The sequence below is a fragment of the Manacus candei genome, unplaced genomic scaffold (assembly GCF_025592945.1).
Source record: "Manacus candei isolate 608988 ecotype Guabito, Panama unplaced genomic scaffold, ASM2559294v1 h1tg000017l, whole genome shotgun sequence".
In the NCBI taxonomy this organism is placed as follows: Eukaryota; Metazoa; Chordata; class Aves; order Passeriformes; family Pipridae; genus Manacus; species Manacus candei.
In genome coordinates this window covers 28,040,549-28,112,637 of record NW_026138065.1, presented here as the reverse complement: position 1 = coordinate 28,112,637, position 72,089 = coordinate 28,040,549, and the positions used below count along the sequence as shown (strand labels likewise).

Genomic DNA, 72,089 nt, shown 5'->3' with positions numbered 1-72,089 from the left:
TCTGATACACTGAATTTTTCCCATGCTCCTCTATGAAAACAGACACATAATTCATTTATTTATTCAACAACATCTACCACTTCTGTTGCAAAATTACACTTTCCATTTTGCAGAATCCCTGTTACCTCATTCACTTCTTATTCTTTATCCACTTGAAGTCTCTTATTTATTTTTACCTCTTGTCAAATTTTCATTTTGCCTTCTATCTTTCCTACACTTATGCTTCCTTTAAAATCTTCTAGTTTCTCCTGTAATTTTTTCAGATCACCCTTGAGTTTGATCTGTCATAATTCACGTGCCCTTTGCTGCCCCTCTTCCCAATTGAAAGCCCCTGCTAGCTGCATTATTTTAGTTTAACAGCAAAGTCTTGCTCTCATCCCAGTTCAATGGCAAAACTCCTTATTGATTTCAGTGGAAATGGGGTCTTGGAGTATTTATGGCTTTGCACAATACACATAAGCCCTGGGCGGGGGGAGACAATGTAATTAAGCAATATGGCATGACAGACTGCACTGCACCACCGATTAATGGGTGCATGGTGTGTGTAATAAACGTGAGCCTCTGGCACACCTGAGGTGCACATTAATCAGCCCTACGGTACAACCTGAAAACTCTGATCATTATAAAATGGGTATTTAAAACATTAAAATGCCCTTTTTTAAGTGATAGAAATCATCAATCAGAGTAGAAATCTACTCTTGTGTCCATGGCTCCATCAGACTGCAGTGACTCCATCACTGTTCCTCTTTATGTTGCAGAAGTGAAGGTAGGACCCAGTATTTATTTTAAAAGGATAGTCTGCCTGTTTACCTCTATGCCTTTGTCACTGTGTTGGGGGTAACATGTCACAGTAGCGATCAGGTAACCATCATATTTCTTGGTGATGAATGTCACAAGGGAAGTGAGGGAAGACATTCAAAGGAGCCCCTACAGCCAGTGTGCTGTAAGTTTTCAGAACCATCATGCAGTAAGAGTCACCACAGCACCTGCCAGCAGGCCACCCTCCACCTGCCTGAAAATATAATGGAACCTTGCTCTTACAGCTGTGCAATCAAGGAGGACTGTGTGACTCTTATCAGAAGACAGTAACCATCCTGTTGATTGCAATACTGGGCAAATAAAACCAGTTTGCTCTTGTGTTTTGCTTCTCCTGACAGCCTTAGCCATAGCTCCTCCACTCCTTGTGGCCACAAGAAAAAGCTAAAGTACAAGCTGCTGCCCACCTCACCTGAGAAGGGGTCTGTCTGAACCCAAGGAGGGATGATTTGTCCTGTTAGCATCCCTCTGAGACCTACAGGAGCTCCTGCCTTGTACCACCATTTAAAGCAAACATGGTCATCTCACACCTGTTAGGTGCTCTGGTCACGATGGGGGCACTCAGAGAGGTGCACCAAGTGTGACCACATCGCAACTCAGGCACTGCCTGCACTGTTGTTTGCACAGGAGAGAACTGATAGGTACTTTCAGAGTCAATCTCCGTGGGTCTTAAATTCATTAAGCTGGAAATCACAACCCTGCTGAAACAGTAGTGACTGTGTTTTGCACTAGGGATTATGTGAGGTACCTCATCCTATTTGCAAAACCCAGCACTGCATGTCTTCCCACTCACTCTTCCCCCACAGAGCTCTGGGCTCACATGTAGCCTCTGGTGCTTTTCTGACCAGATGCCTTCAGGCACACAATCTAATATAATTTTCCTGTAGCCTTAGCCTCCCAGATGCCTTTTGAAGGCCAGACCTCCTACTGCCTGCACACTCTGCTGCAGCGATCTGCAGAGGAGGTGCAGAGGAGGGAATCCAATAATGGGTAGTGGTGAGACTGCAGGTGTAGCTCCTGCCATAACAGTTCTCTGCTCCTGGCTGCACTCTGTAACACATTAGGACAAATCCTCTCGCACGTTTGTTCCATCTCCCACCAGACAAGATGCCCTCCGACAGTAAGAGAGGCTGAAACCCATGCCTGCTCACTGTGGGCTGCATTATTCTCACTGATGTCCCAGATTATTCTGCTTTTAGTTATCAGACCTCCTCCTGTGAATCAGCTTTTGAGTCATGAACAAGATAAATAAGAAACAAATAAGAACAGTAACATCAGAAATTAGTCGAGAAGCAGATCTCATTCAACAAAGACTGAAGTTTTCTGTTGTCTGATGTTTTTCTCCAACACAGACTTTGGAGGACTTTTCCCCAGTCCTCCAAATTCCACACTTCACTAAATAGCTTCTTTCTCTCCATTCAGATTGAGAAGGGCAGCTTGATGCTATGTTTGTTTTCCAATTTAAGGCCCACGCCAACATGTTCCAAAAGTGCTGGCATTTTCGTTTTGTTCAACTTAATGGAGGGTGACTCAAACCTTAAGCTGTTTGATTTTGGAAAGCAAATCAAACATACAGTGCAGCAGAGGGTGAGACATGCTGTGGCTCTATACCAGACACATATTTAAAAGCAAATTTCTATGTTTCCTTTACAGAACAACTCGGACCCCTGTTCTGCTGAGTTGTATCTGTCCATTTCCTTTCTGAAGGGACCTACCACAAGTTCCAGGCATCTAATAGCTTCACATGCCTGCTATTTCTTTCTTTTTATCTCTTTTTTTGCTTTTCTGAATCACTGCTGCTTTCTTCCCACTCCCTCAAAGCCAAACTGGCATGAAGCTCAATATACTTTCTTCAACTGCTGTGTAAGCACAGTCAGAATGGCCACACAGCACAGTGAGAGGTCTAAGGCTCTCACACACCCCGAGGTGTTCCTCCTCAGTGCTTCAAAAAGAGCACAAAACATCACTCAACCCCTGAGACATTTTGCACGTACAGCAGGTTTCCTACAAGCTAGGCATTGATGTATCCCACTCCTTCAATCCCTTTGCTGCCATGCCATAGGACGTGGGTGGTACAACCACGGGTGCTGGTTTAAGTCAGAGATAACACTAATGAAACCACTGTAACAAAATGAATGCAAATCATCAGAAGCCCATAATTTAAATGGCAGCATGGAAGCAAATAAAGGCTAGCTAGAATTAGATCTGGGGGGATTAAAGGAGAAGCCCTCCTGAAGAAGACAATTTCTGAGTGTCTCTTAGTTCAACCTTTACCCATCTAATCTGAAATACTCAAACTTATTTCAAAGTATTAAATTTTGCTTTTATTTTTTAAAAAACATTAATTAATCACTCTTTTGGCTGTGACTCTCCGCTCCCCAGCTAGCAAGAAAATTTCAGAAGTTTTTGTAGTAAATAGCTTCCAGCAGAGAATGATTAGCATGAAGATTGATTATGTGATTTGCCACAGTATATGGTAAAAGTTTTCTGCAACTAAATAAGAAGAACATGATCCTACTCTGTGTGAGAGCTGGTTTTAACTGCTCAGAACATCCCAGGAAAAAATAGGTGCTGTTAAAAAACTACAAAAGAAGTACTTAAGTGTGTTTTCTCTTTCCACTTCAGAAGGTCAGAATGACCTAGCACTGTTGTGATAATATTTTTAACTTAGATGATGATAATTACAGGTACATTTCCACCTTTAATGTTGAGAGAAAATACGACACTTGGTATTAATCACACCTTCAGTACCAAACAGTTGTGTGTAGCCATCAGTGTCATTCAGCTGCCCACAGGACCAGCTGATGGGACTCAGTGTAACCTGTGGCAGTGGTGAAGACAACTCTTTTTCCTGAGCTCTCAGCCTTGTACAGCTGGGTTGTGCTTCCATGTTTACCAGAGCTATAACAGGCTTATATTACAAAAATGCCAATATCCTCAAACGCACAATAAACTCCTAATTATGTTCCAGATCATATTCCTCAAATCTTTTCACCAAAATGATATTTGCCTCCTTCCTACCAAACACACAGCTAGACACTCCCATCATGTGTCTGCTCAGCCTGTTTGCTTTAATAAAAAGAAGACATTCCAGAGAAAACACCTCCACATTGTCATTCCAAAGAAATAAGCAAAATTAACAGCATATTTCAAGATCTTTGCAGACATGATTCCATTTTCTGTGATGGAAAGAGCCTATTTTGGAAAAAAGCAAGGAAGGCACCTGCCTGGGGCTCCAGGAAAATGTGAAAATCCCCCAGTGCCCCTGAGGGAAGCAAAGGACTCATCTGTCTCAGGTCTCCAGTTCTCACAGTGCATAGACAACTCAATTTCAGCCACTTCTGCAAGTAGCCTTGAATTATCAGAGTTGCTTTTCTCCATCACTCATCCTGCAGCACTGCTGCGGAGAGAACTAGGGCAAGGTAGAACCCTCTGTAACTGGGCACCTTCAGAGCTGGGCACCTTCAGAGCAGGGAAAAAAGTTGGGACAGACAGCCCTTGAATTTCTCCTCCCGTGCAAAAGAGAAGGGAAGGGGGCTCCTCACACCTGGGAGATGAGAGGAGATGGGATGTGTGAAAATGCTGGAATTTAAGACAATTGTCTGGCAGCAGGCAGCTTTTCATAAAACATCCCTTGATTCAGTCTCGTCTGGGGCTTTGTAAGCAGAGCTCCAGCCAGCAATGCGCTGGTGGTACCGTGACTTCCTCGCCTGCGGTGCAGGTATTGAGGAGTGGGAGAGAAGGCTCAAAGGGTCAAAGCACAGACAGAAAATATATCTCATGTGCAGGAATCCCCATACCTGAGAGGAAGGGCATGAAGTCAGTCTCATAACACATTTTTAGTTGGAATGGATGATCCCAGCAGCACATCTCTTTGGCTGGCCATGCAAACTTCAGCCCACTCTGGTATTCTGTAACACATGCAAGAGAAACCAGACTTTGGGCAAGAAGAAAAGAAGATACCAGTGCTTGATGACAAAACAGCACACACACAAATTGTTACATGAAACTATATGTGTCTTTAAACACATTATTACATTGCCTTCACTGAGAGAGAATTTTGCAGTAAGCTTGACATGCTTCACTGTAGTGGGGTGTTTGCTCAGAATGGGGTTATATGAGCCAAATTCTCTGTCCCAGGATCCATACACAAAAAGTTACTTGCTGCATAAGCAATCATTTACCTGGAGAGGTCATGAAAAGCTCTGATTTAATTAGCAAAAGCCAGACTTGAAAGATTAGGCTCAAGAGCACTTCAATCATTACTTCGGACTCACTGACTTTCAGACAGATTTTCTACATATACTCAAAAATCCAACAAAAAAATCATAGTCAGTGCCACAGAGACCCTGTGGGGAATACTGAGGATGATTTCCCTGCCTGGTTTTTCATTTCACTTACCCTTCTATGGCTGGTGGTGTCTATTCACTAACATTATTCTCCTTTCTGTTTTAATTTGGGCTCAGAGCCTTCTTAACATGACTTTATGCTTACTTAAGAAACTGTGTTACATCCAGCAGGAGATGGCTTTCACTGAGAGCATTTCCCCCAATGACTTTTTAATCTTCCTACCCTTGACCTTTCAGTTCAAAATATTAAACAAATCACAAGCTATTACTTGTATTTATTAAGCCACTAAAAGCCAAACCCACCTTTTTCCAAAAGTTACGTAGGTAAAGGGGAGCCCAAAGCAAGATGGACTAGATAATTATGCTACTAAAGACCAACCTTATGTGAATTATTCTTGTGACATTTTCCATTCTTGTTACCATCTTCATAATGAAAACGAGATGTCAGAAGCTTCATTCCTTATACCCAAACTTTATGTGATCTCAGCTATGTGCTACGTTACTCTGAGGTTTTTCAATATTTGGAAGTTGGGCCAACTAGCCATTCCCCTAAATTTCTAATTACAGACTTAACAACCCATGGAAGAGGAATGCATTTTAAGACTCAAGTCCTCAGGCTTTATGAATGTACTGATATGGAAAATCTTACACTGTAGTTCTTCTGTGCACTGCACCCATTAAAAGGCATCACACAGAGAAACGCAACAGGTTGAAGTTCTAGAATGAATTTTTAGAGTAAAAGAAATTCTCAGGAAAAAAAAAACAAAACCACATACAAACTTTCAGGAGCAGGAGGTTTAAGAACAGCACCACAGCTGCAAGATTTCGCAGCGTTGATGGTATTTTAAATGAAGAAGCTATTAGAACAGGAGAGTTTATGGTGATAGATAACACAGTGGTTTCCTCTCCTTCTTCCAGTGACTATATTTCAGGAAAAAAACCATTAATTTACTTTGCCATCATATTTTTTCAAGTTCAAGTAGTCTGTGGAGAACTAGAAAGGGCCTTGTGTACTATGAGAAATACTTCCATGTTAATACCACTGAGTAGCAGCATTTATTCATATGATGCTGCTCAGCCCAAATCCTGTATGAGGAGCTGAAGCACATTAACTTGAAAGGCTGAATTTTGAGCTGCTTTCCAAAGGGGCAAAAGCTCATATCAGTGAGGAAGGTGTTCAGCTACAAGACAAATATATTAAAGTGCATGACTTACAAGTACAGAATCAAAATAAGGTGATAATAAAAAGTATATGTGAGTAAGGTCTTTCCTAGTATTTTAATTTACAATGGAAGAACCATAAACTTTCTCAGAGCTCCTGCAACCTCCTGAGGTGATGAAGAATGGGTGCACAGGCAGTGCTTGGGTGTTTCACACTTCCCAGGCAGAGGAAGGTCAGCTGGTGTCCTGGTAAGGCTTATGCTGCAGCAAGAAAGCGAAATGCATGGTCCTCAGCTCAAAGTTTTATGAGGTTTGCTTTTATTGCTTGGGTTATTACTGCCAGTATCTGGACAAAGGCATTAAAAGACAAGGAAAGGGCTGGAATGCTCACAGGCAGGGACCTTCCAAGCAACACTTTCACCCAACCCTTGACTGTCTGCAACCGTTCTTCTTAGGAGACCTATTCACAATTGGAGTTTACCAAGTTTTACACCCAATTGCCTGTAATAAGGTGAGGACAATAAACATTTTGCTTGTAAAGCAGCAAACTTGATATTACTTCCACACCGCTCAACTAAGAACACATTACAGTGCTGTCTTGGTCTCTGTTAACAATCATAGAGCTATCAGACATTTCATAAGAATCAGGTTACAAAAATGTAGCAGAGAGACATACAAGGACATAAAAATTCCAATGAGATAAAAGCATCCCTGTTTACATAGCAATTCTGCTTCATTAGACTCAATGTTGTTTCATTATATTCAATGTCATTTAGTTTTGATGTTCGTTTCAAGGCTGCTTATTTATACTGAGGCAGAAAGAGGGAAACACAGTAAAAACTCTGTGCTGAATGCAATGTTAGAATGGGGTTTAATATGCAATAAAATGTATATATCGTGTTCTAGTTAAGAAAGCGTCACTGTTTGCTTACGTATGTTACCATACAAATATATCCTAAAATCAAATTGGCCTTCACTAAATCCCAAAAGCAGAGAAACTCTTGATTGAAACTGCTCAGAGACTATTCAGAATAAAGACATCTTTTTCACCTATTTATGCATGCTTTCTGCTAGGTGACATCCACTCCTAGTCAGGGCTTTAAAGCAAGTGCTTTTTTGGGGGATGAATGTCACGTATTAGTATTGATACATCCATCCATCTGGAGTCTTTTGCCAATGGCAAAAATCCAAGGGACATGAGCTGGTACCTTTGAGGCAGAACAGACTACTTGCTACACTGCAAAATTGCCTACTTTCTTAAAATGCTTTTTATCAAATTTCTTACATGCAGCAGCTCAAACCCACTAAGGGTTTAATTTTTCATTTTATTGTATGCTATTTTGCACATCTTGCTATAGGGTTTCCCTGAAAGTGCATAAACTCGTTTTAATTGTTCCCAGTGCTGACTCCCATTTAATTAAACAGTAGTACTATAGCAAGATTTACTATACAGAAGTGGAGACTTTTTAAAAGCTGTAACGGAACATATAATAGATGTGTCACATTTTAAAAGCCTAATTAAATCTATTGTTTCTCTGTGTCCTCAGCATGTCTCTCTCAAGTGTGAGATATTATTTTAAAAGGCTGAGATGTTTATTTCCACGATCATATGAGCTGGATCCACATTTAGGGTGGTTGATCCCGACAAAGTGAAAGGAGCACTCGGTAAGAGTGTGTGTGGTATGGGGCACTGAATATAACTCAGATAAGTGAAAGGAGTGAAAACAAGAGGATATGTTTTGCTCTTTGCGGTTTTCATCTGATGTCCTTGGATGAGAAAGGGAGCTGAGTCAGGCTTAGGGAGGCAGGTGGAAATCCAGTCTCATTGCCTCCAAATGTGCACAGCTTTCCGGGCTTTTTCACCCCCAGACTGAGCCTGATCCCTGCAGAGATGAACAGGGGGCAACTGGAGGACCAGAGTGCCTTCCCACCTCGCCAGAGAGCCTTCACAATTCAAACAAACTCATCACTAGGGTGTTGTAGGGCTTTACCTGCCTCCACACTGGGAGCAGAGGTGACTCTTAAGTCAACAAGGACGACAGCAACGGGTGCAACAATGCCAGCACCAGCAGGGGAGCAGAGCAGATACGGGAATGCTTTCCTTTAGGGATGCCTCCCAGGACAGGCTGTTCTGAACTGCCCCTTCCTCGGGGATGTGCCTCATAAATAAAAGCCATTTGTCTGGAGCTGGCCGGGATAGCAGCTCTGCATGAGGTTCCCTCCCAGCTCAGGGGTTTTGGTATTTTGTTTCCTCAACCACCTCACGTGCTAGCTTTCAGATGCTAAGAGGAAAAAAATTACAGTGATTATTAAGAGAAAGCCAGGTAGGATTTTTCTGAAGCTCCCAGCATTAAGCAGACTCTGCTCCCAAAATGGAAGCTCCCAGCACTTGCAGGGATAATTAGGCTGCAACCTGCCTTCCTAAGAGAAATTCCCCTTTGTCTGTAATCTCGAAAGAGAAGAGACAGGAAACATTTCAGAGACAAGCTGAACTCCAGCTGAGAGGAAGGATTTCAGCCCAGGAGGCCGAACTCTGCTGCCCCAGAGGTGTTTCAGCAGCGGAGCAGAGCACAGGGCTCAGCTCAGAGCTGTTGCTGCCGTGATCAGAATCGTTGCGCTTCATCCCTTCTGCACAGTTAATACAATCACAGCTGATTTTAAGGGCAATCAAATACAGCAAGTCCCTAAAAATGAGAATAATAAGAGTCACCAAGGGAGGCAAATTCCCTTAGAGATCATAGGAGATTATCTTAGAGAAAAAAATTCAGTACAAGCTAGATATCGAATGTAATAACTCCTGCGAAATATCCTTTTATGGAGAATCAGAAGCATAGTAGTTATTTAGTCTTTGGCATCTATAACCTCTTATAGTGAAGAATACATTGTAATTATTTAGTCTTAAGTAAGTAATCACTTTTTTCCTGCTTTAATATTCTGAAAATAATTATATTACTTGGGGTTCATTAACTGTTTCCAGCAGAATAACCAGCTTTATTTAATTAGCTGGATGAAGCTTTTTAGTTACTTTCTTTCTTTCCATCACTGATTAAACATTAGTTTCAGAAGATTAGCAGCTATTTTCTTCCAGTCAATATGCTCTCTAGTTTATAATCTTTTCATGGGAGAAAAAAATTACAGTAAATCAAACTGAAATGCTGTGATTACTTAGAAAAGACATCAATGAGAAATAAGGTTTGCTGAATTCTTTCATCCTCTATCCTGTCCTTAGCAGTAGAAATAGTAAAATGCTCAAAAGAAAAATAAGTACCATTTGTAAGGGACCAGGTTCTCTTGCTACACTTTTGTTATTGAGCAAGAACTGTGCTCTCGATATCCTCAAAGGTACAAACCTGATGTAATATTTCAACCTTGTATTCCACTTCCCTAGATTTGATGCCAAAGCACATCACTTTACAGATTGAAATATGAACTGTTGCTTTCCCAATCCAATTCCAGCACATGGAAATGACCATCCCATTCTGGGCATCGAGTATGCAGGATTTATTCTTTTTCTTTAATCTGACTTTAGGCAATTCCTGCAGCAGTCAATTCTATATATTTTCTGTACAAGTAGCAAGTCAACCTTGCCCATGCATGCTTCAGCTGACCAAAAAGGACAATATATGTAAGTCTGTACATATGAGACCCTTTTGGCAAAGTACAACTACTCGGATGCTACCCTGGAAGAAAAGGGTAGTGAATAGGAAGGAAACAGCGAAAGTAATGCAGAGAGTAGCTTGGAAACAGGTGCTCTCTGTGTGTTTACCAAAACCATCATCCAGGAAGCAAACAGCCCTGCCATCCTCCATCCTACCAAATGGAGGGAGAGGAGGGTTGCAGGCTGCGGTCCTTGGGTAAGACCTGGACCACTGTGAAGCCAGCACAGGGAAGCACCTTGCTCTCTCAGCAGGTCAGGAATATTTTTATCAACAACTTACATTCCTGTCTGACCAGTCACTGCAGCAGTCATTAGCCACCTCCTCTTGCTGAAAAACATCCAACCTCCACAATGCCAAAGATCTGGACTACCAAAAACTAACGATCGCGGGATGAAAATGTAACTTCTACCGCATTTTAAGAAAATCAACAACTTTGTAAAAAAAGATCCAACCATATCAGCTGTCAACTACTGCCTTATAATTTTTAAATTTTAGCAAACAGAACCTCCACATCCATGAAGCATACAAACACAAGCATGAAATTCTGTATGCCTTCTTTCAGTAAGGAAAGAAATAGTGTCTCAGCTTCTTTGCCAGCTAATTTTTGCGCCCTTCACAAGTTGTGTTTGCCTGCAGCAGTAAAACCAGAACTTTCTCACTGTCCCTGCAGCACATTCCCTTGGAAGCACGCACAGCCAAGCAAATGCACGTGCCCAGTGCAGACTTCAAAATGGTGCAGTGTTTTGATGTGCCATGGGTTTCAGGTAAGAGGGTATTAGTAAGGTGTGTGGGAAGGGTTATGATTGGTATAGTGAGGGCATAAATCTATCTATTTTGTTATGAATAATAAAAGTTTGAAATGAAAATCCTATTTGTTTTAAGTGAAAATTGCAAATTTCTATAGATTGTGATTTTTAATTATTAGTCATTGTTACCTTTTCTGTGCTCAAGGCCTTTTCTCACACATATCATACACAGACCTAAACAGTCAGTTACATCAAAAAGATCCATTTACATTTGGCCACGTAAAACAACTTTACTGCAAACTGGCACTACAGGAAGTCTTTTATGACTCGGGTGTAAGGAGTCAAATTTAAGGTAGACCTCTCTCTGCCTATCCCTGTTTTTACAATAATACACTTGACTTGCAAGAAAGCTGCAGATGTGCCAAACAGCCAAAAGCAAACCAGGGAGAAAAATTCCAGCTACTGACAGTTCTACTTCCAAGTCTTTATCTTTTAATGCTATTTCATCTTTTTATGCTATTTTTTGGTTGTTTTCTGAGCATGGGCATTCTACCGGCTCACGTAAAGCCACCTCTGACCTGCTCTGGTGCACAGATGGATGAGGGCAAGCTCTGCTCTGCATCCAAGCAAAGAAAATCACTTCTATCACATACATTATTATATGTACCTTCAGATAGATAAGGAAAACAAATGGGACAGGAATTCAGTCTACATATTCCTACACATCGTTCATGTTCACATAAGGACCACTGCAGCAGAGGGAGCAGCACACTGTAGGTGACTGACAGGCAGATTTTGGGAAGAGCCTTCTGTTTATTTGCACAAAGTCAATACACAACCAGCTGACAATCAGAATTGAGACACCATTTAACACTGTTGTCAGTATAGTTGCTTACATGATGTCTTTGAGCATTATATACATTTTCACAGTGGGTAAAATCTGCTCAGAACTCAACAAAACATGCCCATCTATTGTCTTGGTAAGGCAAGAAGAAGGATGAAAGAGATATAGCAAAACATTTCTCTTTCTTTTTAGGCAAGGAATGGGGTCACAAAGCAAGAAAAGATTTCAGCCTCTCATTTCCTCCCTGCATAAGCAGTTACTAAGTCAGAGAAAAGCCTTTACAAAAGAAGGACTCAATGTGTGTTTGTACAATGGATGAGGGAAAACTGATAGCAGGTGGCACTTTGGTTCTTATATTCCCAGAGAAAATTCAAAGTTGGAAGGTAACTTAAATTCAGCCTGTGAAGAAAAGTTTCTCCTTTAAACATAATACAACTAGGCAGGCTACTGCAATTCCCCACAAGAACAATGGTACTGGGGTGATTTCACTGCTTAATAGTAAAATCCTTCAGAGCAAAACAGTATAAACACAAATTATTCAGGATTAAAGGACAAAGAGATTTTCATTTTTTTTTAAACCTGATTGTGTTAAACATGTTATTCCATATCCCTGTCCCTCAAAATCTGCCTTGCAACAAAACTGGAGGATGAAGCCAACAGGTCTGAGTCAGATACGGCACTGATTTTAGACACCAACTTCATTGACTCAGGTGAGTCACTCCAGGCTACCACAACATATTTGCACCAAGAGCAAGTTACTGCTGCAGTAAGAGATGCTCCTCATTAAACAAAGGCAGTCCTAATTAAGGAGGACGACTAAGATCTTGAACAAGCATTAACTGGCACAGCTTTACTGACTGGAAGTCTGGAGAGCTACAAAAATTTCTTTTGAAAACTTGTGGCTTTGACAGCCATTTCACAGATGCTTCTTCCCTCCAGCTCTGAGCCTCTCTGTCTGCTCTGCCCTGCTTTTCTGTTCTTTTCTGTTGGCATATCACAGCTCTGCAAACTATCACTTGCTTTAAATTTTCTAGTCCACACTCATAGCCAGTGACTGTGGTTGTTGTTGTTCCTTCTCAATTTCGTGTTGTCATCTTGATTGACTAAATGGCAAGTCTTTCAATAGGTGATGAGTTTTTCATCTCACCATTTGCAAAATAAGCCTCTAATGCTCACGGTCACAGAGAGGAGTTGGGATAGCAGGAAGAAAGCAATCCCTAAAAGCCAAATAATACAAAACAAAAGTAAAAATCCTGACATTTTTCTCTTTTTTCAGGGTGGAGTGGTTCGCAGTAAAGCTACATGCAATTTTTAACTGCTTGGGACTATCAGAACACACAGTCTACAGATCTCTGGCAGATTTTGGCAGCACAAAAAGTCATTACAGTCAGTCCCCATTCACTGTCCACCCAAACGTAACCACCCTGGCTCCAGAAGCTGGCCTGCTGGGGACAGGCCAAGTGGGAATTTTCAAAAAAGCTGGCCACCAAGAGGAGTTTTCATCTACTCTTTTAAAGAACCAATAAAAATTGTTTTCTAAGACGTTTGTATGGCGTCCTGCAACAGGGTTTCATTGCATCTTGATAATTTAGGATTTTCTTTCCCTGCTGCCTGCAGTTAAGGACTTTTTTTTATCTGTTCCATCTGTGAAGTGCAATGAATTTCAGATAGACTTTATAGTGACTGTCCTTCCAGTTTAAATCTTTACAGAGAACTTGTTTACCTGTGCTTACTAACCAAGCTGGTGTGTAATAAATCATTTAAATGGACTTACAATTTGGTTGTAAAACATCAAGAGATGCTGACCGAGAACACTGTTACATTATAAGCAAAAAATCCTTGTGCTATAAACATTGTTCTCATGCATCATACACAGTGTAAAGTTAGATATTTTATGCAGTAATGGAGGCAATTGAGGAGGTTTTTTCTAATAGTATTATCAGGGTACAGCATTATCTTGAATATGACAATATCTTGAACCTCACAGTGGATCTGATTCTGCCCTGAATTAGATTGTTTTCATTATGATTCCTTTCAATTTTTACCAGAAAAGTAAACCTGAATACCTCTTGGGAGCTACATACATGTGTGCGCATGTGCTTTATATATAGTGACAGCATTTGAACAATAATACAAACACGATATCATTGTATGGAACAAGGTTACCACACGTGGCACCGTTCCATGGCTCACAGGTGTCTGCTGGCACCCCTTTACCCCCAACCCTCCCCATTGCCCACAGGTGAAGTCCCTGGACATACAGAAGCTGGTGGGATTTATGGATAATGTATGAAAGCCAAATTATTTTATTACAGTAGGACAAGCAGAGGCTAGGGCATCATCGTGGTAGCTCCTTTAAAATCACAACATAAAAATCCTGAAGCTGATGGCACAAAGGAAGAAGTATTACCACTATTTGACAAAGAGGAAGAATTCAGATGACAGATTTGAAGATGACCACACTGAAGCATCTGGCAGAGCCATGTGACATGCCCACATAATCTGGGTCATCTGCCTTCACACCAGAATGTGCCTCCTTCTCCTTATTCAGTTACAAGTCACTCTTCACTTACATAAAAAACCGCAGCAAACAAACATCGGTTCCTGAAACATTCCATGAATGCATTCACATTATCTGGGAAGATAGTGCTGTCACCTCTAAAGGATGATATATAGAGCAAGAAGTGTATCTGTATGTTATGGATGGGACCGGAGTGCCTGCGAAGTTACAGAGATGACAGAGCTGCACAATATATCTCTTCAGCCTAGAAAACCCATGTTTATGCTGTTTATCTACTGGCAACCTGGAATACTAGTGAATTATGGGGAAATAGGGAAATTATGGAGAAATGCTATCGTATAGCAAAGGCCTCCTGAGGTATTGGAAAGAGTGGCAGTGCACTGTGATGCTGTGCAGGAATGGTTGCTCAGTTTAGTTAAATTTAGCCTTTTTCTTGTGGCTATCAAGAGACTTCACCAGCCATAACAGAGATAGGATTATAACCCACAGGCATTGCAAAACTTCGTGTTAAGGAGTCAAAGGAGAGATTTAGGTCAAAATGATCTGAACCAAAATCTAGTGATATGAAGGGAGGAGAGTAAAATAAAAAGAAGGAAAAAAAATCCATTTCACACACAACTTCAGAGAGTGAAGACAAGAGCCATGGAAGGATGAGACCCACTACTGAAGTATAAAGGAGACATAATGAGGCGATGCAATGGTACATGAAACAGGTAGTTTTTCACTTTCCATCTGTTTCTCTGCTGCAAAAAACTACTATGTCTTCATCACCACACGCTTGTTATCACCCTTCTGCTGCAAGTTTCCACAGTACCTTCTGAAGCAAGAAAGATTGTTTGACCATTGTTTTTCCTTTGGCCACATAGGTAAAGCTTACTACAGACTTGACAGCCAAGTGGATGAGGAAAGTTCACATTGTGTGACCAGAACGAGTTGTAGACTCCAGCACATCAGCCAAAACAGTCAGCTGGCCAAAGCTGGCATGTTTATCAGACCCAGAAGAGGACACCTACCATTACCCAACGTTGTCTTTCTTCTTTATAAGCTCTGTGGACCCTCCATCCTCAGAAACAGTCTGATAAAACTCACACAGAAAAGCAATTCTTGATGGATAAAACATTGGTTTGATTTACACTTCTTTTCCTAATTTATAGACAAAACATAAGTGTGCCAATGTGAGGTCAAAGGAAGATTCTTTGGGTCAAATTCTGCTTACAGCTGTAGGAAAACAAATTTTTACATTCATTTAATTGGTATTTACATTAGTGTAACCAAGTGAAGAAATTGTCTTGTCAACTCTGATCTGACTGTCACACTATGAAAATTCAAAGCACAAAAATCTTCCTTTTTAAATAGGCAATTTTATGTAGTAAACAGCACTGTAAAGTAAGAACCTTAAGGTCAGATTTACAGCCAGAATTGCAACCTTTTCACATGCCATGAAATGTATTTATTTGGAGATAAAAATTCAATTTGCAAGTTGAGGTTAAACTCAGACTCCCGGAAGCCTAAGAGACAGATTCTTTTTTCCACCTCTGCCTTGTTACCCCATGCCCACGGACACAGTCCAGCCTACTGCACCAGAGCAGAAGGGTACGTGTGGCTCTGGGAGGCCCTGGATGGCACTAGGATAGGGAGCCTTGCCCCATCACCCCCAGCACCATCCACCAGGATGCAATGGCTAAGCTCAGAACACTGCCAAACAGCTGCAGTGACTCCACACTTCAGAGAAACCTCATAACCCCCTCCCAAAAACGCTGTAAATTAGATGATCCCTTAGCTGTCCTCAGTTTCTCTAGAGACTGATTGAGCCTCCAGACAACAGCATAAGAACAGGTACTTCATCAGATGCCTCTATATGGGCCCCTCACTTTAAAAATGATATTGAGGTGTGGGAACACATCCAGAGAAGGGCAATAAGGCTCATGAAGGGTGTAGAAAACATGTCTTATGAGGAATGGCTGAGGGAGCTGGGTTTGTTTAGTCTGGAGGAGGCTGAAGGGGGACCTCATCGCTCTCTACAACCACATGAAAGGAGGGTGTGGTGAGGTGGGGGCCGGTCTCTTCTGCCGTGCCTGCAGTGAGAGGACCAGAGGAAATGGCTTTAAGCTGAGACAAGGGAGATTCAGATTAGACATTAGAAAAAAATTTGTTAGGGTGGTCAGGCACTGGAATAGGTTGCCCAGGGTGTATGGGGTCACCATCCCTGGAGGTATTCAAGAGGTGTCTGGATCTGGCTCTGTGTGATGTAGTGGTATAGGGGTTTACAGTAGTAATGCCAGGTGGATGGTGGGACTGAATGATCTTAAAGGTCTCTTCAAACCTTGATGATTCTATGATCCTGTGATTCTATAACCTACCAAGTTCTAACTGCTCCTCTTTGCTTTCCATGTCCTTTCCTTCTTACACTGAGGTTATTTACATACTACCTCTTTAAGTTAGTGACTAGCAAACTCTACATCCTTACAAATCAGTGGTATCACCTCTTAGCACCACAACCACTTCATTTTTAAGCACACATTTCCATTTTTTCTCCAACAGACACCTTATCTTAAAGCGCAGTTTCCTATAGATCTCTGAAAGCCATTACATGGTACTCATTGCAAGCCTATCCCAAAACTTCACTACAATGCCTGCAGAACCAAGGAAAAATATGTCACAGTTACAATGAAGCTGTTGGTGAACCAAGGTCCCTGCTGTCTGTGCACACAGGCACTGACCCACAAACCACCTCCTCCACCCAGTCCTTCCCACCCATGCTTCCATGAACTCACCAAGATCTGTTTGTACAGCACTTGGGTACGTCGGGTCCATGGCCTATACTGACTGTTCCCAGGCACAATTGTAACACAGATCACAAAGAAATCATTATCAAATCAAAGGGAAGCTAAAAAGAAGTAGCTTTTCACCTGCTTCCAGCAGAGAAGAGGGAACTCGTGTTTTCTTAACTTCTGCTTGTACAATTAACACTCCTCAGTTCCACTTCATCATCATGGGGCATTTTCCCATTTGAAATTGTTTATTAACCTGAACCAATTTTTTTACCATGTGTTTACATTTAATCATCCAGCAAGTCTGATTATCTTGAGTACTAATAATAATCAACACATTACTAACATCACTTTAGTTTTAAGCTTTATGACTAAACATTGCAAATTAATTCCAAGTTAATCAGTTTCATTAGCTATGCAAATATGTTTTTGGCTTAAAGCATTAAATCAGATTTAATTTGCTAAGACAATATTCATTGGGAGTTTATGCAATCCGTTCCTGCTTTCCATTAATTAAGGCATGTTACACTGTGGGGTCTCTATGCAAAACAAAAAAAAAAAAATCTAAAAAGACAAACGTGTTAAACTTATACCTTCCAACTTTTCTATTATGACAGGATCTGAAGGCAAAAGAAAAAAATTAAGTAAGTCAAGGAGACACAAAAAATCACTTCCCCTTTAGCAGAAAATAGAATGGATTTAAGTGCATTTAAATTTATATACATCATATATGTTGTCTCACGAGATCACTCTATAGTGATGTCTTAGTAACATGACACCAGAGCATAGGAGAGTGATCACATTTGTGTTTTAACTCTGAAGTATGAAAGCGTGAAGCAAACTCACTTAAGAGAGCTGAGGATGCTGAGGTGCAGAATTAGTTCTTACAGAATGTGCAGATGTACTGACAGAGGATAGTTCCTAAGAAATTAGTACTGTGGATAAACAATCAGTTAGTTGATCCTTTAAACTTATTTGGGCGTGTTTCCTTTGCATCAGTGGATGTTTTGCTTGTGCAGAAACACCAATATCAATGTCATTGAGTAGACAATTAAGCACCTGGCCTACTGGGCAGGAAATTATTAGAGATTATCTAAACACCAGGTTCTTAATCCAAAAAGCAAACTGGAAAGTTGAGTGCTTGAGAACCAGATGAATCAATGGACTACTCTGGAGACTTGAATGAACTGCAACAATTTCAGCAGTGGATGTGCTCCTTGTTGCATCTTATCTGGGCCTGCAGGTTGAGAGCTGAGTACCCAAAGTACCAGCTCACACAGAAGTCACTGTTTACCCCTGTAAAAGAAGGAAGGATCAGTAATTAAAATATAACTTGAATTCCTCAGATGCCATTGATGAATGGCTTGCCTTCTACATGCCTCAGCTCTTAATTTTCAGTAACACCTATGAAGAGGGATGTTTAAAGTACTGGAAAGTACGAGAAGTACTGAATGTAAAAGCACTATGTAAAAGTTTGCTACTGCTTTCTCATCTATTTAGGTATTGATGATGTTGGATTTATCCCAGTAGCATTGTGGAAACAGTAGATCCACACTTGGAAGTTCTGTTTTCAGGAACACCTTGATGTTAGAGCCGTGGAAATGGAATCCTTACTGTCAGTCTTGTGAGTGTCAATTTGAATGACAACAGGATCACAAATACAATGCAGAGACAGCAAATGGTGCAGGTTATTAGAAGTTAGTTATTTGCATTTTACATTATGTCTTCACATTTCTGCCCTGTGCATTTCTCACTCTTTGAAAATTTAAACATATCTAAGGACTAGCTCCAAGCACAGAGTATGGACATTTGTGTACAGCTTCAGTGTTAATGAGCAAAGAAAAGGGGAAATTAAGTATCGAACTTAGACCTAATTTTCATTTGATGGACTAAAACTGTTACAGGACTTCAAAGATTTCTCCATTTCAGGTATGTCTTGGCCTATGCAGTGCTTTTGATTTCAGTGAGAATGAACTATGCCTCTCAACAGTCATCACCACAGTTGGACCATGACTGAGTGCATGAGGATTTACAACCTTCAGTCATCCCAGAATTTTGCCTGTACTGCCATGTACAATGACCTGTCATCTACACTAATGATGCTCTTCCATGAAATGGTCCTTTGGGAAATGGATCAGGTTAGATCCACCCTATCTGAACTTGAGAGGTGACAGAGGAGTCTTCCCTTTGCATCTTTGGTATGTGGAACAAGTGAAATAATACCACATTTGAATTCCCTGTGTTGAGGTGCAGCTCTCCCGTGACATCCCAAGGCATTAGGCAGAGCGGACAGGAGAGCCTCAGACCTATCTTCCTCTCCCAAAGCAGCTCATGTTTCTCTTCTGGAATCCCATTTCTGAATCAAAACTGAGCCTTTCCAAACCAGAGAAAATTTCCTGCTGTTCATTTCCATTCTTGAAAGCCATTTTGCACAAGCCATCTGCCTCGACTTTGGCATGAGGACAATCTGGTTAGATTTGGGTTGGCACCAAGCCTGTTGATTAAACCAGTGCTCTCTCAAAAATTTGACTGCTCGAAAGGAAGTTTCCTGGACCACCCATAATTCAAACAGGTTTCTTTTGCATATCTAAATTGAATCAGTTATTATATAGAAGTAAAATCACATCTAAAGATGATATATGTCTACTCTCTGGGGCAAATACCACCCTGTCACAGCTATGTGACCTTGGAGTAACTGAACTTAGACAAATGGACCTGGTTATAAAATTTGGATTTGACTGTTCCATCTGGAAGGATGAAAGATGAATTATGAGAGATACACCCACCTCACGTGGCAAGTAATTACTTCTTTAGCAGATCTTTGCAAGTCAGGAGCTATTACTCCATGGATCCATAAACCCACAAATAGCTGTACCTACAACATTCTTCTCCTTAGACTCGATGGGATTAATACTTCAATCTTATTAGTGTTCAACTTGTTTCTCATGAGATTGCTCACATCCATGCAATTTCAATAACTGAAAGACATCCCAGACATCGGGGACGAATGAAAAAAGGCAATCATTTCTTGTTGTTATAGGACTTAACTCTTCACAAATACACATAAATTTAAACAGTATAGAATTATATTCACTCTTCTCCTTTAGTTTTTATCCATCACAAATTAAAATATTTGCTTTTATTTTCACTCTGAGCCCCTTACTTACTTCAGCAGAATGCAAATCTGTGAAAAGTTGTCATGGATACATAAGGAGTATTGAATGCTTTCTCCTTCTTTTAGGATGTGGTCAATTGATCAATTTTTTATTTATTTATTTAGTAAAGAACAAAGCAACAAAACATTTTTTTTAAGTGACTATTCTTTTTTTTTTATTCATTTTCTCAGTTACTTATCTAAACAGCATGCAACTCAAAAAGTAATGAGGAAAGGTGTTAAAAGGGACTATCTTGACCTCTATATTTTTCACAAAAAAGAGATGTGCTGAACAAATTTCATCTGTGGAGCTGCAGCAATTACATACTAACTCACGAGCAGTGCACCCTGTCCCTGTTTAACAAAAAGAAGGAAAAGTAGAGGCTTAAAGCAACTGACATCCCACACTGATATCACCCAGCCCCATACTCAGCAGCTACACCAAGGACTGCCCTCAGGACAGCAATGAAAGATTAGGATCCTGCGGCCAGCCTGCCCTTGGGAAAGGGACACAGCACACCTGAGAAAAACGAGAAAAAGGGAAGTTAGGGGAAGCTTCATGAAAAGTCGTTCTGATATTAATCCTACCATGCTTCATTTTATCTGGAAAACACTCTCCTGTGGCAGCCATGCATCCATGTGTGCAGTCCCACATTTATTCTGAGCCAAAAGGAACAAGGTGGAGGCAGGAGAACTGAGTCAAAGGGTGTTTGCTGTGTGATCTGGGCATGCAGCAACTGCTGGCTGCCTAAGCCAGAGCCCTTTCCAGTTCCCCTTCACACTAACACACAGTTCATCTGTGTATAGGTGAGCCAGCAAGAGGCACAGCAGGACAGCATCAGACCTACAGCTGGTGAGGCCTTTGGTTTTTTGGGTTGGCATGTGAAGGTAGAGTAAGGTAGGTGAGTGGGGGAAACCACCAGCACAGAAAGCAGTTATAAGAAAGGATGCTGTGTGGGGGCTGGAAGTAGGGAGGAAAACTCACATCTCCTGCATGCCAGAGTGTGGGGTAGCAGCACCTGCTGGCAGCCAGCCAGGCAGTGAATGTACTGGAAGAGCCCCAGCAGCCTCAGAGACCTGCTGCTCTGGGAACCTTGGGCTGGCAGGGGCAGGGTAGGAGCAATGGGACTGGAGCGAGCTGAGGTGTGCCAAGGCAAGCTTTGCTGGCACAAATGCAAGTATTGCCTTTGGAGGGAACAGTAATTTCTAACAATTCGGAGGAGGCCAAGGGAGAGGATCTGGAGCACATCAGGGAATGCACAGCTGAGAGGTTTTACATAGAATCATGAAATCATAGAATCAGCCAGGTTGGAAAGGACCTCTGAGATCATCAAGTCCAACCCTTCATTTTTTTTTTTAGTTTTGTTTTTTGTTGTTGTTGTTTGTTTGTTTTGGGGGTTTTTTTTGGAAATCTAGTCCTGGTTTTCACCCATTCTGTACTCCAGTCAAATACAGTCAGGGTTTTCCCCCATTACATACTCCAGCCAAAATCCAGTCTGGGTTTTCATGGGAGAGGGGAGCTCAAGAAGGGCAGCAGGAGCTAGAGCTAACATATAGCTAGAGCTAGAGTTAACATATAGTTAGCTAGAGCTAACATATAAAAGTACACAGTGATTCCAAAACCAACCAAATAAATAAATAATCAGAAGTGCTGCACCAAGATGTAAACTATGGCCCTTCCTCACTTCATTGGCCTTTGGTGATAAGAGGATAAAGAACTTGCCTTTATCCTATTTTGGCTGGTATTTAAAGAAGACTCTGGCCCTGATGACCCTAAAAAAAATTTTCTTTCATCCGCAGTCTGCTAAACTCAGTGGAAGAACTAGTAACAGTGTAGCCTGGTAAGAAAACAGCTAGTCAAGTGCCTTATGACCGTGTGGCACCTGCTGTGCCTGGAAGTTGGACGTTAGAGGTGTTACCTCCCACAGCCCAAAAACCCTCAAGGGTGTGTAGAGGCTCGCATTCCCATCACCCCCTTCAAATATCAGTATCAAGGAGTTTGCCCCAGCTTTCTAACAGATATCTAGTAAACACAAATATTTTGGGAATATTACCCATGCCAGCAAAGAGCTAATTAAGTAACCATTACCATTACTCTACAGCTACAGAAAGCCAGTACCAGGAAAGTTTTGCCATTGCCTTCCACAAAGTTGAGAATTGAAACCCCTTTGGACACACACAGAGCATCTACCCAGCACACTACCTCCCTGCTAATTAGAGAAGGAAATTATGTGAGGGTGATTTACTGAACATAGATCTGGAGCAAGTGATGAAGCTCTCATCTGGTGCTAACCCAGAGGAAGGAAAAAAAGTCAATACCAAAAGCCCTGAATTCCAAGCAGGCAAGCTGAGAAACTAAAGGAAACAGTGAAGTCAGCTGGAGAACAGAGTACAGGGATTTAAGTGGAAGTCTTTTTCATCCTTAAATCAATAAATACCTGGAATTTCATGGACACACACACACACACAAAAAAATGTAGAAAAGTGTTCCAGTGGAATGCACATCTCAGGAGGACGTTAGCAATAGTAATACATACAGAGAAAGGCAATAATGCCACACCAGCAAAGACCTCTCAGCTAATCTGAATTAGAAATCATAGAGAAAAAATAGGAGCAGGCAAAAGTCATAGCAAACTAAAGAATACAAGAAAAATTACCTCTTACCCCCCTTTTTGCAAGGCAGCAGTTTAGTGGTGCTCAGGCCCCAACCAAGAGCTGCACCACTCATCTGGAAGGTGGAAGGCACAAATCCAAAATCCCCTTAGAATAGAAAAGGCACAAAACTCATGCTCCCATTTCCCTTACAGGAGGCAGCATTTTTTCCCCTTGTGGAAGCTCTTCAAAAGACAAGAATGAGTTTTCAAGAGTTTCCTCCTCCCAAGTGATAGAGGTATGGGATTTGCAATTCTGGATTCTGAACAGATGCAGCTGTCTACCTCCAGGAACACAGCTCTAATGGGAGCTGGGCTTCATATTCATGCCTCTGCCCAGAGCTCCCTGGCTTACTCTGGGTGGCTCTTTATACAATTTGCATCATTTGGGATCACTTTTTTGGAGGTGTCTAATTCCTTCCATGAGCTTTACAAGAAGCTTACAGACCAAACTTTGGAGACAGGTGCTGCTGCTGCAGTGGTTCGATAGGTAAAGCTAGGCAGCAAATTTTTGTGTCAGCCCCTGTTCCTCAATCTCAGGTGATATTATTGACTTTTGCAAACGCACGTCACAGCTGAGCCCAGGTAAGACGTGAAGAATTGGGTTCAGTCACCTCCTGTTCCCAAGCATTACAGTAACTCCTTACACACAGCAGAAAAGCACTACTGAAAGAGAAAAAAGGAAAAAGAAAAAAGAGACGTATGAGGTTAATCACAAATAAACCAAAAGTACTTGTCATTTAGAACTTGGTTCCGATCTCAGGTCATAAATGTCTTTCATTTCTCTTGTATTTCTGCCAGCAATCATTAAAAGGTTTTACAAAATGGTCTTTCTTTAAGGCTACTAGGCACTGTATATTCAGGGAGATAATCTGCTTGTCAAGATGGTTGAAAACATTCCCCTTTCTGGATTTTGGCCTCACAATACAACACACACATCTCCTCCAAAAACACAACATGTGCTCTAGCTAATCACCTAAACAGCTGACTAACTCCATTAATTTGACATTGACTTGGGAAAAAAAAAGAAAAGCTGTATACTTTGTAAGTCGTATGAGGGCAAGCAGAAATCATTCCCCCATGCTTTATCATTATTAATGCATTTTCTGACTGATGGCCAATTACAAAACGTCCTGCACCCTTGGAGAGGATCACCCTTGGAAATACTGGCCTTGAAATAATGTAACCCTATTGGGTGTCAGTGAAAGAGGTAAGAAAGTGAACACGTTGAAGATGGCTAGCACTATTTCTTTTTGAAATGAACAGTAAGACTTGGAATAATTTCCCCTTCTAAAATGACATGTATTTGTCTAATTCAGGAACATCTACTTTAATGAACCCTCAGAAAAAACAAATATTAACTACTTTCCAAACCACTTCATAATATTTACTAAAAAATTAGTATCTTCTAAATCAATATAGTATGGGCAGTTCTGATTTTTTATCAACAGATTGTGAGCTATTATTTTTATGTAATGAACTTGTATTAACTACTAAGCCAATATTTAATTATTGAAATTACTACAGTCAGTCTTTTAGACTCTCCCCTATCCATCTCTGCATTGTCAGAATCACACAAGCTGGCCTGCATTATGTAGCAAGTGAAGCTCAGTGTAATTGCAGCCCTTTTGAACCCAAAAGTCCATGAAATACTTGAACCAAAAATCTCAGGATCTAGGCAGCATGCCATTATTTTCTCATGCAGTATCCAAATATCATGGAAATGGCAAAGGGTAGAAACTCAGTGGAATTTTACTAATCTGGCCACAACTACTGTTAGAATAAAGCACACCCATTCTGACTAGGACCACTAAAAAGAGATCAAATGTGCCACGGGTATTTTTGTCCAGGGTGACATGCCACAGCACAGAGTTGGTAAGAGCATACACATAGAAAAAATTAACAAGATTGGGTGCAAAACTGCTTCTTACCTTAGGAACTTCAGAAGTCACATTTTGGTCTCATTTGCAGCAATGTTAATCCACAGTTCAATCAAATTCAAATTTATGCCATTATAAACGTGAGCAGAATTTGGCTCTTAAATTGCAGCAGCCAAGCACAACAGATTTTGTTTCCCTTCGAGTGTTTTTAAGCTCCTGATACAGAGACAGCTTTTATGTCTTTAATAATCCCTTCTTCCTGAATTCAATGAGGTAAGCATCAAACACAATTCAGAAATGCAGGGCTTCCTGCATTTCTCATGATGGCTTTAATTTATTTTAAAATAGTCTTTAAATCAGTGCGTAATACATACTAAAAGTGACAGTGGAATCAGGCTCAGACCTCATTGTGGATGGCTCAGACCTGATTGCAAATGGCTGTACCACCCTCTTTTGACATTTTGAGATAACAGACAAAAAATAAATAAGAATGTGAAAGAAAGTCTTCAGAAGGGGGAGAGAAAAACTACACTCTACTTAATTATTGGATTTATCATCCAACTGACATACGGATTACTGGATCAAAGACCAAGGGTTTTGTCATCTAGTGAATAAAGCTTACAACTCATCCTACTTCAAAGCTTACCCAGCCTTTAGGCTTTGCTGTGTAACTTTACATGTATAAATTCACAGCCTGCCTTTTCAGTTCTGTGCCCCTTTCAGGCACTCAGACATTCCTGCAAACAAGGTGCCCCACTAGCCTCACTTCACACCTGCAAGTGTGCGCTCACACAGAGTTATAAATAAGACTTAACTGGTGGATCAGTCAGTGAACTAGTACTATGGCCCAAGTGAGAAAAATCTCACTCCCTTGGCTCCCCTAATTTGCCCTCCACTGCAGCACTGGTCCCATGGCGGAGACCCCAGGGTTAGCTCCCCATTGCAGTCACAGCCCCCACATAAGGATGTAAATGCTCACAAGATGGTCACATCCTCTAATTCATAAAGGCACGAGCAGTAACCATATGACATCACATTCATGAAGAACCAACAGCTCTAGCACTTCATTGAAAGCACACACAGTAAAGTGCTGGGGCACAGTTAGAAATGTACAGAGACCTGACCAGAGCCAGAGTCTTTTCCAACTGCTTATGGAGGAGCCACAGGCTTCCTTCCCTCTCAGCAGCCTTTCTTCAGGCCTTGCAGGAGGTAAATCACAGGTTTATATGACCTGGCCAAAGCCCTTCCCAAAAATTTAATTATTTTTTTTTGTCAGGACTTGCCACAGATCATAGTGTAAGGCTGCCAGATGAACTGGGAAGGAAGAATTGATCATTAAGTAATTGGCTAAATAACAGAGACACACTTTTCTTAAACAAACTCTCCAATGAATCAGTACACAGGAGGATGGATGTGGTCCAAAGTTACTTACTACTTGCTGCTTTGCAACTATAGTGACATATTTTTAAGAGTGTCTTTACAAATGCATTTCTTTTTGGAGTTCTGGGACTGGTTAAGGCAAAAGACAGTGAAATGTTAAAAATGTGATGATAAAAAAATAAAGTAATGGAAAGGAGCTGAAGGTTTGTGGTAAATCTGAAGCAGTACTTGACTAAGGTGGATCAATCTCTAATTCAACTGTAATTAACAGAGCTCAGCATGTTGAACAGTATACTAGCAGGGCTATATCAACTATTCTGGGATGTTTTGGACAAGGCTAAGTTAATTTATAGGATATAAAATAATGAGCCACTTTAGATTTAGTTCACTAAACAGTACACAGAAAAGCACTTCATCTTTCCAATACCACAGTGAAAAAAAACCTCACTCAGAAAGCAGCAGTTCATCTGGTTTATGTGGTAATTCAGTGAACAATGAGAAACACCTCAGAGCTGAGCACAAACTCCTGTGATGCCACACTGCCTGATACTTCTGGTCTGCTCTTGGTATGACACCTACCCTTAGGATGAAGTGTGCACTCAGGAACAATGGGATTTGAATTTCCAGTGCACCACTGTAAGTCTGTCTGCATGAAGGAGTCTGAAGCCAAAAAAAAGCATAATTCCTCATGACAGATGTATGCAGCATCAGACATTTCTTACGAAGTTCGGGTGGAAGAAATCCTGGAGCATCTGCAGGCTGCTCTGCTCTTCAGGCAGAAAGCACAATCCATGGCAGTGTACATGCCCACTGTTATCTTCTGGAAACTAGAAAAGCATATGTTACAGCAGATGCTTCAGCATGATTTCCCCCCTTGGACTCTGTTAAGGGCATTCAGCTAATTGTAGCACCGTAATTAGCTGTGTTCTGTATCTCAAAAGCAATTTTTTTCTACACATGAGTATTCCACTGGCACTGCTTCTCTGAGGAACTGTAAAAAGGCATGTTAAGGTTAATAAATGGGGAAAGAGAAGGAAAGACAGTAAATTAGAACTGCCCTAAACTGGGACTACAATGACTGCAGGTTCTGAGTTGCCCTCAAGGAAAGCAGGTCACCAGGTTGCAGCCCTGAGTGAGAAACCTTGTACCAGCTCCTCCAATCCAGATCTCTCAGTCCTTGCTCCATCAACCCCACATTTCAGTTCAGTGGAAGATCCAACAGAGTAAGGACTGCGGGGTTTTCCTGTTTGCATTTTTCGCCTGTGCAGAGCAAACCTACAACCCACAGCTGCAGCCCCGGCAGCTGTTATCACTCCTGCCATTTCTGTGTGCAGAAGGGCTCACGTACACTTCTGCACAGCGGCCTTGAGGCAAGGATTCGGGAAAGCACTCCAACACGTGTAAAGTAATCCCTGCCTCTGCCAGCGCTTGAGCAGAAGAGTAACATCAGGCATATCTTTGATTCCCTGTGACTTCAGTGAAACTTTAACCCATCAAAGTTAAGCTCCTGCTGAAGTACTGACAGAACAGAGATGGTTCCCTGAAGTGTTAAATATATGTGTTGCCATGATTATATAGCCCGGTATGAATGTAGGTATAAGACTCTTTGTATGTGCAGTTACAAAGCCATATAAGGTTCCTCCATGTATCAACTGCAGTTACTCTTGAATCTGTTAATTTAGATTAAACACCATGTGTTTGTATGCCTCTACTTATGGATAATTACTGCTTCATTTTGGATAGATATTAACTCAGGACCAGATGTGCAAGACAGCATGACTAATATTTGTGTGTTTCCATCAGAAATACAGTTTTTTTGCTTATAATTCTAATTTGATGATAGGGCATCAAAACATTTTTTTATATATGGCTAACATTTCTAAATTTAAGGGGGCACAGGGTTTAGAGATAGGGACACTTTTGGCAGAAGAGGAAGGTTGTTAAATTTTCTTCTCCCTGTGTGTACAAGATTCCCCGTGACCTTGGATGAATTAGTGGGCTGAATGCAAATCAATGGGCTGAATGCAATTAAGGGTGTACGACTGTTACAGATCATTAAATGGCTTTTGCACTCGATCACAAGATATATATACTCTGTACACACATGAGCATAAAAATGCGTAAATAACAAACTGATTTATAATTTCATGGCCAATTGCGATGCTCTGCCAAACTTGCTGAAAGAGGGAAGGGGAGGCTCAGAGATCTGATATGTCTTTATATCCACACAAATCCAGCCCTCAGGGAGCCTTAAGTCACAAAACACCTCACAGCTACTGGCACATTACTTAGAGGTCAAAATGCTCAAGGCAAAAGTCATTCAGGGAAGGAAAGATAAATGCCTGTGCTGTGTAGACTAGACTGCAGCTTGTACCCAAAAAAGCTTGAGCTAGCCAGCTCTCATACGACTGCAGCACGCAGGGCAGGCTGAATGATGCCCTGCAACCACCACTGCCTAGAAAACCCCCTTTACCCAAAATGGCTAGATCTTAGCTAGTTCACTCTGTCCCTACAATTCACCATCACAACCTGACTGTTATGATGGCCCCAAAGGCCACAGGGGCTGTTCACAGCGCCATGTCTCCCAAACATGACACAGGTAGAGCAGTGCCACCACTCCTGTGCTCCTGGCAGGGACTGTGCTGAGAAAAGTAGTCACGTCCTCAAACACCACGCACTGCTCTAACACCCTTGTTAAAAATATCCTCAAAGGCATCTGAGCATCAGTGAAATCCTGCAAACCCACAAATGTTGCAGATAATGTGGGCAACCCATGACACCTGCCAGGAAAAGAGTGACAGCAGGTGTCACTCAGCAGTGCTGCTCCCCATGCTCTTCCAAGATGTCTTGTCAAAGAAATTTTCTTTTTCTTTTCTTTTTCTTTTTTTTTTTTGACAATGCATTGTTTTGCCTGATTTTGGGAGTATAGGCAACCTTGTGGACAGACAAGCTATCTGGCAGCAGGGAGTTTGCTTCTTGACATCAAGTACACATGCAGACAATTCAGAAACCAAGTTGCTCCTTGGGAACTAGCGACTTGGCAAAAGAATTCTGGAGAAGGGACTTTCCTGTTTGCCCTCTGACTGTTTCCTTCCCAAATCAATCTATACAAGCACATGGAAATAATGCAAAAATATAACCAGACTTTTCCTCACTGATTGCTCCTCCTGTAGGAAACCAAGTTGCAGGATCCCAGAAACCTGTTACTGCTCAACACTGGCAGCTGAGTGTCGGAAAAGGGTCAGCAGCACTGTATGGACAGATTTCTAGGAAATTGCAGGTCCTCACAAGGGCACGATGTTATCCCACGTTTATCAGCTGACATGGTTCAGCTGGTCCCTCAGTTTCACAACCCCATCACTTTCCTTGATTTGAAAGGTGATGGGGAGGTGGAGAGGAGGAGAACAGATCAATATAAAGTCACATGCTAGCTGGAATTAGGTAGACCATCCATCAGAATAACAGCATAACAGGTATCCCAAGCATAGCAGAATAAAGCACACCTCGTAACCATTGCAAGGTCAGAATAAAAGCCCACATCACTATCAGTTAAAGTGGAGCAGATGATGCTGAAGGAAGAAAGTTGGGTGGATGGTAGGGCTCATGGAAGGGATAACAAAGCAGGGCTTTGCCACCCTACCCTCCTGTGCAAGATTCAGTTCCATTTCCTGATCCAGATGGACACAGGTCACGCTATTGAGGCCAGGATGCCCCTGGGTCGCACACGTCTCATGCCTCAATCCTGTGTGACATCTTATTCCTAATGAACAAAAGGTGTATAGGGCTGTATTATTTTATACCATGATTTTAAAGCAACAGCTGGAAGTATTGTGTCAAGCAAATCCCATGTTTTGTTGTGCCATTCTCTCAACTGATTTTTTCCTGGGTACACCTGAAGAAAGGGATAGCTTTTGCTGATATACCCATACCTTTATACTTGTTTTACAAAGCCTACTCTGGAGAGCAATTATCTTTTTTGGTGGCTTGCTCCATCACTCACCATAAAAAAGGTCTGTATTTCTAACTATGGCTTCTAGAAGCTATAGTTGTAGTAATAAACAATAATAACAACAACAACAGCAATAATTATAGTTACATGAAAACAGTCCCTTACAAAATGAATGGACCTTTGTGAAGATAAATAGTCTTTAGAATATGATTACTGCTTTCACACAAAGGGTATAATTGATCATAAAGTAACAAGTTACACACTCTGAAATGCCTGTCTCATCATTCAGTAGGCAAATTACAATCCTTCATCAGCAATACAGTGACAGTGCACGGAACCTTAAGAGAGCGTTTGACATGGACATTTGTATCCCAGCAATTTCCATCCTCTAATGAGGCTGCTATATCTGCACAATAAGCATTTACCCCCGTTAAGGGAGCTGGAACACATATTCCCCCAGACACAAACTCTCAAAGCAGTTAACAGCCAGACGAATGAGTGTTTCCAGGGCCCACAGGTCCACACCACCAGCTTTCACACTAGGAATGGGGAGCGTTGAGGAGCATTCCTGTAGGAACGGGAAACAGAACTTCTGAAAATCCGAGGAAACCTTCGGCCGGCCACCTGTAGGCTTCGCTGCCAACTTCACCCGCAAGCACACGCCACCGCAAGATGCTCCCCGGGCAGCCCCGGGGGCCGGGGTGCAGGGAGGGTGGAGGGCAGCGATCCCGCCCCGGGGCGGGGGCCGGGAGAAGGGCGGGGGCGGCGGGCGCGCCCCGCGGGCTGCGGGCGGGCAGAGGCGAGAGAGGCGGCGGAGGGGAGCGGCGGCCGGCCATGGTGCCCGCGCTGCTGCCGCCGCCGCCGCCGCTGCTGCTGCTGCTCCCGGTGCTCCCGCTGGCGCTGCTCCCGCTGCCCGCGGCGGCCGGCGGGCGCTGCCCGTCCCGCTGCGCCTGCAGCCAGGGCGCGCTGCGCTGCCCAGCCCCGCCGCAGGGGGCGCTGCCCGCGCCCGCCCGCGCGTAAGTACCGCGGGACCCGCGGGGGGGACCGGGGGGGACAGCGGTGCCTTCCCCGCCGGGCGTGCGGGATGCTTGGAGCATCCCTCACCCCGCGGAGGTGCGGAGCTTGGGTGGGGAGCTTGGGGCTGAAGTTTTCAAACTGTCAAACTTTCAAACGAAACCCAGACGCGGAGTTTGGGTTTTTTCCCCCCTCTTAGGAAGGAGACGCACGTCCTCTCGGGGCCTCTTCTCGGTGGGCAAAATGTCCCGCTCTCCACTGGCCTCAGTGACAGAGGGAAGGGGTGCGGGTATCAGGGCTTTCTGTGTCCTCCCGCTGTGGCAGGAGGCAAAAGCTGCCTTTCCTATTTCAAAATCACCACCTTGTAGTGGCATGGTTATCTTTTAAGAAATCTGATTAAAAGGTTGAGATATGGTCTTAAACCTTCCATCAGTTCTGCGGTTTGTTTTTTCTTTCACAAATCTGTTGGACTTCTTGCAACCTCTTCTCCCAAAGTTTGTGCAATTAATTGTCCTGCCTATACTGAAGCATGAAAATCCTCCTCACTGTGCTCGTTGCCCCTTTTTGAGGTCCAGCTCATTGACAAGTTATTGGCTAATTTCTTTTCCCTCTGTTAGTTAAAAAGCTGCTGTGAGTCTTGACAGCTATTTGGATCCCTGCAGAGTGGTCCATCATATCTTTCTACCTAATTGTTCTCTGGGAATTAGTATTACATTATAGCAACAAGGAATCACGGGCATTCCCTTTCCCTGCTCCCACACCATACTCCAAGCTCATGGTCTAATAGACCACACCAAATAATTATTATATGTAGGTATTCAAGTGTTGTTTTGTTGTTTATGGGTTCAATTACAGCACTGATCTAAACAATCATGGCGTCAAAATATGGGATTAGAGGAGCAGCAGATAGGACAGTTGCCATTTCTAGGATTCATTGGTTATCTGTGGATTAATTGAGTTGCAGTTTTCTTGTTGTGCCCATTTTGGTAACAAAGCCTGTGTTTTCCATTTTCATCTGATTTGTTTGTAAATTTAACATGCTCTTGAAATTCCCCAGGGATGATACTAACCCTGATCTCCTCTTTCCTTTCTCCCTAGCTCAAGAGTTGATAGGAGGAAGAAAAGCTAAATTGTGTTAATCCAGAGCCATGTGAACCATTCCTCCAAAGTCAGAGATTTTAGAAAAGTCTCTGTCCTGAGTTTGTTTTCTCCATATTTCCCTGTGTTACCTTAGTGTCAGAGAAAGCAGAGCTCCTAGTAGAAGCTGGATACACTTTCCATAGTTATTACAACAAGCACTTTTCTTCACCAGTATTTGTACCACATGCAGAGCCAGCAGCAGATCGATCAAATCCACTGCCTGCAGCAGCAGAAACAAATAGGGAGGATAGTTTTTGCAGGGATTTCACATGTTTATTAGGACAATGCAGGTCACAGCCTTGAGAGGTTATCAAAATCTCTAAACTTACATGATTTTATTTTATTTTTTTGGTTTACTCTTTTATTTCTCCTTTTTCCATCTGCCACCCCAAGAAGAAACCACATCTCAACCTCAGTGATCAGGTTAAGACAGATCATGGGTTTATGGCTGCTGCCAGTTATGTTTCACTGAGAGCCACAGGGCTAGGGAATGGATAAAAAAGAAGAGAAGAATTTTTCCTTTCAACCTTTAAAATCACGTTTAATCGTGATGATTGTACACAAATTCCAGCTATTAGGCTGGCTGTAGAAAATAACCTTATAGTCAGAAAACAGTTCAACCAGAATTCTGCTCAATACTCCTACAAAGAAAATATTTACACTTGGTAAAAAAAATCCCCGTCTTTCAGTCTGCATTCACGGACATACCCAGCTCCTTCTACTTCCAAGTGACATCTAACCTGATTTATATTGAACCTGAAACTATATTATTAAATATCCATTTCTTTGTATTTGTTTTTTTTTTTTTTTAACAGAAAGCTTATGTTTATCATGCAATTACAAAGCTGTAAAGGTGAATGTAGTCACTAACCCTACAGGTGTACATGTATTCTTGCTCTTTTTTTTAGTTCTTGTTCAACCTCTTTTACTTTCCTTTCATCTCTTCCTTTGATTTTCATGCTAGTGTCCATTTAGCTGTTGTCTTCCACTCTCTAATTCATACAGCTTTTTGAGCTTTGTTAGTACTGACTCCCTCTCTTTCTATACTTTACCAATCTTTCTAGCTCTCTTCTACCCCTGCACAGCTCTGTGTATGAGAGACAAAACAAGAGAACGTTAATTTTGTCCCCTTATAGTCACATGTCCCTGGGTGCACTTTGGTGCTTGCAAGTGCACTAGTAATTTTGGGAAAAAATGCTATTGCAGGTTGTTCCAGCACAGTTCTTGGGGTGCCCATGTTCTTTCACTGGTGCAACTGTAACACAGAAACCAGGCCTTAGAAAAGTCCTTCCTAAAGGTATGGTCAGTAAAGAAAATAAACTCCAATATGTAACTCCAGTTATATCTGAGCAATTCAAGCCCTGGTGCTGTAATTAGCTGTGCTTCCAAGTGTACTTCTGATAATTTGTTATATTCCAAGTATTTGTCCTGTAGGGAAATTTCAGCTATTTTTCTTTACCCAAGTTTTTCTTGCCATGTCATATTATTGCTGAAAAGGGCTTTCAGAATTATTAGAATTCTGTCAGGTTGCAGAATTATTTGTTTTATACAGTTCTGAATTGACCATACTTTTCTCAAGCTCCTGTTTTTAATTTGGACATTACACAAACACTATAGAACTTCCATTATTCAGACACCTTTGTATGCCATTTTGGCTATAGCTGCTATGTGTCTTCTTAGTCTTAGCAGAAAAATAATCTTTAATACACCACTACGTTTTGAAACAAAATAAGATTTTCCTTCTTTTGAAATCTCATATGTACTTTTGGGTTTTTAAGCAAGGTTTAGGTGGAAAGGCACCCAACTCCAGCTCTACAGCAATAGGCATCGGATACCTAAGACCTTTTTGCCCCTTCAAAAACTTCCTTTCATAGTGATGTTCACTTTCCTGTGCCTGTGTGTGCCCCTCTATGCAGAGCTTCTGCAGTAGGGTGAGTGGCACGTGATTAGGCACCAAATTACGAGACATCAAATTCAAAACTTTGTAGCAAAAGCCTAAAGAACTCAGCAGTTCTACCATGTCTGCACTGGGGGCATATTTGGCTCTTTGGGATTGTCAAAAGAATTCAGTTTCAGGGCCAAAGTGTCTTTCATAAGAGATATTGTGTCACCCATCATCACCTCATAGAAGGTACTCTTTGGGTGGTTGTGTGATATATCCAACATCATAGTTCGCACTTCAGGTAGGTAATGCCCAATATACAGGGCTTTAAAAATCAATACCAACCCTTTACACTGCCCCCCAGAAGCTGATGAAAATCCTAGGAAAACAGTGCATTTCCAGCTGTGGTTTCAATCAGTGTTCACAATCCTCCCAAGTTAAGTCTAAGGTCACCACAAAATAAAATACTTGCCAACAAGAGTCTACCCTATGCATTCACCTTTCGAGCATTAAAAATACAAGTAATCCTATAAAATAGAGACACTAAAATAAAGCAGCCCACCCAGCTACAATAAGTCACTCATACCTATTGCTATTGGACTTGTGGGGTTTTTTTAATTATTTTTATTATTATTTATTGTCAGTTCAACTAAACACTTTTTGCAAAAGGCCAGTTTTGTAACACAGAGATTTCCTCCAGTGGTGTGAGTGGGCTTGGGCTTTGATTCCTGCTTAACAGGACTGGAAATAGTCCTGAGCTTTTGGGGCATCTAGGGCTCTCGAAAGCTTCTCTTGGAGCTTGAGCCTATGTGGTAGCACAGGAGCAGAGGCTTATCTTTTAGCGGATAAAAATTGTTGTCAGGTTGAATCAAGTTGCCTCTGCTATATCCCAGAAGCAAAAAATTTACAAGAGTGATTTTATGCCACTACTTCCTTGGGATAGACTGCCCCATGAATATTTTCTAAAGAGCTCCTACTGCTCTGTTTTGTGAGATGCTTAATGGGATGAGGTAATGTCAATGCAGATAGCTTCAGCTATCAAGGTGAAATCACAAGAATTAAAAAATGAAAACCAGTGAAGTTGAAATACGGAATGGATTAAGTGCCATCATGCAGTTTAACCTACATTACATATTAAAAGGGCTGGGTCATCCCACTTAAATTAAACCACATAGCTGAGGTGGCTAAGCTCAGATCACTGTTGCCAGAGGTTTTCTTCAGGCAGGGAGGGGGGACTGGCACTCTGGGGAAGCAGGTCACTCCCGAGCCATGCACTGTTACAACCAGCACACTGCTCACCAGCACATCACAGGGAGGTAGGAGGCTCATGGGCTGATGTAATTAAAAGCCAAGACTTGGTTTTATTTTTTGCACTTTCAGTCACATTTCTATTTCTTTTTTAAATGATAATATGTTTGCAAGCAGTTTCACAAAAGGTGTGCTTTGTTTTCCAAGGAACCTGAGCTGATGGAGCAGTTATGAGAGGTTCCTGCTGCCAGGGTTATAGAGCAGGAATTTCTCAGCTTCTACTTTTTACTTCTTCCTGAAGTTCTTTTCCTTTCAGCTCAGAGCGTCAAGCCCTACTGCGGGTTATCTCTACCTGTCTCTCCCTTCACGGAAAAATACCTTCTTCAAGCTGCATGACAGTTTCATTTCTGATTTAACCAAATCTCACACACAACAAAACATGCCAGCATCAATCTAGACCCAATCACAATAGTGTGAAAAACATATATATCCTTACAACACTCCTTTTAGGTAGGGAAGCATTGTTATTCCCAGTTTACTGACAAGAAGACAAGGTGCAAGGGAACTAAATTATTTGCCTGAAATCATACAGACTGTTTGGAACATAGGTGGGAAGTGAGTGCCAGGCTCATTAGTGCATCTAGATTTGTAACCCCCAGACATATGTGAGTGTGACAGCCTGCCATTATAATGTGTGGGTATGACATATATGTACATATAAAAAAAATGCATACATACATACATATATAAAACTATAAACATTTAACATAAACATTGATCAACATAAACATATGTCTTCATATAAAGGATTATGACAAGAACAACAAAAAAAGCAAATTATATGAATAGCACGGAAACACTTCAGTCAAAAAGCCTTGTGGGGGATTTTTAAGGATGGGAAACAAATGTCTCTGACTAGATATTTGTAATTATAATGCAAAATGGAGCAATTATCTGTTTGCACAGAGATAACATCTTGAAATATGTTAAATATTTTTCTATGGCCATTATCAGGGAAAGTGTGGTCATTGCTAGATAAATTGGCTGGTAAAAGTACTGTGTTTCAGATGTGGACTAGGGTGGTAAAATGCAAATCTGTCTCCCACATCATTATTAACTTCCTAGTCAGAGTAACTAAAAATTAAAAAGAAAAGGATTCACTCACTTTGAATTAACTAATCACACTGACACAATTTATTAAAAAAATAAAAAAATACACTGTATCAGGCCTCATTTGGAGCTCTTCTGCATGTTGTACACAGCCAGAGCTTTGCCAGAGAATTCAGGATGCCATGCTGCAACATTACAGAGATACTGCTGGACAGAGAACATGGTCCAGCAAATGCAAAGATACTGTTTTATAGAGAAAACTTTACATGAAACCCACTTCTGAGGATCTAACCTTAAATAGCCTATTGCTTCCTTTGACTGTGAATGTAGCAGCCCATTTTCATCAGGCTATAAATTTCCTTAGTAGGTTATGATTATTATTGATTTGATGGTGATTAGTCTCAAATTTATGCCGTTGAGGAACTGACCCAATATCCTTTGAATTCCATTTAACTGAGATCAATGACAAATGGATCAGGCCTCAGAGGTAAAGAGAACTGCAGGAAAAATGAAGTGGCATTATGCTTTATTGGTTTTCTCCCTACCCTAATGGTACAATCTATAAACAAGGAAACCCCATGCCTTACAATCCTTTCCTCTGTCTCTTCTTTTTTTCAGATCCTTTACTCATCTCCCTGTAAAAGTAATCCCATCACATGCCTTTGAAGGACTTAGAGATGCCTTCATCATGTAAGTTGTCAATATTTTCCATAGGTTTTTCCTTAATTTCTTGCTAAAAATTCTATCATAAACCCCCATCCCGAACAACATTCTTTTATAATAATATGAAAACGTGTGACTAAAACATACTATTGATGAAAAAAAAAAAAAAACCACTGGGGAAGGATAAACATAGCATTTATTTCTTATAAATGTTATATAAAAGGTCCTTTGAAAAGGTGGGATTTTTGACAGTTGTTTAACAGATCACATAATGAAATATTAATCTTGTCAGAGAGAACTGGATACAGCTTAATAAGTGGTGAGAGGAGCTTTTGATTAGCAGAGGGAATAGATTTCTATCATCAAACATTACCACTGCAGTGATAGCTTTGGCATTATATAATACCCAAATAAGATACTTCTTTGGCATTTTGCAGTGAAAGATAAGCTTGGCAGAGCATCAGCAGAACTGCACTTTTTCTTTGATCTTTCAGTTTGCAAGTGCTGTAATTTTACACACTGGGTCTCTGTTGCTTCCCGACCCTTGGATTTGTACCTGTTTAACATCAAGGACTCAGACATAAGGCTCGTGTTACCCCTCTTGCCCCTTTTTCTGTTGTTACCTCATCTGAAAGATGGCATGTTTGAGACTCCCTTATTAATTATTTTTTATTTTGTCTTCATTGAATGGCCTCTAAAGAACAAAGTTGATGACACACCAATGCAATGAAGAACAGGGGAATGACCTCCCCCAGAACCTAAGCAGCAGCACAAATGCTGCTTTCTTTTCGAGGTGCACTTTTTGTACTTCTCTGCTGCATGTATTCCCCTGCAATACAGTGTTGTAGTAGAATCCAGTGGCACTGTATTGTTGCATCCACTTGCATCTGAATGATTAATGAGAACTTTACCATTTTCACGCAGCAGACCAAATTAAACCTACAAAATTTCTCCTACCTGTATGACTTGAGGCTAAGCTTTCCCAAAACGTATGCATGTCCTATTCTCCACAGAGAATGGCTTGTTCATTGACACTTTCCCTTCCACAAAGAAAATTTAATTTGATTTCTTTGTGTCCCTTTAATGAATCTGTCCAAATGAACAGCGTAGAAATCAATGTATTTTTATGAAGTAAATCTATAGAACACTTCATAATTTTATTGAATTTAGTATTGAATTAGTATTGCTTTTTAGAATGCATATTTTTAAATTACAAACCTCTAAATCATCTGTTTGGCAGCACATCACCCCCTGCAAATGAGATGATAAATTATTCTCACTGCCATAAGTCATTCCAATATATGTAAATGGAAAACCAGTGGCAGACGGGGGGATATTATGGAAGACACAAGTTTCAGACGCCAAACCCGAGTTCTTCAAGTTCTGTGAGCAGGCAGAACTTGCTCCCTCTCAGCCTGTGAGTCTCTGAGGACCAGATGCCCAGCAAGCCACTTATTCTACATCCATCTTTCATTTATAAGTAACCAAAAATAACATTCTCACTGAATTTGATGATGAAAAACATCATTAATATTTCTGTAAGAAATACGAACATATTTACTATATGATTTCTAGTGTGCATCCTCCTTTGCCCCTACAAGTGAAATACAGAACTCATTCTGATTGAAGGAGTTTTATATCAACAGCAAAAGAAGTTGTTTTCTCATAATTGTAATTGAAATAAGCTAACTCTTAGAACTGTGACAGTACTGACTGATTTTGTAGATGCATTCCAGTTGTTCAGAAAATATTTTTTCTTGACAGTGTATAATCTTAGGTTTGCTTTGTGTGCCCTTCTAGTCAATTCTGTCAAGAAAAACACTGTTTTGAAGATCTTTCCCATATATATGCATCAATATGTACTACTTACTTTCAGGCTCAATTTTGCATAGCCCCACAAATCTTAATCTAACAGACATTTAACAAACATTTAATAAGTGGATTGTTTTTCTCTGTGTTTAGTATTGGTTACTCTTGAATACGAATGGGGAATAGGAGCATCTGTACATCAAAATCCAAGAGTACCGACAAAAACAGCCATGTTGGTCACTGTAATGATGAAAAAGAGCCACTTCCTTTCAGTCTGCATGCACGTAATAAAAATGGCATTCAAATCCAAAAATTATTCATAAAATGTGCTGAATCCATATTTGTCACTGTAATGATGAAAAAGAGCCACTTCCTTTCAGTCTGCATGCACGTAATAAAAATGGCATTCAAATCCAAAAATTATTCATAAAATGTGCTGAATCCATATTTGTGCATTTCTACATCTGTGGATTAGATGACCATAATTCTGACTTGATAATAGCATATGAGCACCATGAACATTATCTATATCCCTACCCACAGAAATAAATTCACCAAGCAGGACCAAAAGGCTCACAGGCTTGGGCTCACTCTATTTACATTAGTTCTGGCCCTTACTCTCTACCTTACCTACAATTGACTGAGAAAATGGAGATTGGCTGTTACAGAGACACTTATTCCAAAGGGTTGGCATTCCCTTTTGCCAAGGCAGCAAAATGTTGGTCTGTCTCAAACCCCACTGGCATGGGCTCCCACGATGTCTGAGTGGAGGCACTGCTGCCAAACAAGAGGGGTTGAGCAACTGTGTATAAAAAAAGCAAATAGAGTGGAAAGCCCATTGCTGGTGGCTTTTCTGTTAATATGTTGCTTTGTGTCTCCCGTTTTCATTGTAGTGAAATCTCTCAGAGCGACTCCCTGGAGAGAATAGAAGCGAGTGCATTTGACAGCCTTCCCACCTTGTCTGAAATGTAAGCATCAGTTAAGAAAAGGCATCCATGTCCTGATTTAGGATCATCAAGGAGTAAACAGTCTGCAGAGAAGTATTCTTGGACCAAATCTGTCTCTATTACTTTGGTTGGCTTTAGTTGAGATCTATGATGAGAAACATTTCTCTCCGAAGTACCATATAAAATAGGGAGCGCTCTGTAAGGCCTGGCCTTGGAGATCTAACGCATGCAAAGACATCCATGCCCAGAAAATCCCTCTGCTTTCAGTGAGCTCGATGACAGGAGCACAGTTCTGTGTCTACTTCTGCTGGCATTGTCAGGCTTTCTAAGCAGGGAAACAATTCGAGATGGCAACAGATGAGAAAAATCTTTCTTTTTGAAGATGCAGTTTTCAAAGCCCTACAGTATTTAAATTCAGCTGCTTAGTATGCATAGCTCTTCTTTCAAGCACTAAAATATTACTCAAACAGAACATGTACTGATTTTAAACTTGACCTGCATAGCACAGGCATATGAGAGAGAGAGTTAAAAGCAATGACTAGGAGAATGCTCTGAAATATTTAGTGATTGGAAACTATAAATCTGTTTCAATATCTCATTACTGCCTTTTCCGCGCAGCATGACCAGTGAGTGGCTTAAAATTGTGCAACTGAGGACAAATCCATCTCTTTTTTTTTTTTTTTTAAATCTTGTATGTGAACGTCACCGAAGCCAGTTACTCACATTAGAAAGAGATACATATTTGTCCACCTCTGATTAGGTCCAACTTCCACTAGAATCAATGGTGGGTTTAGGGAAGGAATAAAAGATTTGACCCCATGCATTCACCTACATTTTATGGATAGCTTGCCATATGCTTGTCATCCAAAACTAAAAAGCTAAGACCATTAAAGAGCTTCAGGAGGCTAACAAGAAAACCTGTTTGAATCTCAAATGCTCTACAAGCCTCACATTGCAAGGGCTTGATGTCCCAAGCTGCACTCAAGTCAAAATTCAATGAGTGCTCTGGGTAGGTGGGTTCAATGGCATTCTTGAACTTCCAGCTTTTCTTGCAATTTCATGTGCTAAAACCTTTGAATTTTGTAAGTCATGCATAGGGAGGGAGTTGAACTATAGTTAGTGGACTTTAGGCAAACATAGATTTACCAGATAATGTAGGTGCAGAAAGTGCTCCTTGATAAAGAGATCTGCCTGGTTTTTGAGCAGCCACTGGCAAAGGGGATTTCTCATACACTTCACTCCAGCTGCCAGTTTCTGCAGATCCATGCAGGCACCTGGTACTATGAACAACTGCTCTAAGGAAGTCCATGGTCCACTTCCACCAGTGACCAGGATATCCAAACCAGATCCTCTCAGCTCAGTGAACTGCAAGAATTCAGGCACTGTCTTTTTTTGACTGCCTGACAATTATGGGCCATTTTTTTTCCCAACAGTGCTTCAAAATGCACCCAGCAGCATATTTGCAGACTGTTTTCTGAGAAAGCAAATCACAAGCAAAATTCAGTACCCTCCCAAATCTATAATGATTATAGCACTGAAATATTTTTCCCTTATTACAGATTGATCCTGAACACGAAAAATCTGCTGCACATTGAGCACGGAGCATTCAGAAATCTTTCAAGGCTAAAATACTTGTAAGAAAGAGTTGTATTCCTTTGCTCTTTACTTTATTTATTCTCTTCTCTGAAGCAGACAAATCACTTAAAGGACTGTAAGGAAGAAAGAAGCTTTTCATGCATTATAGTATACTAGAAGTACATACATCATTTACAATAGCTTTAATGTATAGTTAACCAATAGTGATGTCTTTCAATAGGCAAGAAAATAAAGTAAGCCAGGGCAGGGCAGGGCAATGATGGACAAAACAGAAGTCTGCAAAGTAGTTCTGGTAAGTGCTTATTTCTAGAATAACGCTTTCAGACTGACAGGGCACTATATAAAAGGGGTAACTAAAATCTGTTTCTCGTGCTTAATGTAGAGAGAAAGTGCTTCTCCAGGGCACTGCTTGAGAATTCTACAAAACTTAATTTTTGTAGGTCTTACTAACACATTTGAAACCTAATTAAAAATTATCATATTTGTCACCTTTTAATGCACTGTTAAACTCAAACCTACTAGGTCAGCTTCTTGTTGCATCCACTCTGGTAATATTTTCTCCTATAAACAGGAATTATGCTTTTCTCTAGGAGCATTTGTAACACTGGAATAAGACAATTCCCAGACCTGACACAGATCTTCTCATTGGAAGCTCATTTTATTTTGTAAGTAGAGACACAACCTAGCCCAGCTGTGAGTCTTTTCCATCTTCTTCCTGGATTGCTGACAAAAATACCTCTTTTTCTTTCTTCCAAAGGGAGCTCTGTGATAACTTGCGTATGACAATTATACCACAAAATGCTTTCCAGGGGATGAACAATGAATCACTGACACTGTGAGTAAAATAATCCTAGCTCCAGTTCCTTCTGCGACAATAACACTTCTCTTGAGAAAAGCAAGTTGACTTCATAAAAATTTTGACATTAAGCCCCATAAAATATATATCTCTATTGTGAGTTAAATTTGAAATGCTTAAGAAACATAGAGGTCTTCTTCAAGCTGAAGAACGGAGTTTTATGCAGAAGATAACTTCACATAGGAAAGAAAATAGAACAAGGGATCTAAATCTTCATCTTTGATGCAATGTTGCTTTTAAAAATACCGTCAACAGGATATAAACTCCAAAAGCTGCACTGGAGGCCAAAGTCTCTCTTCTTCCCTCAGGGGTGCAGTTTCATGAAATAGCATTTTCAGGGGCCAAGCAGACTGAGAGAGCTGATTTAATACTGCTGAGCTTCAGCTGCACGGCATCCCTCTGAAGAAGAGGGACAGAGAGAGAAAAAAAATTGGTTCAAAGTACTGATGCTGCTTCTTACCCTGATTTTTTTGACTCAGCTTGCTTTGATTCCTATAACTCTCCACACCCAAGACTTTCCTTTTAGCCAGCCATTGCTACAGCTACTTGTGAGATGGGTGGGTTTGATGCTGTGAGGTGCCCCACCTGAGGAACACCGAAAGCAGCAGAAAGCCAAGGTGAGATGTCCTCTGCCAGCACAGCACAAACCATGTATGAATTTCACAGTGCCCTTGTCCTCACAAAAACTTCCATAAAGTAGTGTTGAAATAGGAAAAAATCACAGACTGAGCCTCTTTTCAGGATGTGGCCAAAATTTGGGTCTCCCAAGGAAGGACCCGCTGAGCAATAGAGGGCAGCAGCAGGCCACCTACTTCGTGCTGGAACCACAAACACCGGTGTGGAGCCCAGTAAAGCACCTTTGTGGACCAGACTGCAGTACACATCCAAAATGGGAGCTTTGCCTTGAGACAAGCACGTACCAAAAGCCCTGCACAAAATTCCATGAATATTTGCACCTGCAAATGAGCTGTGCACACCAGCAAGAACTGCAGTTGGTGGACCAGGCTCTTCATCAAGCTGATGTGTCAGCATGACAGTAATTTCAACACAGATTTTATGTATTGACCAATACCTTCTGAAAACAATAGAGGAAGTGGGCATAAATGTGACTGAATGCTGCTCCTACACGATGCTAAAGAGGAGCAATTGCTTGGATTAGTGCATCATTTCATCTTATGACCCTCCTTCCTCCCAACAAGTTCTCAAAATAACTTCAGCAAAATTATGATTCTGCTAATGGTGCAGGAAAATGAACATAAAAGAGATGGAGAAAGGTGCTTAAAGTTTTTACTGTAACCCTAAAGTGTATTAAGTGGGAGTGAGTCTAAGACAGGGAAGAGCCAACAATCTTTTTTTTTGTCTCATCCTTTTGTGATAAGGAGCTCAGAAGAAGAAGAAAAGAATTATCTTAGCAGCGGTTTCCTAATTGTAGAGCTACATGTTAACTCCACCCCATGCAGTTAGCTGTAATTAGCTGAAGTAATTCCTCTTGTTACAGCATGGTCTGGTGAAACACAAGTAATCTATGAAGGTATAAAGTCAGCCTGCAGTAATACTTTGCACTACAAATAGCTAAATTAGCCTTTTCAATAGTTAATGTTTCATGTGGATGGGGAAATCGATCCTACATACGGTTGTGGCTTTTAAGGGAATCACTAATTTCAGCAATGTGCTTAGGTGCCTTCTCCTATCAAATGTAGCCAGGTGCTCCACACACTTCAGTTATTCTTGGGAGCAGGCTCCATAGGCCCAATTTGTGCTCTCCCAAAAGCAGGTGGAAAAGCAATAACAGAAATGTTGTTTAATTTATAAACTGTGCCAAGTGTTCTATTATGACTTAATAATAAATAAAAAATATTTATATACAAGTGACTATATTGAATTTGTATTGGAAACATGAACTTAATATCACAAATGCATATTGATAGACCCATAGGTTAGATCTCCCAGTGAGGGAAAAGAGCTGGACTTCAGGTGTAGGAGAGCCCAACCTTTAGGTATCTGGCCCCAGCGTGGGGAATCAAGAACAAAGAAAGGCATCAAGGGTCCCTGTGCAGTGCAGGGGACAGCAAGGTTTCCACTGCACAAATCAAGCCTGGCAGCAGCACTTTGGAGAAGCTGGTAACTCACTGACTGCTGGATGATGCACAACTTGCCCCTGCCTCTCTACAAAGCTGCCTCTTGGGCTGCTGGAAGATTTGTGTGTCCACAGAGGATCTAAAATCCAGCAGCACCCTCCAGGCTTTAGAGTTGCTTTCCACCTGACACTTCTCTAGCCCTGGATTTGCACTTGCTGATACCACAAAATCCAGGTCTTCTGTCTCCAGGTTGTTGTCTGTGTGCCAGAAACAGCTTACCTGGAGTAATGTCTTATTTCTGGATCTCAGCCGCAGGTAGGCACAGACAAACCCCTCAGAGGGGGGAGGATCTGAACATCACAGAAGTTCTCTTCAGCAGCTAAACAGGAAGGTGCTTAGGGAATTTAAACTGCAACCTTCTTAGAGTCAGCGTAAGTTGTGCTATAGTTACCTTTGTTCTTTATAAGCAAACCCTCTAAACATTAAAATGAATGCAGCATTAAGGTTTGAAACTTGCAATACATACCATAATCTCGCCTTTACCAAATTCTTTTTCCTTACACACTTTTTTTAATCCCCAGCAAATTGTATAAAAATGGATTTGAAGATATCCACAGCCATGCCTTCAATGGGACAAAGCTGAATCAACTGTGAGTATGTTTTCCCTCCTCAGTAATAAACAGTTCAGTAAATAATAATTCAAACACAGTCAAAGGTTCTTCCTTCAGCTTAACTGGCTGTGTCTTGTATTTCCCAATACTCATGAGAAAAATACATCTTTCAGTGTTAGTCCTGCAGCTCTTACTGCTTTGTCTGAAACACCATCCCTTAGAGTATAGCAGTTTTTATGAGAAAAGCTCATAATTTTTAGTAAAATTTCATAAATTCTGAAATTTAGCAGTAACAGAGGAAAACTTGAAGCCATAGCCAAAACTGAGGAACCTACAGTTTATATCTGGAAACATCAATAGTTTTTAAATCCCTCTCACATGCTCTGGGACTAGCCTCTTGGTTTGGGCAAAACTTTTGCTGCATTTTTGTACACTGCCACCACAATGAAAGAACTGGCCTGGTTGTCCCTACTTTATGTGAGGAAAAATTGGAATTTATCAGGTTTAACTGTAGATGATAACAATCTGATGGCATCAGCAGAGGGAGAGGTCACATGGGAATTACAAGTACTCCCCAGCCAGGTATTGCAAAAACCACCTGTGTGATGGGAGAAGGAATTGAAATAGGTGTGAGAAGGAAAACCAAAAAAGGGATATTTTAAAAAACAGATGTAAAGAGAGTTCATGTTTGAATCCACAGAATTCTGAAGGACAATAAGAACCTCAGGCGGATACACAACGATGCTTTGAGAGGGGCCACAGGGCCAGATGTCCTGTAAGTATCCACTCTGTTACCTGAGTGTCCCATGGGAACTGTGCTGTGCCACACGGGCTGTGACATCACAACAAACACAAGCTCTGAGTCTGGAAAGAGATTTGATCTCTTACCCTCTGTTTATGAAGTGAAAACATGTCAATGAGATGCCATGAAATTATAGGGCAAAAGGCTCGGTTTGCACTGTGACAGACACCCATCAGCCATTTCTAGTGTTGGGATTGACCTCCACCTCTTAGATATTTTGGGCTTTGCTTTATTTGTGTCAGATTCTCGTGATCCTTTTCCTGTGTCTTATATTCTAACATTGCAAGGTAACTTGTTCTTTGGTAGCATGGATATTTTTTACAATACATTACTTTAGAATTTAGTTATAAAAGTGAACTAGCTGGTTACATGCTATAAGGTTGTGCTGAATAAAACACATTATTATCTTCTTCATGATTTATTAATCAAGTACTTATTGGAGGGCTGCACTGGCTGTAACTCCATGCAGTAAAACACAGCATGTTGTTCTGTAAATAGCACTCAGTGCTGCACGTGCCTTTTTTGTTCCTTTCATTGGTACTTTACGGTACACAGCATTACTAATATCATTTTCACAACTGTAGCCTTTTTTCCCTTGTTTAATGGCCTGACTCTGAAAATCCTTAGTCCTGTTGATGGCCTTTCCTCACACAAAGAGCCCCTCTGAAGTTACTCCAAGCCAAGCTGCTTAAGTTTGTGTTGGCAAGAATGATGGATTCTTTTGGGGCTTTAATTGGTAGCCGTTTAATTAAAACACCTAGAACAGCCCTTCAGAGCCAAGCAGAGAGCCAGGAGTGTGTCCTACCTGTTAGCTGGCTGGAGAGTCACATTTTCCCACTTTCTTCTCTCCGTGTCTGGCTTAAAGAGCCATCTCTCACTGCATGCACAGTGAATTTCAAGAGAGAGGTCAGGGCACAGCACCTGGAGCGGTGGCCTTCAGTTTTTCCAGGACAAAGTGAGCTCCTTGCCTCACTGGGGGCTCCTGAGCCACAGGCATACTCTTACCCCACTGCTCTGTAGTTTCACCGGCCGTGTTTCTGAGCTGGGTATCAGGTGCTGAAGCGGCTTTGTAGATTTAGACCTTTGTGAAAAGCTGAGTTGCTGTTGCCTACTGTCGTTTGGTGCTTTGGTGGCATTTTTATAGGTGTGAAAAGAAAAGAGAATGCTCTCTTTGTTCCACAGGGATATTTCTTCAACAGCGCTGGAGTCCCTGCCTAGTTACGGGCTTGAGGCCATTCAAGTCTTAAATGCAACATCATCTTACTCGTTAAAGAGACTGCCACCACTGGATAAATTCAGCAGTCTCCTGGAAGCTGTTCTAACATATCCCAGCCACTGCTGTGCTTTTCGAAATCTGAGGACAGAAAAGTAAGTCCAAATAGCACATTATTGTACTGCGGTACTTCAGAAGCTCCAAAATGCCAGTTCTTCTTTATTCAGCTCACAAGGTTTGATTATCTTTATTCCAGTAGCAGCGAAGCTGTGGTGTGTAGCAGGGCCTTGCATGAAACAACAGATCTCTGCTAAAGCCAGGAAAATGATGTCCATTTATTTTAGAGCAGAAATGGATCCCATCCTGTGCCATGGATCTGCCAGCAGGAACGTTAGTCTACGTTTGCTTAAAGCTTAAATATTTTTCTTGGTATCTCAATTAAAAAGCCTACTGGCATGCAGAAGGTAGATCTTGATCAACAGTATGTTGCCTTAAAAAAAAAAAAAGAAACCCTGTAGCCTCTAGCTATGTAGCTTAATTAATACAGGTGATATGATGACACAGTAGAAAAGGCAGGCTTCCAGTTACCCACCAAAATTAGGGCCTGACACAAGTCTATAGAAAGATATTACTTGGTTTAGTTCCAATCATTTCAGATACTAGACAGTATTGTTCTCCCCACAATTGGAAATCATGGCACAGAGAGAGCTTTGCATCAGCTAATATGAAACAGCCAATCTGAGACAACTGGAGCTAATTTTTCAGCATTTATGTTTCAAAGAAACCAACCCTCTGTTGGCTTTAGGCCGCCAAAGCTACCCCAAATCAATTTAGTTTGAGCTGTGAGGATGCCTTGTTTCTCATCTGTCTCGAATGAAGGCTACAGAAAAAACATACTGAGCAGTCAGTTGTGAGCAGCCTGATCTGTGTCACTTGCATGCCTTCAGAACTGTCTTGCAAGGGCAGAGTAGAATACAGTTCTTTAGACAAAAATTAGGGGTGATGCTATGCTTATTCTGCCTACCTCATTTTACTAAGGGGTCCTTGATTCTGCAAGAATAGAGCAAAGATTCTACTGTCAAGGGCTTCCATTGCTACTGAACTCTGATTCAATCCCGGATCAAGACTCTGAGTGTAATAAATGCAGAAACAACTCTTGGACAGAAAGAAAAAAAAAGTGTTCTGATAAAGAAAACTAAATTTCTGATGAATTTTCGGGTACCTGATTTTACAACATGACCATGCTCTGTAAGAACAGGGGTGCTATAGAAAGTCACTTTCTTATATTAAGTGACTGCTTTCTTAGTGAAGTGGGGGCGGGGAAACTCCATGCACATCAGGAAACAACTACTCCCCTACCTGTGGCATCAGCAGGGTTCAGAGCAGTGCTAATGCATTACCTGTCTGCACAGCACTGCCTGCTGGAAAAACCCTGTACAAGCAAGAGGCTGTTATCTCCTATATGACCAGCTACTACAAAGGAATGAGGCCTATCTCTGTCTGTTTTTCCTTGTCATCTATTGATGACAAGAGAAGACCATGGAGACTGAGACCTCCCAAGACCTTGCCAGGTTACACAGGGAAGAATCTGTGTGGGTTTGTATAATCATGGTCACAGAGCTGCAGCCTGTTTCTGTCTCCTTGTACCTCCTTCTGTTGCCATGTACTCTACATACAGTCAACCCACCAGTTCTTACTCCCCATGTCCCAAAAATATATATATAGAGCCCATAGACTGCACTCTCTAATCGGTGAAATATGGTGACAAGATAGGAGAATAAAGTCCTCAGACAAAATATTTTTGAGATTTGTGAGGTTCAATCGTGGTGTACTTATTCCCTGAGCCATGTAAGGGAGGTGGAAGGTAGCATTCAGTTCCCTAGACTTTCTTATACTTGCTTAAATGTGGCAGGGGGAGGGGAGGAAGCAGGTGCACCCCGTCTTCAAGAAATTAAAAGAAAAAAATCATTTCTGTTGCCATCCTGTTGTTATAACCATCACACAGGGGCTTAGATTGGTATCTTATTTCTCTCATTATACATAGAACTTCCTATCAGTTTCCAGGTGTCTGATTCTCTTAAGAGTACACAAATGGTCTTAGTGTTTTTGCTGGTTCTTTCTACTGCTGTTGCAGCAGTGAGGTGAGACAAAGCCATTTTCATTCATAATGACAGAGTACCTGGCCCATACTTTAAAAGCCCCAAAATCAGAGATTTTGCCAAATACATCATCTTTCAACTCGTTCTTTTCAAACTGCTTTACTTCAAACATTAAAGTCTACATCCAGATCCCAGACAGTTTTTAAAATATTCACCTGTGGAAGAATAACCCCATGCTTGGGGCTGGGGTTGGGGCTGACCTACTGAAAAGCAGCTCTGCAGAGAAGGACCTGGGGGTTCTGAGGGACAACAGGCTGCCTATGAGCCAGCAGTGTGTCCTTGTGGCCAAGGAGGCCAATGGGATCCTGAGGTGCATTAGGAAAAGCATTGCCAGCAGGTCAAGGCGGGTGATCCTGCCTCTCTACTCAGTCCTAGTAGGTGCATCTGGAGTGCTGTGTCGGTTCTGGGCTCTTCGGTACAGGGGGGACATGGAGCTCCTGGAGTGGGTCCAGCAGAGGGTGAAAAAGAGGATTAAGGACATCTGCTACCAGGAAAGACTGAGGGAGCTGGGCCTGTTCAGCCTAAAGAAGAGACAGCTCAGAGGCAACCCTCTCAATGTCTATAAGTATCTGAAGGGAGGATGTCAAGAGGATGGAGCCAGGCTCTTCCCAGTGGTGGTGAGCGATAGAACAAGAGGCAACAGCAGAAACTGATGCACAGGAAGTTCCACCTGAATACGAGGAAGAACTTCTTTCCTATGCAGGGTACCATGCACTGGAACAGATTGACCAGAGAGGGTGTGGAGTCTCCCTCACTGGAAATGGTTCAAGAGCTGTCTAGATGCAATCCTGTGCCATGTGCTCTAGGGTGAGCCTGCTTGAGCAGAGAGGTTGGACCAGGAGAGTCACTGTGGTCCCTTCCAACTAGGCCCATTCTGTGATTCTGTATTGGGCCAGTTTCCCAGCAGCTGTTAACAGTCACTCCTCTAAAAGCCAGTGTGACTGCTACCATTCATACTGGTGGAAAATCTGGCCCACTTCAATACAATATTTCAAAACATACCTTTTAATTTCAGCTTGAGTTATTTCGCTATAAAAGAATACATCATAAACAATAAACAAGCTGAAAGACCATCCTTACAGCCCTCCATTTGGTCCTGCCTATTGTCACAGTATTTGAAGCCTTCTCCTTTCTGCTTCCAGATGTCTACGTGAATATTCGTGCTGCCATGACACCAAACTCTAGCTTGCCTTACATATCTGAGATGATCACTTGCAGAGAAGACAGGATTTTGGCCAAAATTCAGCTTGAAACTTAACTTTCTTTTCATCCTTCTTGCAGACAAAATTCATTCCTTTCCATTTTTGACAACTTCTCCAAAGAGTGTGAAAACACCATGAGGAAACCAACTAACGAAATACTGTGAGTACCTCTCTGCATACAGATGCTGGAAGTAGCAAATACAGACTTCCCCCTGCTGCTGTTCGTGAGTTTTTCTCAAACAGCATGTCTTTGGCTGCCAATTCAGTCACCCTTACAAGTTGCACAGTGGTAATTTTACTATCATTAAACCAAGATTTGTGATTTTGATGTTCAAAAGAAAAGGGAAAAAAACCCTTCATGATGTCATGAGCTTTACTCACTCCAGTTTCTCTTCTGAATTCTTGAAAGGCTTTCAAAACAGTTATTAAATATTTTAAAAAGTTAATGACCTACATGGAGACTTTCCGTGCCCTGAGATAATTGCAGTTGTTAGTGTGATTCAAATAAGAGCTGCTACTGTTAATATTTTTATTTTTGCCTATAGAAAGGCTAATTAGAAGTCTGTATATCAGTAGTTTTCCATGGTAGAAAGAGAGTCCCTGAGTTAGAAGTGTGATGACCCCATGCCAGTGGTTTACTCGGTCTAAACATGTCTTTTCATATCATAAGAGTTTTGTCTGAGAGTGTTCAGTGTGACAATGAGAAGGGCTAATATCAAAACTGTGGTGTTGACCATGCTGGATTACACAGGCTCTAACCCAGTATTCAAGGGAGAAGTTTAAGGATTTGCTATTATTCACCCCTCTACAGCTAAATGGGAGACCTTGGGACTTCCCAGCAGCCCTGATGTGGCGTCAAAGCATTGTAAAGTCTAGAAAAAACAAGGTTATGGTCACAAAATTTCAATGGCTAAATACAGCTGAAATGTGATTGATTCATTGGAGTAATGACTTCATTGGACATTATCTTGTTTGATGGTTGGTGAGGCCTCCTACACTTGCCATTTGGTTTTATCTGTCTGTTTGCTTTGGAATGGCATCTGTTGCACTCCTTCTGTGCATTAAATAGTCTGCCCAGCCTATTGGGTCCTAAAGCTTTTTGCTTTGGTAAATCCCAATCCCAGTAATTCTCTGAGTAGACATTATATTAAGCAGATGGAAGTAAGCTCATGGTTCATGGTCTGAATGGCTGCAGAACCACAGCAGAAATCATCTGAAAGTCCTAAGTTCTTATTATTAAAAAAAAAAACAAAACCAGCTGCTTGCTCATGGCAGCATGTTTACACTGCCTCTCAGAAAATCACAATCATTTTTTATTAATAAATAGAATCAAATGTATTCCCTGCTCTTCCAGTTTAAACAAGGCAAGTAATTGTAAGACATTGGCCAGTTTTTCATATATGAAGAGTTAGGATGACAAGATTTGGAAGTTATTTGCTCAACAGGAATAGCTGAAAAGCAGCTCTGCTTCATTTGCCAGTTAAGACCCTGCTCCAGAACTATCATTTAATGTACATGCTTCAGTAGATGTGGAAGCTTAAGCATGTATTTAAGTTATCCCAAAGCTACCAGTTTTCTCTAGAGTTGTCCCTCAGAGATGCTTTCCATGTCTCACGCTGCTGACTGTTTGCCCACCAAACACTCACAGTCAGGATGACTGGGAAGTTGTGAAATAGTTACCTTTAATGGCAGGGAAATGCCATAAAAGACAGTGTTTCAATTAAAGTATTTCTTCTTTGGTGGCCTTATCACCACACTCTTGATGACCCAGAGATTAAGGAGGTCTATTTTAAACACCTAAAACGTTTATAATTAGGCACTGGGTCCAGACTAGATTTAATAAACTCCTAGCCATCAAAATTATTTAGTTAACATGCACTTCTGCTCCTTGCTTTATAATACTGCAAATATCAAATTCCTCAGCACTTCCCAAGTCATACATAGTCTCAGGAATTAATTTGCTAAGTGCCTTTCCTAAGGGAGGTAACTGCACACAGTTATCTTAGGTTATTTTAGTGTGGCTTCTATAACTGTCTGATAAACCTATATGCTTCAAACCTGTAATCCATCAATTCAAGTGTAACTGTAGTTTGGACTACAGTCAACTGACAGCATGAGAACGATGGCTCACTTACAAAGCAATCACAATAAAGTACTTACAAATAACTGAGTTGTATAAGAAAGCATTCCCATGGGTATGACTGTGACCTCTGCTGCTCTCCAAGGCTGCTACCCAAACACAAAGCATCCTTACAAGGCTTCATTATTTGTAAACACTCTGTAGAAACACGTGTAGGAAGTCACTGTTTTAAAACAACTGTTATCTGTTGTATTTTACAAAAGACTGCCAGCAGCATGAAACAAATAATTCACTTCTGTTCGGGGGGGCTGTGTTTTTTTGATGGTTACAGATACGATTCTAACAACACATTGGTGTGGTCAGCAGGAAAGAACATACATTCCTTCACAGATGAAGAAAACTCTCCTTACAGCTACTCAGCCATTTTCGATGACAGCGAAATGACCGGCTTTGACTTTGAGTATGACTTTTGTCAGCCGAAAGTATTCACGTGCACTCCAGAACCAGACGCATTTAATCCCTGCGAGGACATCCTGGGATACAGCTTTCTCAGGGTCCTGATCTGGTTTATAAACATCCTTGCCATTGCCGGCAACTTCACCGTCCTCCTCGTTCTCATAACCAGCCATTATAAGCTCACCGTTCCTCGCTTCCTCATGTGCAACCTCTCCTTCGCCGACTTCTGCATGGGACTTTACCTGCTGCTCATCGCCTCTGTGGACGCCCAGACGAGCGGTCAGTACTACAACCACGCCATAGACTGGCAGACGGGCAGCGGCTGCAGCACCGCCGGCTTCTTCACGGTGTTTGCCAGCGAGCTGTCGGTGTACACGCTCACGGTGATCACCGTGGAACGGTGGCACACCATCACCTACGCCATGCAGCTGGATCGGAAGCTGCGGCTGCGGCACGCCGTGCCCATCATGCTCGGGGGCTGGATATTCTCCATTCTGATAGCAGTGCTGCCTCTCCTAGGGGTCAGCAGTTACATGAAGGTCAGCATTTGTTTGCCCATGGATATCGAGACGGGTCTTTCCCAAGCCTACATACTGCTGATCTTGGTGCTGAATGTCGTTGCCTTCATTGTCATTTGCGCTTGCTACATTAAGATTTACATCGCTGTTCAGAACCCAGAGCTGGTAGCTGCCAATAAAGATACCAAAGTGGCCAAGAGAATGGCAATACTGATATTCACGGACTTTACCTGCATGGCCCCCATCTCCTTCTTTGCCATATCCGCTGCCTTTAAAGTTCCTCTCATCACAGTGACCAACTCCAAGATCCTGCTGGTCTTGTTTTACCCCGTCAACTCCTGTGCAAACCCATTTCTCTACGCAATTTTCACCAAAGCATTTCGAAGGGATTTCTTTCTGCTGATGAGCAAGCTCGGTTGCTGCAAGAGCCGAGCGGAGCTTTACAGGATGAACTATTTCTCTGCTTATGCCTCCAACTGCAAGAACGGCGGCTCAGCCACAGCCCCCAGCAAAGCCTCACAGGCGCTGCTGCTCCTGTCGGCGTTAGAGAAGCCATATCCTGCAGTGAGAGACAAGATGTCTTACAAGGAAAATTAAACCAGAGTGCCAAGAGATGCAGCACTTTGCACGGCCAGTTGTAATTATTCTAGTAACTAGGGATTATTTTCTAATGTCCTGAGCATTTCACAATAAATAAAAATGCCGGTCAATAATTCTTAAGCAACATAACTGTTCTGATGTTCAAAGTGGTATTTTCATTTTTCTTCCTTTGTAATGACAGGTGTAGAAGGTGATTATTAGGCAAAACTCTTCTTTAGTGGGGACCAGAGGAGCCCAGGAGTCATCAGGTTGCTCTTGATGTTAACAGCCACTGCAGTGATTGCAGTCTGGCTTCTTTTTCTCCAGATCTGCTTCACTGGAGTATTTAAAGCCTGTCTGCTACCTTTCATGCCTTCTTTTTCCATTCCTGTCAGCTGTGCTGGCATTGTTGGGTTAAAGAAAGGGGCACTAAACTAGATGCCTCCCTTCATTTCATCAACAGAAGATTCCAATTACACAGCCACCTACACCCAGTTAAAGGAAAGTGTTCAAGCGGTGGGTTGTAAAGATGTCACCAAGGAGAAAAGTTGATCTATTGAACCTTTGTTACTAGCAATTTTGCAGTTTATATTAGATCTCAGTCTGAACTGGTAGGTAATTTACTTAAAATATTAACCCATACACAGCCATGTATGATCTGGAAATCACAGGAGATCCAATAGCTGTAAAACCCCACCTGCTGCACGCAGGACTCTATTTTGGGTATCATATGTGCACACACAAAAATCAGGTAAGCTGTAAAGGCTCTCTCTCAGCAGCAGAATAACTGCCCCCTGCACAGGCAAGTGCTGCTTTGTTTTCTTTCCAGGACAGTCTCATGAACCATTTCCATCTGTCCACTCTCTGACATCACTTGTGCCAGAAGCGTTCAGGAAGGCACTGGGGCTCTTCAGCACCTACAGTCCAACTCCATTCCCACCTGATGAAGCAGAATAGTTCCTTTTTAGTGACCCTATTTTCCTATTAAACTCTCTCTTTTCTTTCACCATGCATTGCCTGATACTAGGTGATCATGCTAAATGCCTGATCCAGATTTGTGGCTGCATTCCCAGTTTAAGTAAGAACTGAGCATTCCTTCATTATTGCAGCATATTTACTCTGTTATCAGCGGATAAGCTGTCACCCTTACGCAGTTCACTTACCACAGGCCAACACCGCACTGCACTGAAGTTACAGATTCATATGTGTGAGCTCTTACCTGCATCAAATGGGCCAAACAATCTGTACTGGGCAACAAGTTGCAGATTGCATTGAACGCCAGGCAGGATCCCTGGGGGAGTCTGCCCCAGGCACATCCTAAAGAGGTTACGTTCTACACTGAAAATTAGGTGCTTAGTTACTAGAAAGTTCACCATGTCCTGCGAGCAAAAACATACAAAAACTGCAATCTCCAGATCAAGCCTCTTCTTATGTTGCTTATTCTTGACAGGTTGGTTCCATTGCCTCTGATGGGATGAACACACAAGTGCTTACATTTCATCAAACAATACCTACATGAGACCTACATGTGACAGTTTAGAAGATAAACCAAATGGATTTTACATGGACTTGTAGTCACAGTTTTAGCATCTTAGATCACATTCTGTAAATGATACTCACAGTATCTGAAGACAGTTCTTCAGCTGGTATAATACTCACCTACCCTGAACTGAGTGGAACAGTGCTGCTGTCTGAGGTCTGTGCTGCCTCCAAAACAGGCACAGCCCAACAGTTCTTGATGGCCACCAAAAGTGCAGACTCTGATACATATGAAAATGGTATTATTTGCAATCACTTTAAACTTTTTACATTATCCTTTTCAACTGAGTCCATTGCTTTCAAGTCTGTGACAGCAATAGAGTTCCAAAGCACATCTCTAGTTGCCCAAACACTGCACTGCAAACTAAATTTGGTTCACATTAATGAAAGCAATTCTTTGTACTAGTGACTGGTCTATCATTAGTTCATAATTGTAATAATTAGCAATAACATCTCTGACCCACTCTTACCTTCAGCTTAATGCCATTATTTCAATCAGTTCAAAAGCTCTATATGTAAGCACAGCTGTACTCACAAGCACTTTGCACAGGTGGGGAACAAACCAGGATTGAGAACAGAGGAGACTGTGAAAACTCTTGGATTTAGCAACCAGTAAAAATTCCATATGATGCACTGCTTTATACACACCAGCTCCTAAGCAAACAGGACTACAAAAGGATATTTATCTATAATACAAACTAAAGACAGAGATGTAAAAAAGAAAACTACCTGGCCTATAGAGTCTCTATCACCTAACTCAAAACTGAGTTTTGAGACTCTTTTTTTCTGACATCACATGGAAGAGTCCTGCACACTATTTAGGACATGAGAAAACAATGTCTTGAATGGGCAATAACTGATTTACCTGCATTATGTTTCAATAGGACAAGAACTTGCAAGCACACCCTCCCTACCATGTAACATTGTCAGGAAACTGCACTGTATCTGCTGTAAGGTGAGTGAAATCCACCTCTTACAAAATTGAGGATTTAAGGAAAAAAAATAAAAAGAAAAACCACAGACAAACAACAAAAGTAATTTATATACTTAAAATCTTCCTACACACAAAAGTAAGCAAATAAGTAAAAGCAACACTTTAATAAGAGATTTAGATTCATGCTAGAGTTTCTCATACAAGTTATACTTTTTATTCTGTCTCATTGTTTTTGGTAAACTTACCTTCTTTCTTGTATAAAGTTTTAGACAGCCATTTACTGAAGTATCTCATCCTGTCACATCTGCAGCAATATGTTTGCTAAACTGTAAGTAGCAGCAATCAAAAACATTAATTCATAAACTGTTCAGATCAAAAGCACTGATTACTGCTCAAGTCACAGACTACAGTAAATAGCTACATGAGCTTACATTTTAATAAGAAACATTTTTTTTCAGTATAAAAATTCCTGACTTCAGGTATATATAATTGTAAAGGTCTTATTCCAAGCTGTAATTCTTTACCAATGTTCATTCAAGAACACTGGAAGCAAAATGTAGGGGAATTCTTGTATGCTTAGACAGAAGAAAATGAAAGTCAGCCCTACTGCAGGAGTCCAAATAGACATTTCATAGCTCTAGACTGAGAAACCCACTGCAAGCACTCCTGAGGGATATCTGCAGTGTTATGAATTTAGTAGCCATTTTCTCAAATATGGCTACTAAAGGGGTTGAGATAGCAAGATCAAAACCCTGTTCTAATTCTTAAAGCTCCTATATGTGCTCTCGAAGGCATGGATGGAGCCCATGCTAGATTTCCTTCATATCAAGAAGGTACTGGGTTAGAAAATGCAATTAAATAAAAACCCATGAGATGCTTGATGGTGTAGCTAAGTCGTCTTCAGCATCCCTTTTGTGGTAGGTCAGCTTTGACCAGCTCTGCATACTGCCAGCAAAGCTTCATGAGGAAAGGTAGCAAACAGTCCTTTGAGATTTTAATTGCTGACAGTACACATGATTTATGAAAAAGCAAAAGAGGATGAAAAATATCACCAATGCCCAAGCCATAAAACTTACAAGAGGCTTGAGATGTAAAAGACTGGTGTTTAAAAAATACTTCCAATCCCTGATGTGCAGCCTATATAACCAATATCATACCTGGACTGCACAGAGGTTGGAACAAGCTATCATAAAAATTAAGTTGCAAAACTTCAAAGCATAAGAAGCATTTCAAGAACAGAACAAAAGAAGCAGAGGCAGCTAACAGGCAGGAGGCATGTAATAACTATGAATTGGTGAGGCTAAGAAAAGATGGGGCAAGAATTCCTACAGAAATACCTTTATCCCACACATCTCAGCATCCATTTACAGAGGAACAAGTTCTAGGAAGGGACAGGGATTGGCAGTTACAACAAAGCTTAGAGCATGGACTCCTCACCTTCATGTAGAGGCAGTCTTTTAACACCACAAGATGCAACAAAGAAAAAAGCTGCTCGTCTTAAAAACTAGCTACAAATTAAGTGCTCTCTAGCCACTTTATTTTATAGTGACTAGCAAAAACAAGTCAAATTCAGGAGCAACATTTGGAGACTGAGTGGTGCTTAGTGAATGGTGCATATCTGGCCCTGTCCCATGGATTTCTCTGCCACGCTACCTCTGCTTCCATTCTTTTATGAAGTTGAAAATGGTCCCACAGTTCATAATGTGCACATTTATAGAGCATAAACACCAGTGAGAGAGTGCTGAAATCTAAAAGCATCTATCACATAGTAAGAGCTGCATTTCCTGTGCATTTATGGATCTGAAGCCTAGCACCAGAGCAGCTACAAGTCATCTGAATGAGGAAAAAGAAATCACACACTGTAATATTTTAACCATCTCTGAATACACATTCTTCACATCCCAGCAGCAACATCTATAAAAGACAAAAGAAATGCCACACTCGGATCAGATGCTCTAGTTCAGTGTCCTGTCTTTGATACTGGAGAGCAGCAGATATGTCAGCAAAAGCATGGAATAAATAGTTGTTAAAAACCTACCTCTTGAGGAAAGCATCTCTTCTCTTAATGCCATCAGCACAAGGGTTGGCACCATTATGAAAAAGGGCTGGGTTTTTTCCCCTCATGTCTTCTATATATTCAGTCTCTCCCCCTCTTCCATTTCTTTTCCTTCCCTTCTCAAAGCCTCTGCATCCTCTCAGGGAGTAGAGATAGCCGAAACGTCTCACGAGGTCTTCTCTCAGCAGACATGGGAGCAGCAGCCAGGAGGGAGGGCTACCACATGGTACTGCCCTTCCAGCAGGATTATCCTGTTCTGAGGCTTTACCATTTAGTTCCCAATATTGCCCTACAAGGAACAGGAGCCAGCCAGGAGAAAAGCTGCAGCTCTGAAGGGCTAGGACACAGAACTTCTTTCTGACCTTTGTTTCTAGGCAAACTAACAAAAATCAGTGTTGAGGACTGGTGGGAATGCAGTTCTCATGGCAGGGTGAGCTACTGCCACATGCATGGCTACTACACGTTTCTCTCAGCAAAGCTTATATTTAGGGAACACAAAAACAACTCTCTGCTAGAAATATATATGAGGTGACATTTTATTATTCTGCACAATTTTTGTCATTCACAGCTTACTGGTCTGTAGTCCTGAAATGAAGTGAGTATGTACAGTAGCAAACTTAAATGATTTTCCATTGACAATGAAAATAAATCACATTTTAGTGTTACATCACACTATTCATTGCATCTCAGTAGACATAGATGGTATAGAATAAGCAATAATAATTCTCATATATTGAGAACTCCAGGATCTTCCACCCCCATTTCCCTTACTTAGATCTCAAACGCCTGCCCTTTAAACTGATGTCAAAAAACCACAAAGCAACAAAAAAAGCAAAACAGGAAGGAAAGACAAGAGGTTTCAGACTTGCACAGATGTGGCTTTCCTTTTCTTTTTTTAACTCAGCAGTCTTTGAAAAGAAATACATGGTATCAACAATAACTGTGTAGTTTTATATTTCAAGTCATACTTTAGCTCTTAAGAAGTTGAAACAAACCCAACAGAACTAGAATTTACTTTGTAATTCAAGAAAGTAAAGAAATACTAGCATATACAACATTTCAAACTTTAAAGCTAATCATTCCAATGATGTTTCTTGGTTGGAAAAGTGTTGAAATAGTCAGAAAAGAGCCGCAAAGCCAGCTGAGTAGCTAACAATACAGTGTTTTACTGTGCATGTATTAACTACACATATTTTGCATGTTTTTATCACAGCTTTGTTGTTTTATTATTTGTTGGGAGGTTTCATGGCAAAACAATAGGAAGCCCAGTTGTTTCACAACAGAAGGTTCATAAGGGAATAATGCCACAGTCTTAAAGTCCATGCTTCAGTGAGGTTTCACCACTCTGCATCTCCAATGGCTTTTGCAAAAACATGGTCTTTACCCTCAAAGGACATCACTCCATCTTTTAAGAAGAACTTCCATTTGTTCTTAGTTCGATGTATCTGGTAAAAAGTAAAAATCAAAAATCAATGCCCCCACAAATATGTATCAAACCATCCATTTAATAAAAAAAAAAAAAAGGTTTTAGCACAGTCTGGTTTACACACCCAGTTTTTATTTGAAAATCCTGATAGCCCAAAATATTCAGTGGAAGCAGTATATTTCATTTGTCTATAATGAATTCCCTGCCCTCTCAAGAGAGCAGTCTCATGAATCTTAGCACATCTTCTCCCACACTCCCTCCCCACTCTCCCAAGAAAACGTGAGCTATGAGACAACTCAACACCAGCAGGACAAGACAACAGTAATGGAGCAATTTCATGAGAGATCAGTCTGCCCCAAAACAAACTGCACCTTGAAAACAAGTACAGCTTAACTGAAATGCAGTGTTTTCCTTTTTCCATACACATGGCAAAGCAATGTTGCATGCACAGCAGTGTAAGAATAAGGCTAAAAGCATGAAAACTTGGCTTAAGAACAAATACTGCCATAAAAAAAAAATTATATTCTGTTTCTTTTTGAAGGCCTGCAAAATAATCCATACTGCAGAAAACTTTGTTTGATACTAAAAGAAGGCATTTTAAACAACTCTAGAAAATTCCTTGGATTTTCAGCAGTCTAGTTTCATCTCTAGAAAGAAAAAGAAACAGGACAGCAATTTTGCCAACAGCGTTCTTTTATAGGTAACGAGTAACAATAGAAAAATGTTTTTATCTGTTTTTCACTATGCCTAGTTACTAATCACTTTTGAAAGAATAAAAGTCAAGGCACATTCTCAGGCAAACTATAGCCATATTGTTCCATATTTGTTTTAAAATAAAATACGTACTTTGTTTTGTTATCTTTTAAATTACTGATATATAAACATCCAAAACCATACCAGAGTTAGTATTTAATCTGATCTTTGGAAGTTCAAAATAAGGTTGAATTTTAAACATTAAAATGAAGGACAAAATGGCCCTTGACAACCAGTTGGTTTTTCAGCCACAACAGAATTCTGGTATGAAAAGCTCCCAGTAAGCACTTCAAAGAAAAAAAAATGTTAAACACTTCTCTTTCTGTTACCCATTTCAAAAGTCTTAATTCATGGCTGAATATCCCTGTGTACATCCATGGAGATGTTGCTATTACTTAAAAGTTAAGGAAAAGCATAAGCTTTTGCACCTTTACACATTTTAATTTTGCAAGACTTGTTCTCTTTTCCTTTAACAGGCCATTCTGATTATCCTCATTTCAGAAAACAGCAGGAAAGTTTTTAGACTATTGTCAGCTAAACATAATATAAACACTCGATTATTACAGCATTAGATTTTCTTTAGAAAGTATTGACAGTAGAACAGACACAGATTTGCTGAAGATATTATTTGGAATGATTAAGGAACAAAGGTAAAAGTACACACTGTACCTTGTCGTACTGACAAACTATCACGTTGTCGGTGTCAAATAAGTCTGGAATGTCCTGTTCACTGACATCATCACCAGAGTTCAAGGGGTCCTAAAAATTAAAATCCTATTTTATACACTCTTTCAGAATAGCATTGAATATACTTGGCATCAAACACACCTAGAACAATAAGGGTTACCACTGGAAAAAAAATCAAGGCCTAGAGGCTGTGAAGACCGCGGTACACAAACTTCGTTTATAAGCACCTTTACATGCTTGCATTCTCAAAAACAAGAACAACCTAAACAAAAACACAGGTCAAAAAGCAAGACTGCTAAAGGATAAAGTGATTCCAGTAACTGGAACACTGATCAACTTGTATTTATTTGAAGTCCAAATGCTACAAGTTGATTCTCTTGTGAACAAATCTCCAGGATACAAAATCACACACCTTTAAGAAAAAGAAAAACCTAGGAAACATATGTACTTGTATCATATTGTTCTCTGTTAAATCCCCTGTGGTTCTTCAGAAGGAATGGAAATCTAGATTTGTATCCTGATCTTATTTAAATATATCTTATTTAAAATCTAAATTTTTTTAATTATATCTTATTTAAATAAAAAGCAGAACTCCATTCCTCTGAGGTCAGGGTTTTACAATAGATCTTTAATTCTGATAATTTAGTACCTTAATTAATCCAATAAACAAATGACTTTTCAACATTTCTTTCATTTGTCCACACTCTTCATAATGAGCTTTGAGTAATTTCTCAGCAGTACCTCCTATCTCCTGAGGCATGTAACTTCACTGTGCACGCTCTGCATTAAACTAACAAGGAATTGTTCTATGTCCAACAATTCAAGATACACCTACTATTGTTATGTGCTTCACAAGGCTAAAAAGTAAATTACCTCCTCAACTATATCTATTTGGAGGTCTTCATTATCACCACCACTGCAGCTAGACTCCATATTTGAAGTACTGTCACATTCTTCATCATAGTCTTCCTCATCATCCAGAACTTTTAGATCCTCTGATTCAATAATTCCAGTGAATTCATTCTCTTCCTTATCTTTTGCACGTGCTATTTCTTTCTTGGAAGAAACATCACCAGTACCATCCAGCTGGATGATGCCTTCAATGGCACTGCAGGTATCCTTCTCCGATTGGAAGTTATATTCTGTCTGCTCAGTAGGTTCCATGTGACAGCAATAAAAGAGACCAGAGACAGTTTGTGAATTAACACCACAATGAAAGCTATGTTCAGAACAAAGCCTGAGATTTTTGTTCATAAACCAGCATGTTTGGGGCACTAAAATGAGAGTTTCAAGTCCTACTACCTGTAAACCCTGAGTACATTTGCAAACTGTCATTACATCTAACCTTAAATTAAACCCATGTCAAATATTCCTCAGCAATACAGAAAAAAAAAGAATTCTTTGACTTTTCTTTAAGCACTCCTGTACTCAACTCTAAAAAAAAGGCAATTAAGTAGGCCTTTAGAATTTCTATTGCAAAAAACCTTCAAAGGAAAAAAAAACAAAACCCAAGCTACTCCTCTGACTCAAAAACAGCATTTTTCATTCTTTAAATAAAAGTCAAGATGAACTGATTCCTCTCTTTCAGCTCAATCAAAATGCTTTGTTTAAATAAGATATAAAAAGCTGGGAGAAACAGTAAACATTTCACTACTTCAAGTTACTGTTCATAAAAGTGCTAGAACTCCTAAACAGAGCATTAACAGGAGCATAAAAAGGCTTTAAGGTTTTGGCCATCTTCAGTTTCTCATTAAATCCTTATTGTAGCACTTAATTCCCATTCACATACACTTTCTAGTTCAACAAAATAACACTTTGCTTTGACCTTCCATTCTTACTGTGGACAGTCTTCATCATCCTGCCATCAAAGTTCAGATGAGCAACATAACATGCTTTCTATTTTCAGACATTTGGCATTATTGTCATTAAATCTGCATTTAATAAATTTGCCTCAATCACACATAAGCACTACAACTCAAAGTGAGCAAGCCAGTCTGAACTTCAAACATCTGCAAACAATTTCTGGAACAAAAATTAGATGAGGTCAGGAAAGTGGCTTGTTAATAAGTCATTCAAGTTTTCCACACAGCTCTAACTGAGTTCTAGTTTGTTCAGGACTTTTTCCCAAGGAAATACATTTTCTTCCAGCAGATTTTCACTTATCAAATCTGACTTTTCATCCTCAATGCGACTTAAATGCTCTTCATACATTATAAGCTCAAACTAATCCTAGCTGATACTGCAAGCACTTTGTCCACAGCTGACCAGTATCCATATGCTGATCAGTGTCAGAATGATATGGAACTTCTCAAGAGGTCATTCATGTCTGTTTAGTCACCAAAACAAAACAAAAAAAAACTATGATCCCCAAAAGTAATCAAGAAGTCTAATACATTAGATCTATCCGTTATCCATTACACTTCATCTTTTTAGATTGACATTCTCATCCATCACAGTATTTTAGCAGTATTTTTGACAAATTCTTAATGTAAAAATAAGCAGTTAGCTACTGCTCTTCTAAGCAAGTTCGAGAAAGAATTTTAAGATGAAAATAATTTTTATTCTTACAATTGAGGTGCTATTTGTCATTTATGGATGTGTTCAAACCATCATCTCCAACAGATATATTTGCACCAGCTGAGAGACAAAAGGCATTACCTCGTCAGAGGAAGCAATGCTGCCCTGACCTTTCAGGAATGCATTGTCATCCAGACTTTCGCTGGAGATAATCAGGTCGATGATATCATCAGACACCTGCTGCTGCACCAGGTCCGGAGGCTCCATGTCCAACTGCCCCTCCACATCCAGCAGGACACTGCTCGAGCTGCTTGCCAAGGACTCATCGAGAAAAAGCCCTGCAGAGGATTCTGGAGTAAACACAGCTGTGTGAAGATTGTCGTGCTGGGAGTTTTCTCTGGAGTCTGCACACCGATTCAACACTGCATTAGTTGCAAGTTCCTGCTGACTCGCAGGAGGCTGCTGGACCAATGAAGCAGAGTTCTCCAGGGGTTTTTTTTCCGCAATGTTTGGTTTAAATACCATAGTCTGTTGGACAACAGCCTCCTGGGGTTGCAATGTTTCACCAGCTGCCTGGAAAGAAGGTGCGTTCATCTGTGCAACACCGGCAACGCTGGCTTGCAGAACTGAAGGTTGCCCAAGGGGATGAATTATCTGCTGCACAGGAGGGTGTAGAATGCTGCTATCTGCTGAGGCCTGTGTAACCATAACAGGCACATTTACTTTATAAAGTTGCCCTACAGAGAGAAGAGTTGAAAACTGCTTCAGCAAGTTAAACTGCAGGTTCATCCAGGCCACTGACCTCTTACCACGAAAAACCAATAGCAAACACTCAGGCAAACTACGAGAAAAGGGATGTTTACAAAGTAAAACTTTCCTCGAGCACAATTTCAGCCCTTGAAAATTAAGCATTCAAAAGCTTTCTGAATCATGGCTTCCAATCCAGTCCATCATGTTTTACACCCATTTTTAGTCTTGGCCTACACAGTACCCTGTAACAGTAAGTTCAATAATTTAATTACGTACTAGCTTTAAAACAATACATAAATAAAAATCCTGGTTTGACTTTTTTCTATGTTATTTCAGAAACTAACAAATACAAGATGAAACAATAAACTATTCTATATCTACAGGGAGAGTTCAGGACCTTTAGGTATCTCCTCTAAAAAAACTACCCAATTAAGTTAAAAAAAAAAAGAAAAAAAAAGACCATTCCTAATTTCTGTATCTTCTCATTCTATGAAAACCACTCCAAATACTGAATCCTTCAAGTCATTATTATCAGTGTTAGAAATACAATGCCAGAGCCAAGTTCCAAATTCCATTTGATTTTTCTCCTCCACACACACATGCTCACACACAACAGCCACTGGTACCAATCTATAGATCTCAAAACATCAGGAGTTATACCTGAAATAGATAACTAGTGACATTAGTTCACAAAGAACAGCTGTTTGAGGAAAGATTTAATGACTGAAATAAGCCTTCCACTGATCACACCTAAGCAGCACAAGCACATTTTTGTACAAGCAGCATAGGCAATTTCATCAGCAAATGAATGTGAGCAAAAAGGTTAATGCTTGATTTTATTTTATTTGAATAAGAAATCAATTTGTTTCTGAACCAGTGGAGTGTCTTCACCTTTTTAAAACATGGAAGATTGTCCCTCATATAAGAGAAGGAGATACCTTCTTGATCTTGCAAGTGTACACAACTGACACACTAACTAATCCATGCAATTACTTCCCCCACACAGCAATCATGGACACAAACTACAGAGGAAGAGAAGGGTAACTGGCTTCACCCACCTTTACTTTAACTTCACATCTGTTTTATCTCCTGCACTTGGGACCATCTTTCAATATCCACAGTGCACTGTAACATCTCACATGTCCTCTTTAACCTTACCTGGGGCTGTCTGTAGTGTCACTCCAGCTGGCAGGTGTATGGGATAAGCAACAGCCGAAGGGAGAGCAAGAGTTGTCCCTGCTTGTGAGGGCCCCTGGATACATGAGAGCTGGCTTTAGTAAGAAACAGTGCACACTTCATCCCCTGGGCCCTGACTGCCACACCTAACACCTCCATATGGAACACCAATGAGGACCTTTCTGTGGTCATCTTTACTGAAAAGTTGCTTCATGCTTTTGAGATTCAGACAGATGAAGAGTATTCTGCATTAACAGGGTAATGATTTGCCCTAAGTGTTTCCTACTTCCCACCTATCACATTCCCTTTTTGTTAACAGAACACTTTCCCATACCCTTTCAATGTACTCACCATCCTGAAAGGTATTTATCCACTTAGAGTCACTTTTCCCTAAGTTTATGTATTACTCCACACAGCACAGACTCCTTTCCTAGGCCTATGAAGTCATTTCACATTCTCTTTTCCTCCTGGAACTCCTCCAAGAGTTGGATATATGGCTCCCTTTCAAACTAGCTGTTTCAGGGAAATCCAAATTTTAAATCAGTAAACTCACACATTGCAGAAACATCTTCCCAATATCATGTTCAACTTTACAAGCTAATTAGCTTGAGTGTCAGGAGGCTCTCAGTAAGTTCATCAAGCTCTGACAAATAGTAGCCATTCCTCAAAGAAATTTTGCCATTCCCAAAGTTCAGAACTTGTCAACTCTAAAAACATCCATTTGCTTCTGGATGATTCCCACACCTCACAGATAATGCTGCTCCCAGCTTCACTAGTGCTAGTATTTCCCAACCATGCATTATTTTAACACCCAGTAATTTATTTTTTTTTTAAGTAACTGTAGATGTGCATTTCCACTACACTTCCATCCTATGGGCTAAATACATGCAGCCATGTCTTCCAACACACCTCTGGCTGCACTGCCTGCAAAACCAGCTGGTAGATCCCTATCCTTTTTCACTGCTCAAACAGAAGCAGAAGTGTTACAGTTCTCCCCCTTTAAAACTATTAATAACTGACAAACAACCCTATAGGAGTTCAGGATAATCAAAACTGAAGTAAAATATCACTACAGCTACATACCAGTTCTGCAGCTGTGAAATGTTGAAAACCTCTGCCAGCTGGGATGACAAAAGAAGCTATAAACAAAACAAAAAAAAAACCCACTACTTAACAAAAAACATTAATTTCTTGGACACAGTATCTTTAAATAATTTACCACAGTTATTTTTCAATAATTTACAGCAAGTACACATGAAACTAAAGCAATCTAACTTCAGCTCATACTCATTAGATCAACAACCAAGTGAGCACAAGTATTGCCTTGTCAACATGAGGAAAACATGCAAGTACTTTTCTACACCAGAACAAATCCAATGGTGCTAACAGTAGGAACAGTAGGATAAGATTTTCAAAAGCACTTAACACTGACTTCAGTGGGAGGAAAAAAAAAAAAGCCAAAGGGAAAACTTTCCTGGGCTTCAGGAAGCAAACAATTCAGGTAGTCCTAAATACTTTGAAAATCTCTGGCCATAAGGCAATTCAAATCCCATTTTAAAAAGAAATAGATTCACTGGCTTCAACAGATTGTTTTGCCTTAGTATTGTCACTAAAAACTTCGGAGTAACAAGGTAATGCTCATTAAATATAAGACCACCAGTAGCATGCAAACCAAAAAATATATTCCCTTTCAGCACATGGAATAAATAAAACATCTGCCTCCAAAAGCAATTCATCCAACTATGAAGACTGTAAAAAAAAAAAAAAAAAACAAACAGATGAAGAGTGCCTGCCCAACCTTGAAGTGCACTACAACACAGATTTAAATTAAACCATCTCATACGGGTTTTGTCTTTTATGGGCAAAGGTCCTAACGGCCTCACACTTTGTGATAAGTCTCAGCTGAGCATTACACTCCACCACAACAATGCCACAGTGGTCAGCTGGACTTAATTGAGAAGAGTAGGTCCTGATGTCAGAGGCTGTGTGAAAGTCAAGTACTTCTCTGCAACAGGAGCACTGCCTTTAGAAAAACTAACTGGAAGAGAAACCAAAAAGCTCCCTCTCTTCTGTTTGAGCAAGAGATTACATTTAAGCCACTGGAGAACCAGATTAAACTCCAACATGACAGCAGAGCTGCATGGCACAAACGTGCCAGATAACCTCTGCACACATCAGGACACACATTAAACGGGGAAGCAAAAGCTTAACCCTACAAATAAAAGGTGCAGCTGAAGGGCTACACTTTTGGACTGCAGACAAGAACACTAAAATTCTCTGCATGTTTTGCTACTGGAAATAGGCAGCAGATCAAGAGCATGTACAGAGAATTCCATTAGTTTATCAAAGTTTAATTCATCTTTTATTGGTCAAATTCTGCTTTCAGATAGTTACTGTTCCCCCTCGTGCTATTTACAGAAGCATCACAAACCAAGATTATTGCAAGTCTTCCAAAAATATCCCTGAATCACAGAGCTATTCTTAAATTGCTTCTGTTGTGTCCAACACCTGACCTGCTGAAGCCTGCAGAACACTGTGAAAATTGTGTGGCAGCTGCAGGGTGAACTGTGGAGAACAGTGGCCATGCCTGAAGAAGCCTTCTGTTGCTTTGGACTCTGTCAACTTGGTTTCCCAAAGCTGCAGAAAGATTATTATTAAGGTCAACAAACATCAGCTTTGAGAACAAACTACGTCTAAAAAGATAATCAAGTAATCCCAGTTTTTTGAGAGTAAACTGACTGATTCTAAACAATAAACATGGTAACAATAACTAATGGATTTTAACTGCCCACAGCCAACATATCACTCACAGGATACTTGTAACTCTAAGTTTAGGTAAAAGTTTGTATGTTTTGGAGGGTAAAGAAATGAACAGGTACATCTTCTCAAACAACAACAACAAAAAACCCCACAGCTGCTATTTACACAGGGGAAGCAAACAAACCTGCTTCAAGTCTTTCAGAACCTGTTCCTCTACCCCCTCTTCTGCAAAAAGTTCCCGCACACCTTCAATCACATCTTCGATAATGGACTTGTATAGCATAGACTAAATTAAAAAAATATATATTGTCAAGTTAAGATGAGCATTAAGTCATTTGAAAAGATAGCACAAATTCTAATCTCACTGCATAAACTATTGTTATGAACTGAACAGGCAAGAACAGATCAGTTTAATAAACTGAATGTCAAATGTGAAGGTCTGCAATTCCACTCATTCTTTTAAATCTGACATCCCTAGAAAAATACTGGATTTGAGCAGCAAATTATTAGTTAGGCAACAGAAACGTTCAAGAAAACCGTAGAAACGTTACAAAAACAATTGCTGTGCTTATTTTCAAACAAGCACGTCCAACCACTTTGTATTATTCTATAATCATTGCCCCTAACTTAAAGGCCAACCAACAGTACAAGCTACTAAAAATGAGATGTGCCTATTCCATCAGAAGCAGAATGTAAGGAACCTGCAAAAAATAACAAAGATTTTGTGTGTGTGTGTGTGGAAACAGTTTTATGCTGTATAGTGGATTAGCTAAGGAAATTTTAACATTATCATTATCAATACATATCATTATCTTATATTACAATAGGACTTCAACAGAACATTTTATTCCTTCTTCTGCCCATATAAGTGATTAAATTCTAATGCTCCAGTTAGACCTGGACAGCAGACACACATGAGCTTCAACGTTCATACACTCCAATGTAAGATAATTAGCTTGTAGCAATTTAAACCTTATTAATCTTGATTATCATCGTCGCCAGAATAGCCTACACAAGGTGAAAGGTGAAGCTAAGATATTTTAGGAAACAGAGGAGTCTGAGTTATTAATTTTCATTTTTTTTAACATCAAATTAATATTTTACTGCTCTAAAGTTATTCTAAAGTGCAGATGAAAAGTAATTTCATTTTTTAAAGAAAATAGAAGTTATTAAGGAGTAACACATTACACCTTTTGAAAAAGCAATCAACACAATATAGCATTACTTTAAAATAACCATACTAATGTATAATTTTTTATCTGGGATTAGTGATCTCCAAAAATTCTCCACCACATTTCAGGATCCTAGGAAGATGAGGAGGAAAAAAAAGTTTACTCTTGTGCCACTGCACTAAAAGCTGTTGATCAGCCCATATGTCAAATGCTCTGCCTTCACTGTTAATCCAGAAAAGAAATTGAATGTAAATCTTTCAACGGGCCTATTCCTCTCCCCAGGATTGCCAAACTAGAGTGAGGACAAATATTTATTGCGCTACGTAAAAACTGAACATAGCGACGGTAAAATTCAAACACCGCATGCTTCCAAATTAGAGAAAAACGGTTACAGTGCAGACATTGTTGTACTCCAGCTTTATCCCTTCACACACAGGCACTCTTTTGCCGGAGCCAGGCCATCCATACCGGGAACCGTCAAACTCCAGTTTTCTTTGTACACAGCGAGGCGGCAGGAAGGGATTGCGGCAAAGCCCCAAGTGAGTCTAGAAGGGAAGCCTCCAAGGCTCCCCTGGGACTACTGTCCCCTAAGGGACCACCTGAAGCCCCACGTACGGAGAGACAGGACCGGATGAAACCCGGGGCGGGGGTAAAAGCCGCCGCTTCCCTCCCTGGCACCGCCGGGCTCGCACAGCGCCTCACGCCGAGCCCGGACACGACCCTTCCCCCCGCGCTGCCCACAGCGCGTCGTTTTCAACAACGACGACGACTACGACAAAAAGGGGGGAGGCAGGGAGAGGGAGGCGATTTCCCCATCCCGCAGGGAAGGGCAGCCCCCGTCCCGGCCCCTCACCACGGGGCTGCCGTGATCCATGGCCGCGGCCGCGCCGCCGCCGCTCCCGCCCGCCTTTAAGGCGCCGTTGCCATGGGGACAGCCCGGCCCTGCCCCGCCCGGCCGGCCCGGGCGGGCTCCCTGCCCTCCCACATCCCTGAAAACCCCGGGGCCCTGGGAGCGCTGGGTGCTACACCCACACACCGAAAGCAAGACCCGAAAAGAGGGACGGGCCGAAAGGAGGTGTGGGATCTAAGCTCTGGCCTGGAGCTTACCCTCATGAGCGCAGGGGAAAGGAGAATTTGTCTGGAGAACCACAGCTGCTCCACGGTGCGAGAAGGCACCGAGGAAAGCTGGATACAAAGGCATATCATTTTGCTCTAATAAACCCCGAAGTCATGATTACCTCCTAAAAGGAGCTGAAGCTACTAGTTAAGTAGCAGCAATCTGGCACAACTACTCAAATTATTGCTTACATTTGCAGCAATCTGTTCATATGTTAATACAGAGATTTACCAATTTAGCAGTTACTCATCTGGAAAAACGTTCATTAATCCCATATATGTAGTAGAATATATGCTTGGGTCTTTCTGCACCTTCAGTCAGTGTTGCCCTGGTGATTCTGAGAACCTAGAAACATTATCTTCTTTTTTTCCTTTCTTTTTCATTTTTTTAGGTAGCTATGTAGTTACAGTGCTGTCTGGCTTGTGAAGAGGAGACTCACCCATTAAGCTTTCATTTTTAAGGCTAACTTACACATCCTGAAAAATGAAAATATTTTAATGAAAATACTGACAGACCCTTAATTATACAGCCACACTAACACCTACAAAAAAAAGAAGCAACATCTATAACCGTATTCTAAGCTGCATTTTCACAAGTGAGACAAATACAATTTCCTATTGAAGTAATTTTGCTCTACCAGAAAATATGTTTAATGACACTGTCTGGGTCTTGAATTAAACAGCAGTTACATATGCAGCTGTTCTGTATGCCCTGCATCTTCACAAGGAAAGGAAGAGCCATGTTGCTTTTATTTAAATAATAAAACATGTTTTTTTTAAACCACAGTGCTCATTTGAAACTGTCTGGGATAGTGCATACCAAGAGTGTCCTTATTCTTCTCCTGTTTTTTCCCTTCAAGTTAGCAGAGATAGCAGGAAGGAACTGCAGCCTTGAGGATCTTGCTGGGCCCTGAAGGTCGCAGATGGTGATCCTGCAGCTGGATTCTGCCTTCCTCATCAGGCAGATAGACCTTATGCAGAGCCTTCTCCCTGCCAGCATACTGTACAGTACTCCTAGAAAGGTGGAAGTGCAGAAAGAAGATCTATAAATGAGCTCCCTTTTTTTTACCTCTGTTTATCTAGGGATTACAAAGTGCCTTGAAATTGTAACAGTTTGTATGCCTAACTTCAAAAAGAGGGAGAACTGGGAAGATTGATACCAAAGGACTTCCCAGCTGTCTCAGATAGTGGTCAGATTACTTCGCCTATGTCCACACGTTGCAGACCCAAGCAAATTATCTTCACCTGCACTTCAGGTGGAGAGCATGTCTCTGTATTTGTACTCCCACAAGGCATGTGGGCATACCCCATCTGTTCTAAATTATACCCTTTGCATGGAGAACAGCAAAGATCCTGTCA

General features: G+C 40.9%; 2 protein-coding genes across 5 annotated transcripts; one reads left to right on the top strand and one right to left on the bottom strand.

Annotated features, from left to right (window-relative positions):
* The first annotated feature begins 30,715 nt into the window (after window positions 1-30,715).
* On the top strand, window positions 30,716-53,944 carry LHCGR (luteinizing hormone/choriogonadotropin receptor). The gene is given in 12 exon segments (XM_051783571.1): window positions 30,716-30,897; window positions 36,894-36,965; window positions 39,641-39,715; window positions 41,254-41,328; window positions 41,881-41,955; window positions 42,048-42,125; window positions 44,806-44,874; window positions 45,536-45,610; window positions 46,820-47,005; window positions 50,291-50,371; window positions 52,623-53,832; window positions 53,834-53,944. Coding segments are annotated over 12 exon segments (2,289 nt in total).
* Window positions 53,945-58,908: 4,964 nt separating this feature from the next.
* On the bottom strand, window positions 58,909-70,570 carry GTF2A1L (general transcription factor IIA subunit 1 like). 4 transcript variants are annotated; one of them, XM_051783709.1, is made up of 9 exons: window positions 70,468-70,570; window positions 68,627-68,728; window positions 68,196-68,319; window positions 66,766-66,821; window positions 65,665-65,758; window positions 63,898-64,493; window positions 62,113-62,385; window positions 61,222-61,311; window positions 58,909-59,818 (listed from the first exon to the last, which is right to left on the bottom strand). In XM_051783709.1, the coding sequence occupies exons 1-9, from the start codon at window positions 70,486-70,488 to the stop codon at window positions 59,711-59,713; spliced, it is 1,464 nt and encodes a 487-aa protein (XP_051639669.1). In that variant the 5' UTR covers window positions 70,489-70,570; the 3' UTR covers window positions 58,909-59,710. The 4 variants fall into 4 exon arrangements, with proteins under 4 accessions (XP_051639669.1, XP_051639671.1, XP_051639672.1 ...); XM_051783711.1 differs by lacking the exon at window positions 70,468-70,570 and adding an exon at window positions 70,016-70,330; XM_051783712.1 differs by lacking the exon at window positions 70,468-70,570 and adding an exon at window positions 69,684-69,936.
* Between the last annotated feature and the right edge of the window lie 1,519 nt (window positions 70,571-72,089).

Bases quoted from the DNA above. Each gene is read 5' to 3' on its own strand.
- GTF2A1L (XM_051783709.1), bottom strand. From the start codon at position 70,488: ATGGATCACGGCAGCCCCGTG. The intron at 61,312-62,112 runs GTAATTTACTTT...TTTAATTTTTAG, and splicing joins AAATAGATATAGTTGAGGAG to GACCCCTTGAACTCTGGTGA. The intron at 59,819-61,221 runs GTACAGTGTGTA...ACTTTTTACCAG, and splicing joins TAGTTTGTCAGTACGACAAG to ATACATCGAACTAAGAACAA.